General features: G+C 45.1%; 1 protein-coding gene and 1 long non-coding RNA gene across 2 annotated transcripts in view; one reads left to right on the top strand and one right to left on the bottom strand.

The window, feature by feature from the left end:
- The window catches only part of LOC142276406 (uncharacterized), a gene marked incomplete at its 5' end in the record, with an annotated part of 3,289 nt that extends 3,105 nt beyond the window's left edge, over positions 1-184 (top strand). Inside the window, one exon of the mRNA XM_075332606.1 lies at positions 1-184. This exon is cut by the window's left edge and continues 3,105 nt beyond it. Within this exon, the coding sequence (XP_075188721.1) occupies positions 1-184 (184 nt within the window).
- Positions 185-27,587: 27,403 nt separating this feature from the next.
- LOC142276402 (uncharacterized) lies at positions 27,588-28,137 on the bottom strand. The gene is made up of 3 exons (XR_012739854.1): positions 27,885-28,137; positions 27,693-27,752; positions 27,588-27,612 (listed from the first exon to the last, which is right to left on the bottom strand). It is a non-coding gene; the product is annotated as an uncharacterized LOC142276402 (long non-coding RNA).
- Positions 28,138-72,089: the final 43,952 nt, after the last annotated feature.

Genomic DNA, 72,089 nt, shown 5'->3' with positions numbered 1-72,089 from the left:
TGTTGGCATATATCTACCTGAACCAGTTTTTGGCCATGGACAACTGTACGTTGCGTTTTCAAGAGTGACAATGAGATGCAACGTCAAAGTACAAGTTCTTGACACACCTTTACAAGGAAAGTTACTTAAAGAGAGTGAAAAGATCTTTACACAAAATGTGGTGTATAAAAATATTTTTAATTAACTTTACACTGTTCATAACCTTCTTTCATTACAAGCCATGGACATCATTAAACATTAGACTCATCTATTAAAACTGTTCATATTAATCACCGATCATAAAAATATTTAACATGAACTAAATAACCAGGAATGTTTCCACAACCTCTTTCCATAGTACCCACTTACCTCATTGTTCCCCTGCTTTCTTCCCTAATAAAATATTCTTACCCCTCCCATCCTTTCATTTTCCTCTCATACAAAAAAAATTGTAACCATTTATAGTATATGAAATATATGTATTGATAGTTTGAAACCAATTCATTATCTAATAAATTATTGAAAATAAAATTGTTTGTTCTATTTGTCATTCTTAAACCAATAAACTATTTTAAGAATACTAAATTAAAACTAACCCATCCAAACAATTTATTACATTATTATTCAATCTGCTAACAAACATACACATTCTAGACTACCCGATGCGTTAGAATCGGGCCACCTTCTAGTATATATATATATATATATCCAAAGGAGAAAGAAAGTCGCACTCCAGATGCTCACCATATCACTCAGTCTTTATTGCAGGGGAAACATGAGGGTACAAGCGGTGGGGAGGGTGAGACAAGCCATACAACGCCGGACGACGGCGTGCCGTTTCGCTAGAACTTAGCTTCCATGGGTCCAGTGCAAACTGCCATGCAGCACCGCCCTTTTAACACAAATTGTGTGGGTACTGCATTAGCAGAGTGATTTAAAATGCAAATGCAAGTATACAATTAGTAGCTGCAAAAAACAGGTGAAGACTTCAAGGGTATTAACATATCACAGTCTAATACACATATCTCTCAAAATACAATAATATACAAAAGGCGGACAGAATCACAATCCCTACAAGAACAGAACAAAATTCTGATGTACAGTACAGCGAGCACAAAAACAGTAGAAATTATTTTAAATTAGTGAAAAAAAAAAAAAAAATTTCAGAGACAATGTATGCAATAATGTTAAAATGCAAAACAGTAGCTATTAATCAATGCCATGATCAGATAGTGCTAGCAAAACAAGGGTGTCACAGTCAGGATGTCATATAGTCGACATGCCAAAAAAAAAAAAAAAAGGTCTTTAAAGAAAAACTGACAAGTCGTTTCTGTCATTCAAACCTAGCGGTCCCATTGCGTTTAGATCCAGAATCAATCTGGATTCTTTTTGTAACAGCGTGCGGTGCGTGTCGCCGCCTCTGCTGCTAGGATTGACTTTAAACAGACCAGCAAAAGAAAGTAGATTGGAATTACTATTATGGCATTCCTGCATGTGTTTAATAAGTCTTGCTGAACCTATCCCTGATATTAAGGATTTGCAATGTTCCCTAAAACGGACGTAAAGGGGCCGGATAGTTTTTCCAATGTAATAAAAATTGCAGGGGCAGAATAATGCATACACTATATAAGTGGACTTGCACGATATGAAATCATTAACCCTGAGGTACTCACACCCCACTTATTACATCCCCCGTTTTATGGGCCGAACCGAAAGGACAATTCCCACATCTAAAATTACCCTTAATTTTTTTCTTGTCTAACCATGTCTTTTCCTTTGTGGGCACGAATCTATTTTTTACCAAAAGGTCGACTAAATTATGGCCTCTTCTGTAAGATACCAAGGGACCCTCTTTAACCAGGGCTCTAAGGTCTTTATCGTTTTTCAACAAATGCCAGTGTCTCTTTATGCTGGATCTCACAATGTCAAACAGAATTGTATTTGAAATTGAAGGTGCATCTATCCCCGGCGGCATTATGCGGCATTTTTCCTGGTATTTTTTTTAAAAAAAAATTTGCGAGGTCTATCACGATCATTCGTCGCCATCGCAGTCCTGTCCTGTTCTTTTGCTGGTCTGTTTAAAGTCAATCCTAGCAGCAGAGGCGGCGACACGCACCGCACGCTGTTACAAAAAGAATCCAGATTGATTCTGGATCTAAACGCAATGGGACCGCTAGGTTTGAATGACAGAAACAACTTGTCAGTTTTTCTTGAAAGACCTTTTTTTTTTTTTGGCATGTCGACTATATGACATCCTGACTGTGACACCCTTGTTTTGCTAGCACTATCTGATCATGGCGTTGATTAATAGCTACTGTTTTGCATTTTAACATTATTGCATACACTGTCTCTGAAATTTTTTTTTTTTTTTTCACAAATTTAAAATAATTTCTACTGTTTTTGTGCTCGCTGTACTGTACATCAGAATTTTGTTCTGTTCTTGTAGGGATTGTGATTCTGTCCGCCTTTTGTATATTATTGTATTTTGAGAGATATGTGTATTAGACTGTGATATGTTAATACCCTTGAAGTCTTCACCTGTTTTTTGCAGCTACTAATTGTATACTTGCATTTGCATTTTAAATCACTCTGCTAATGCAGTACCCGCACCATTTGTGTTAAAAGGGCGGTGCTGCATGGCAGTTTGCACTGGACCCATGGAAGCTAAGTTCTAGCGAAACGGCACGCCGTCGTCCGGCGTTGTATGGCTTGTCTCACCCTCCCCACCGCTTGTACCCTCATGTTTCCCCTGCAATAAAGACGGAGTTATATGGTGATCATCTGAAGTGCGACTTTCTTTCTCCTTTGGATTTATCTTGGTCTTCACCGCAAGTCTGCACCATGATCCCCTCCATGGCTCAGTAGGGCTCAAGTAGCTGAACGTGTAGTAACACACGGAGTAGGTGGTGCACCGGGACTCTTACCTCTTTCATATATATATATATATATATATATATATATATATTATAAATATATATATTTATAAGGAATATGATATCTGTCATTGCTAACAGGCTTTGCTAAAATAGTAAATACCCAGTATCAGATATAAACATCATATTTCTTTGTTACCCATGTTAGAGTTGGTGGGTCAGCAGTGCATCCACTTCCGCCCCTATGTACATTTCGCATAAAACGCTTCCTCAGGGGGCTATTGCAGATCAATTTTCCCTCTCCTTGTATGATGTGTTCGCCTAATGGCCACCGCTTGCAGTCTGTCCACCGACCGCAACGGGGAAGCACCGCTCTTCAGAGTTGCCAGCGCATGCACAGTGGCTATAGAAGCCAGGGCTTATACACAGCCCTAATGACAGCGGCGTGACCCAGCGGGCAGGTGGAGGACAGTGGGCACGCGCACCAGACTGCATTAAGCAACTTACGTCACATTCCCATATGCTGCACTATGATATGCGCTTGCTTACTTGCTAATCACTGTGCATGATATGCAAAGTTGAAGCGACCAAATGGTCTTGGACACCTATAAATTTATAAATTCCAAGTATGTGTGATGCCCTGGGCAAGCCAGGGGTCACAGGTCATGACACCACCACACCCTACACCCCGGATAGGTACACCGAAGCTAAACCAAAAATCCTTGTTGCCTTCCTCCAGGGGCTGATGTCCACACCAGGGGGTGGGCCAGGTGGTTGGCTCCGCCCACCGAGGAGTTCACAACCCTGGAGGCGGGAGAACCAGTCAGATCAGTTTAGTCAGAGTTTGAAGTGAGAGTGAAGTGGTAGAGGAGCAAGAGAGAGGAGTAAAACTGGAAGAGAAAGTGACAGTTGAGGAAGCCTGAAGTTGGTCCGGGTGCGTGCCCCGGACTGAGACAGCAAGGTCAGCAGACGGCGGTGACCGTCTGCAGGAGAGGCTGATCGGAGGTTGTCGAAAGGACCGTGGACGGGTGGTGGCCCGGCGGTACCAGAATGGTATACGAAGAGAAGCCAGCAACATTGGCAGGGGCCTTTCGGATCCCGGCAAGGCTAGGAGTCGCCGTGAATTTGCCAAATCCGTCAGTGAAGGGGACCTCCGGGTCTCCCAACAACTAAGTCCCGATTGAAGGCAACAGTCCAACCGTAGGAGAGAGACACCGCCACCGCCAAGGCACCAGTTTCTCAGGGCCAGCGCCTGCGGGTAAAGTGGGGCTCCTCCGGCCCATATCCAAGCCAGGGAGTGGGTTTTCCGGTGGGAACCCATCGCTACCAATATAGACTTACGTGCAGGAAAAGGGACCGTCATCGTCAACTACCGGGGAAAAGCAACAGCAGCCGTCCGTGGGAACCGTCTTTCCAGCCGTGTGTTTTACCGAGAACTGTGTCCCCGTCTCAGGCTGAGTGAGTACCACAGTGCCGTGAGGCACAGCGCTGCCCCGCATCCCTGCACCCCACCAAGCCCTGCACCGGCCCCGCCATCCCTCATCCCCCATCTCATCACTGGGCCCCGGGACAACCACCCCCTACCCACGGAGGGGAGAACCAACAACTTTGCTGCTCCCTGTCACCGCTCCCGGGATCCCCATACAGAGCAGCGGTGGTGTCCACACAATCACCACAACTGTGGGTGGCGTCACGGACAATAAACAATCCCAAAAACCAATCCCCATTCACTCACGGGCGAGGAGCGCCGCTCGAGTCCCCGGGATCCGGCCCATCGCTCGAGCCACCGAGCAGCAGCAGGCCGCAGCAGCAGCGGCAGCCGGACCCGAGCAGTGGGAGAGCGCGGCGTCCCCACCTCCGCCCGCGACATATGCCATACATAACGATTGAGACATATGGTAATTCATAACATGCATCAAGTCGTGCAATATGCAGAGAATATCCACGTCAGGAATATGAATCCATTAGAGTGGGTTCTTCACATACAAGGTGATCCTTAGGGTTGGTAGAAGTATACTGTAAACAAATACACAAATTAAAACCGATTAAAAACAATACAGGAAAACGGTGGAAGAGATCAAAGATAATGTACTAAATTGCATAAATGATCATTGCTGCGCATGATAACACAAGGCCTATATAAAATAAATAGACGTGACACTCTGAATAATTTTGATGGCATTAAATGGCCGTGACATTTATTAAGGGTTAAATAGCATATTAAAATTACCAATAAATAACCAAATCTTTATTAACCATTTCATCACCACAGTCCATAAACTAGTCCGCCAGCAAAGCTGACGACTTTTCCCTCTAACAAATGCCACGACGAGTGCGATCCTCCACGAGAAGTTCTTTCTCCAGGGATGGCGGGTGGGTGTTCTTCTTTGATCTTCAGAAATTCTGACAGCCAGCTGATGGAGAGCCCCTGCTTTTATTTACAAATTTCCCGCACTTTTCTAACAGCTGACCAATCAGCTGTTAGAAAAAACGGAAAATGGAAAATACCCTACCTATTGGAAAAATCTGCAAACTAAAATTCAAAAGCCCAAGCAATGATTACAGATTCTTCAAAGTAGTCTTTTTTTCTGACAATCAAGCTCAAAAGCTCCGCTTCCAACCTAGCAACTTTATCCTGAGGCAACCTACACTCCATCCTATCAGAATCAATAGTGATGCCTAAAAACTCCAAACACCGACAGGGCAAAGTCGTCTTCTCTTCCGCTATAGGAACACCAAACAAACACATCAACTCACGAAACTTAACTAACAACTTTAAACAATCCTCAGACTCCGCCTTACCAAGAAATAAAAAATCATCTAAATAATGCAGAATTTTCCCTTACCTCCCTCAACCTCAACAACCCAATGTAAAAATGATGAAAAAGATTCAAAATAAAAACAAGACAAAGAAAAACCCATCGGGAGGCATTTGTCAAAAAAATAGTGCCCCCTAAACTGAAAACCCAGAGAATTGAAACCCGAAGGATTCACTGGTAAAAGCCTGAATGCTGACTGTATATCTGATTTTGCCATTAAAGCCCCTCTACCTGCTTCCCTTAACAAATCCACAGCTTGATCAAATGAGGAATATTTAACCGAGACTATATCCGGCTCAATCTCAACATTTAAGAACCATATCTTGGAAACGATAAATGATGGAATAGACGGAAACTACCCTTCTCCTTCTTAGGGACTATCCCGAGTGACGAAAGCCGAAAATTCTTGAACGGGGGACTAACAAAAGGACCAGCTACCCTACCTAATTGAATCTCTTTTAGCACTTTGGAAGCTACCACTGACTCAAATTCATTTACTGAAAGAAGATTCTCCACCCAAATGCACCCTGACCCTTTAAACTCAGGAACAAAAAACCCGTTCACAAATCCATCCAAAATTAACTAAGCATTCTGTCTGACTGGATAGCGATCTAACCAACCCAGCATGTTTTGTACTATCACTGGTGTCACCGCCTTTAAATATGGACTCCTTAGTGTTGTGTTGTTGCTGTGTACTCTGGTTCTGTTTTTTGAAACATTTGAAGATGGCATGATTGCCGCCACAAAAGGAGCACTCATGTCGAAATCTGCAATTGGATGTAAATTTACATGACGACTCATTAAATGCAAAGCAGAAACCTTTTTTAACCATAGGATTATTTTGAGAAAATCTGTTAAAATTAGTCCTCTGAGGAAGCATAAGGTTTAGCCATAGACCGACGTCTTTTTGGCCCCATTGCATATTCCGGAGGATGGCTAATTTTTGACGAAAACTCTCATCATAATTCAGCCATGCAATGCCACCAAAACTGCGATATGCCTCTAATATGTTCTCCAGGTGCTGAAAAAGACCCGAACAAACTGCCGGATTCTTTTCACCCAAGACAGAAGAAAAAATGCAAAATGCCTGCAGCCAGTTATTGAATGATTTAAAGGCGGCCTTTTTCTTATCATCTAAATCCGTCTTCTCATCCTTTTTAACATTCTCTCTACTAGACGGAAGCAGAGAAAACAAATCAACATAATCCCCCTCGTAAATCTTATCCCTAACTGGCTGCGGCAAATGAAATCCCAGGGGGGACATGTCACATGTCAAAGCCTCCTTAAATAAAAAACCATGCAGAGACATGGACTCCTGACAACCACTAAGACCTGCACTACTCTCCCTAGCCACCGCCCCCCTGCTAACATTTCACATAACACTTTCTTCACTACAGCTTCTATACTAAAAGGAAGAGGGCTGGCACACGAGACAGACAGAGGGACATTGAAACTCTCACCCTGTCCTCTGCTCTGCAGTTCTCGGCCCTCCTGTGGACGTCCCTGGTCTCCAGCAGCTTCGCGCCTCAGGCTCCTGCCTCTGGCCTCGGCAAAGCACCTCCTCCTCTTCAGACGGGGACTCGGACCAGGGGGCCCCCGTCGCTCTTCTGGCCTCAGGAACGATCTTCCCCTATGATCTCCCGCTGCCACCAGGAATTTCAAATCCCTGGGCCGGTGCCGCGCTTTTACGGCGACGCCGACTAGATGACGTACTCTTCCTCTTCGTGGCTGCTCTGTCCGGCGCTGAACAATGACGCGCCTCCGCAGCCAGGATGGGCGGGGATGCTCCGGCTTCCGCTTCTTGCTCATTCTCACCGACTGCCGCTGGAAGGACGCTGCGCCGCAGGGACCGCCTTCTTTCCGGGATATCCGCTGTCAGCGCTGCCATCTCTTCTGGGTTGGTATGCTGGATAACCGCGGCGTCACGATCCTCAGCTTCTCCAACGTCTGCTGGCTGCCTAGACGCCTCCAGGCATTGTCTCAGCCAGGCTTCTCCACTGTCCTCGCTCGCCCTCTTCATCCGGTCTTGCAGCAGGCTCCCATCAGCTGTTCTTCTTTGATCTTCAGAAATTCTGACAGCCAGCTGATGGAGAGCCCCTGCTTTTATTTACAAATTTCCCGCACTTTTCTAACAGCTGACCAATCAGCTGTTAGAAAAAACGGGTGCGCAGAACCAGCCTAAACTGGTTTAACCAGTCTCCTCATGACAGAACACAGCTGTTCTTAACCCTTCACTCACCACACATATAGTGAACATAAAAACCTTTATTCAATAATAATGGCCATTCCATTGTATATATAACCAGGCCTGTGCCATCATGCATTCGCACGGCATACTAGCTACCGTGCTCTAAACAGAGAGCCAGATGGATTAATTGGGGACTATAGAGCTAGTACACAGGCATTTTTTAGGGGAAAGAGAGTCCAACTTATAAGAAACAAGCAAATTAATTGGTTTCATTTAATCCTGTAGGTGATTTAGTTTCTAATAGTGTAATCCATTTGCATTCTTGCTGTAATAGTTTCTTATTTATATTGCCGCCTCGAATCCCTCTGGACACATGTTCAATCCCCCTTACATTAAAGGTACAGGGATCACTATCATGTTTTAATTTGAAATGTCGAGGGATTGTTTTCAATTCCTCCAAATTGGAGATGGTTGTTGCAGCTACAATGTCGCGTACGTGTTTCCTTGTCCTGACTCTTAGTTGGCGTGATGTCAGCCCAATATAACTTAGGCCACAAGCACACATCGCATAGTATATCACCTGTGTGGTGGAGCAGGTGATATACTGGCGAATTTCAAATTCTTTGTCTCCCCTGATGACCTAAAGGTCACACACATATTGGCGCATGCCCTACATCCACCACAGGGGTAACACCCCTTAACCGGTGACCCTGTGTCAAAGGGCGTATTGGTAGTCGCCACGTAGTGGCTTCTAACCAATATATCTTTGAGATTTTTGCTTCTCCTATAGGTCATCTGGAGGTAATCTAGTATATACTTTTTCAGGATTGGTTCGGTCTGGAGAACTGGCCAATGGCGCTGCAAACTTCTTTTCACCTCTTCACATTGTGAATTATATGTTGTGATGAATCTGACATTATTGTTGTCCTTGGATACTCCATTGGAGGACTGGAGTAAAGTTTCTCATGTGAACTTCTTCACCCTATTATACCCTTCCTTTATGGATCTGTTGCTGTACTCTCATGACTGAAATCTCTTTCTCAATATATCAGCTTGAAATTTCTGTGGGGTTGAGCAAATCCGCTTCGTTCTCATAAACTGCCCAACTGGGATAGATTTGATAGTGACGTAATGGTGGCTAGACTCTGCATGCAACAGGGAATTGATTGCGGTGGGCTTCCTGAATAAGTCTGACTGTAGCTGTCGGTTGCTGTCAATATCGATCTTGATGTCCAGGAAGTCCACCACCTCCCTGCTATACACATAGGTCCGCCTGATGTTAAAATCATTCACATTGAGTTGGCCCATGAACTGCCTAAGCCCATCCTCACTGCCTTGCCAAATAAATAAAATATCGTCAATGTATCATGGCCAGAGGGGTATATGGTCTACAGCCCACGCGTCCTCGCCCCCCCGCAAACCACTTTCCCAAAACCCAAGAAAGAGGTTTGCAAATGAAGGCGCACAGGCCGCCCCCTTTGCAGTACCCCTCCGCTGTAGATAAAATTGCTCTTTAAAAGGAAAAAAAAATATGCGTTAGGATGAACTCAAGCAGCCCAAGGACCAACTCACATGTGCGACCATCCAAGTTGCTGTTCACGAGAAAAAAGCGGGCCGCCTCCAACCCCTGCTGATGATCAATGCAAGTATAGAGTGACTCTATATCTGCAGTCACGAGGTACATATCATCCTCCAAATGTATCCCGTTAATTCTGGTTAATACGTACGTGGTGTCACGGACGTATGATGGGAGAGCTTCTGCCAGTGGTTGCAAACAAAAATCCACAAATTTGCACACCGGGTCATAAAGGCCTTCCAACCCAGACACGATAGGTCTGCCCGGGGGTTCGGTGGCATTTTTGTGGATTTTAGGGATGAAGTAAGTGGTTGGTGTCTTAGGGTATTTAAATATTAGACCGTCATAGATTATTTTTTTTTTAGGGATAATGCCCTGCCATATAGTATCAGACCTAATTCAGCAGAATATGATGACATAGGATTTTTGGATAATTTTATATATGTGATTCTATCCCTCAACTGTTTCTGTGCCTCCTTCTCATACATCTTTTTGGGCCATAGGACAATGTTTCCCCCTTTGTCGGCTGGTTTGATGACAAGGTCATCGAGCGACTGTAATTCACAAAGTGCTGTTCGATCTCCCTGAGTAAGGTTGTCACTCAGTCATGCAGTAGAGATCCTCTTGAGATCATGGATAACCAGATCAGTGAAGATCTCCACCGCAGGAGATGCCGACATCGGGGGAAATGTTACCGATCTGGGATATAAATGCCTGGGGTATTTACCTTGGGTCGTTCCATCCTGCTCGTCCAACAAAAAATTCAAATTTCTCCAGGCTTCTTCTATTATAGAGTCTGACATGGTCGTATGGTCATCGCTGTTTTTATAATGCAGCTTTTTAAGAATAAATTTCCTTGATAAAAGATTAACATCTTTTATAACTGTGAAAAGATTAAAGCCATTAGTGGGTGCAAAGGTTAGCCCCCTCTCAAACAACTTTTTTTTTTATTATAAGTCAATACATGTTCTGATAAGTTAATCACCTGTAATTTGTTCGTATCATTTTTCTTGTGACTCTTCCTATATGATCCCGAGGGCATGCTTTTACTAGAGTTGTTCTGTCTCTTGTCCGTGGATCGCAAGGTCATGCCACTCCCAGACCCTGATTCTTGGTTCGTTGAACTTCATTGGACGTGCAGGAAGCAAACGACCCTGATCTTGATCCAGCGTTCTTCCATTTACCCCGCTGTCTCCTATGCCATCTATAGATGTTATTTTGGTTGTGATCCATAGTATCTCTCTGAAACTTTTTGATTTTAACATCGCTTACCTCTTTTTCCCACTTAATGGATTCATCTTCAATCTCAGAATTTAGTCTTACCAGCGCATCACTGGATAGGCCATCCTGTAGCTTTTTCTGTATTTGTTCAATTTCTGTATCCATGTCACTGACTGTTTATTTAGTTGTACTAGCAGCTCCATGAACTCTCTAGAGCAGGTGGTAGCCGCCTGTTCCCACCTATTCCTAAATTAATCATCCGGCTCCTTGAAGGCTGGAAAGACCTGCACTATAAAGGGTGCTTTACATGCTGCGATATCACTAACGATTTATCGTCGGGGTCATGGTGTTTGTGAAGCACATCCGGCATCGTTAGCGACATCGCAGCGTGTAACATGTACGAGCGACCTTCAACAATTGCAAAAGTGGTAAAAATTGTTGGTTTTGGAGAGGTCGTCCAAACACCAAATATTGTTGTCAGGTGAGTAACGAGGTTGTTTGTCATTCCTGCGGCAGCACACATCGCTATGTGTGACACCGCAGGAACGAGGAAACTCACCGTATCAGCGTCCCACCGGCAATGAGGAAGGAAGGAGGTGGGCGGGATGTTCGGCCCGCTCAACTCCACCCCTCCTCTACTATTGGGCGCTATGACGCCAAATGAACCGCCCCCTTAGAAAGGAGGCGGTTCGCTGGTCACAGCGACGTCGCTAGGCAGGTAAGTGCGTGTGACGGATGTAAGCAATGTTGTGCGACATGGGCAGCGATTTGCCCGTGTTGCATAACCGACGGAGGTGGGTACAATCGCTAGCGATATCGATACCGATATCGCAGAGTGTAAAGTGCCCTTAAGTCTCCGTGGTATGAGGTTTTTCTCCAGATATTTTTCTAAAAATGCCCTATTCCACCAGATTCTGGTTCTCTTGCACAGCAACTCCTTATATCGATCTATACTATTTTGCATCTCTCCACTGCTTTCCGTAGACACCAATATGGGCTCATCACTGAACACTGCGTTCATTTTTGAAAGCAATTAACTTTTCTCTGACTTCATAATCCATTTTATTCTTATTACTGGATGCTGTGAAAAACACAGAAATAATTAGCGACAAATTGGCGCCATTGGCCAGTGGCCAGTTCTCCAGACCAAACCAATCCTAAAAAAGTATATACTAGATACCCCTGTGGTGGATGTAGGGCATGCACCAATATGTGCAGGACTAAGACCTTTAGGTCATCATGGGGAGACAAAGAATTTGAAAGTCGCCAGTATCCACCTGATCCACCACGCAGGTGATATACTATGCGATGTGTGGTTGTGGCCACATTTTTATATGGGGCTGATATCACGCCAACTAAGAGTCAGGACAAGGGAACACGTACGCGACATTGTCGCTTCAAAAACCATCTCCAATTTGGAGGAATTGAAAACGATCCCTCGACATTTCAAATTAAAACATGATAGTGATCCCTGTACCTTTAAGGTAAGGGGGATTGAACATGTGTCCGTAGGGATTCGAGGCGGCAATATAAATAAGAAACTATTACAGCAAGAATACAAATGGATTACACTATTGGAAACTATGGGATTGAATGAAACCAATTAATTTGCTTGTTTCTTATAAGTTGGACTCTCTTTCCCCTAAAAAAATGCCTGTGTACTAGCTCTATAGTCCCCAATTAATCCATCTGGCTCTCTGCGCAGCAACGATCATTTATGCAATTTAGTACATTATATTTGATTGATCTCTTCCACTGTTTTCCTGTATTGTTTTTAATCGGTTTTAATTAGTGTATTTGTTTACAGTATACTTCTACCAACTCTAAGGATCACCTTGTATGTGAAGAACCCACTCTAATGGATTCATATTCCTGACGTGGATATTCTCTCAATATTGCACGACCTGATGCATGTTATGAATTACCATATGTCTCAATCGTTATGTATGGCATACTTGGAATTTATAAATTTATAGGTTTCCATGACCATTTGGTCGCTTCAACTTTGCATATCATGCATAGTGATTAGCAAGTAAGCAAGCGCATATTATAGTGCAGCATATGGGAATGTGACGTAAGTTGCTTACTGCAGTCTGGTGCGCGTGCCCGCTGTCCTCCACCTGCCCGCTGTCATTAGGGCTGCGTATGTGCACTGGCTTCTATAGCCACTGCGCATGTGCTGGCACCGTTGACGCGCGGCGCTTCCCCGTTGGGGTCGGTGGACAGTAGCGCGCATGCGCCGGCGTCAGACTGCAAGCGGCCGCCATTAAGCAAACACATCATATAAGGATTAAACACATAAATTTGGCCATGATTAATACACCGAGGAGATAACACAATAGCATCCCTCGGGGGTAATGCCAACTCCGAAAGGCATATCAAAAGAGGAGGAAAGGAGATAAGGCACAATTATGATTGAAAATATTAAGTTTTTATTGGTAAAGGTTAAAAGAACAAATACAAAACAGTACAAAAAGACATACAGAACATGGAATCGGTCACCAAGGGTGTGGAAAGGAGAAATGTTCCTTTATAAAAATAGTCTTTAAGGAGGTTTACTCTTGCCTTCAGAACCAGCCCCATATACCACCAGGTAATGCAACAAGCTCTTTTGAATTTAATGCAAGGTGCCTTCTACTCTCCTGCACACTCTTTCTGCCTTTGGTATTTTCCACTACTCAGTGCGTTTATTAGTATTTCAGCCATTAGGCAGAGTTGTGGCTGCTGAGATTACCATTTAGTCCTGTTTCTATAGTGATGAGATATAATATTTACTACAGAATTTTACTATCATTCTCTCACTATTATATGTGAAATTCACGTGTTGAGTCCCTGGGTATGGACCCATCAATGATGGGGATACCAGCATTTGGGAACATACAGGTCTATACCGATGAATTTTGAGTGCACATGTACACTTTATTAGTCAGCCCACAGGTCCAATGAAGGTCTGCACTGTCGCAATTCCGGAACTATATATATATATATATATATATATATATATATATATATTTACAGCCAGCCGTTGCACTTTACTTACACCGCGACCATCATCTTGTAAATTTCGACAGCCCTATTACTGTTACCTCTGTTATTATCTACATCCAAATCCAAAGGAATAGCCAATTAGGCTTTATCTGTTCACTATACTCCTAGGGTTTGTATAATTTAACCCAACTTACAGCGTGTTAACCCTCTGCATCCTTGTGTGTTTTGTACACTGTATAACGTTGCTTACCGAAACTTGGGGGTTTCACTCGCTTGCAGCGGTATTAGGTAGCTTAGGCAACACAGGTATCACTGTCTCTTATAAAACCCAGCAGTTTATTTAATAGACTCAACATAAACTGCTAAACAAAATGTAACAAAGCCTCTCCTGGCTTAAAGGAAAATATAACATACCGTGGGCTTCCAGTCCAATTAAATGTCCATAGTGGAGTCTCCACACTCTGGCTCCTGCCAGCGAACACCACTCACTGTGGTTCCTTCCTGCAGCCTCCAGCCAGGCTGCAGTTTTATCCCCAGTCCTCACTTGGACTGATTTCCAGAAGTCTCTCTTCAGTCTTCACACAGACTGAGACCTCCAGCACACAATCTCCATGTGCAGCACACAATCTCCATGTGCAGCACACAATCTCCATGTGCAGCACACAATCTCCATGTGCAGCACACAATCTCCATGTGCAGCACACTCAGACTTTTTTCTGTCTCTAAAACTAACAGTCTCTTAAACCCAACCGGACACACCCACAGGTGGAGGTATGTGATTCTCCAGCCCTGTCCATCACGCCGCCCATAGTTTAAAGGGAAGCTAACCCTTAATTACAACCCAAGTCCTGTGAAACTACAGGTCCCACAGTCACATCTTCAGTTCAATAGGGCAGGGAATCCTTCTCCACTGCAACACATAGCGACCATCCACAACATTGGTGGTCGCTACCTCACAACTGTAACACTATATTTTTAATGTGTTTTTGTATGTCTATCACTTACTGCAGGGGTGGGGAACCTTTTTACTGGCAGGGGCCATTTGGAATTTCGTACTAACCTTTGGGGGCCGCACAACATTATCAACCTGAAAAATAACCCTGCTATATTTGGTCAAACAATTAATTAACTCACCCCTACTGTGGGGGCAGGAGCTGCTTCTCTTTGGTGCAATTGTGATGTTTGGTGATATTGATCATCTTGTTTCTCACAGCTGCTTTTCCAGGTTTGTCTCTGTCTGGAGATGCTGGGGGCATAAACATCACAGGAGGGGCAGGGGTGCATAAATTACAGGAGACACTGGGAGTTTATATCACAGGAGGGGCTGGGGCATATACATCAGTAGGGGGCATGGACAGCCCTGGCAGTGGCACAGACATGACTGGGGACAGGGACAGCACTGGGTGGCAGCACGGACTGCACTGGGTGGAAGCACGGACTGCACTGGGTGGCAGCACGGACTGCACTGGGTGGCAGCATGGACAGCACTAGGTGGCATCACTAGGGAGACAGACAGGTCTGGTGGAACATAGACATCAACAAGAGGGCACAGACTGGGGGGCATAGAAAGCAGTGGGAGGGTACAGACAGCAGTAGCGAGTTAAGAGCACTGGGAGGTACACAGTACTGAGGGGTGACACACAGCACTGGGGAGCATGGATAGCATAAGGGGGGCACAGACAGCACTCACCGTGGCATGGACAGCACTGGGTGCAGCATGGACAGCATTAGGTGGTGCGGACAGCACTGGGGGGGCGTAGACATCACCCAGGGGGTACAGACAGCACTAGGGGGGCACGGACAGCAGTGAGGGGTTACACCGTGCTTAGGGTGTACACACTGTACTAGGGAGTACACAGCACTGGGGTGTACACAGCATTAGGGGGTACACTGCATTAGGGGGAACACACAGCATTAGGGGATACACACAGCACAAGGGAATACACACAGCATTAGGGGGTACACACTGTACTAGGAGGTACACAGCACTGGGGGGTACACACTGTACTAGGAGGTACACAGCACTGGGGGGTACACACAGCATGAGGGGGTACACAGCACTGGCGGTACACACTGTACTAGGAGGTACACAGCACTGGGGGGTACACACAGCACAAGGGGGTACACAGCATTAGGAGGTACACACAGCATTAAGGGGTACACACAGCATTAGGGGGTACTTACTGTACTAGGGGGTACACACAGCATTAGGGGGTACACACAGCACTAGGGGGTACACACAGCACTAGGGGATACACACAGCATTAGGGAGTACACACAGCATTGGGGGGTACACAGCACGAGGGGGTACACACAGCACGAAGGGGTGCACACAGCACTAGGGGGTACACAGCACTGAGCGGGGGGGGGCAGCAATTGGTTGAGTACTCACAGTGAGGGGGGGGGAGTCACACACACAGCACAGTTTCGGGAGGCTGGTAAACCTGCTGCAGCTTTTCTGTGCCTTTATCGCAGCGTGCTGCTTGCTCCGTCCACCAGAGCACACTAGCACAGGCTGGGGATAAGCCTAGAATGGGTAAAGGAAAAGGGATTCTTCAGCTCACCTGTTGCCCGGACTGCTAGACCTTGCGGGTGCCTCGGATCCGCCGGTAAGTCCCGACCGGTTTGTGGAAGAAGGCAGAGAAGAAAAGGATGATCCGGCACTGATTCTTCTTTAAGATAAAATCTCCGTAATCTTTATTGGAAATATTAAAAGCATCGTGAAGGCCGAGGTATAAATCAATACATGGAAACTTTGCGCGTTTCGGACTACACCATAAAAACAGAAAGAGTCCTTAATCATAAGTGTTCCATGTATACCACAACATTACTAAAATAGACTGACCCGCTGGATGGGCGGAAGGGAGGGGCGGGATGTCATGATTGCATGAAAAAACAGGTGAACATCGCCGTGCATATGGACAAAAGGAACATCATACTGGGTCAATATAATCCTTAGTAAATAGTGCGTGATAAACCATAAAACATTCATTCATATGTTAATAATCATTTCAATAGAGGAGCTGACCTGAAATTGCAATAGGGCTGCAAATACAAGCCCCTATATATTCATAAGAATAGAAACGAAAAATTTCATGATACAGATAGAGCTAAAAATGAAATTAGATTATGTGGGTTAGTTACCAAAGGACCCAACCCTAGGTTGATAAGTAAATTATATGGAGATCACAAGTTAAATAAAATATAAATTTATAAGGTTCTCAACAATATTTGCAAAGTATATCAAAAAGCAGCTCCTCCAGTGAAAAACAGGGGGGGGGAGAGGACTTGTTCAATATAAATAAGCAAGCTCCAATATGTGCATATCGTCTGACGATAAAAAGACCATAAAAAAAAAATATATATACATCAGGATGAAACATGTGTGGAGCTTGACTGAAGGAATGCTCATTACAATATGTCCGAATTATGGCATCCGTGCAGGAATGGATGAATTTCATCAAAGAATGACTAGAACAAACACATAAGCATAAAAGCACCTCATTGAATGTCAGAAAACGGATCAGAAATTATTCTATATCTATCGATCTAAAAAATAAATCGCAAATCGGAGCGATAGTTAAAGCCACCTGGGTATCTTGTATTTAGCTTCAAAATCCATTTTGCCTCTGCCAAAAGCAGGGCTTGGAACCAGTCCCCCCCACGAGGTGGTCTGGGAACAGACTCTATACCCGTGATCACTAAGGAAGAAAAATCCGCTGAATGACATTCAATGTAGTGCCTGGTCAGACCAGATAAGGAGCGTTTCTTCACCAATGCAACATAGCTTAAGGAGGTCCTGTCATGAGCTGCTGAAGGTATGCGGACGTGCTCAGAGATCCTGGTTCTAAGTGCTCTAGAGGTGCAGCCGACATAGCCCTTGCGGCATAGTGTGCACGTTGCCACATAGACCACATGTGCAGAAGCACAATTAATAAACGATCGAATTACAAAGCTTTCTCCATTATTCCCTAATAGGGATTTGGTATTGTGCATGAACCTGCAAAGGCCCCATCGGCCGGACCCACATTTATAAGACCCAGAGACACTGAGCCAGGTTCTGTTACATTTCTTAGATGTGAACATGCTGGGTGCCACAAGGTTCCCAATGGTACGAGCTCTCTTGGCTACTATATTGACCCCCGGCTGAAGAACTGAATTTAGTATGGGGTCCTGACGTAAAAGGGGGATAAAACGCTGGATGGTCTGTTTAATTTGAAAAAAATCAGTGCTAAATGGTGTTGAAAAAGTCACACGATTTCTAGATACTGAGGAAACAGGGTGATCTTCCAACCGATTGGTTCTTTTTTTTTTTTTAAATTCTTTATTTTAATGACCGACTCGAGAACATACAAAGTAACACCTGCTCCACAAAGAACAGAATAACAGATTTCAAATATTTAACATTGACATGTAGCCCACCCTTCCGCACCCCTGTACATATCTAGTCGCTGCAACTGCTCGAGTCAGGCCCAATTTAATCCTTTTATGAACCAACCCAACAAGGGTGGAATACAGAACATAGAAAGAGAGCAAAGCCCGAAAAGAGTTTAGAACAGGTTAAGAGAAAGAGCTAAAGGGGAATAGGGGGGGAGGGGAGAATAGGGGAAGATAGGGGACAAAGAAGTGAGAAGAAGGGAGAGCGAGAGAAGAAAAAAGAGGAAAGGGGGAGAGGAGAGAAAAAAAAAAAAAAAAAGGGGGGGGAGAGTGTTTCCCCAGAGCCTCACAGCAGCCGTGGAACAGAGAGTAATCTGGCGTATTCCACCGAGTGAGTGAACTCCAACCATGGGAACCAAGTCCTATGAAAATCTTCCTGTCTGTCATTGAGAGAGGATGTCAAGTCCTCCATGTGCCTTAGGTCGTTAACCCTTGAAACCCACTGTGCCAGTGTGGGGGTGGTAGAAGACTTCCAGCCAAGCGGGATGCAAGACCTGGCAGCCATTACCAGAAATCTAAGCAAAGAGCGCTTGTATCTAGGAGCCGGGAGTTCCAAAAGCTGTAAGATAAACAGTTCCGAACCCAATGTCTCAACCGTGCCGGTCACCAGTCTAATTACCTCCCTCACTTCTGACCAAAACCGTTGCAAGGAAGGGCAGGACCAAAAGATGTGCACGTAATCACCCTCCCCCGAGCCACACCTCCAGCAAACGGGGTCAACTGAGGGGAATATCCTATGAAGTCTGGTCAGGACTCTATACCACCTAGTCAGCAGTTTGAAGTTGGCCTCCAACAGTCTGGAACTGATCGAGGTTTTATGTGCCATCATTAGGACGTTGTTTCGTTGCGTGTCAGATAGAGCCGTCCCAAGGTCCCTTTCCCACTGCCGCAAATAGACCGGGGTGGGCAAATCTCCCGGGTCTGATAGCAAATTGTATGCCAGGGAAAGTGAGTGCCGCAGGGCCCCCTCTCCCAAGCACAATTTCTCGAATCTTGTGGGAGGCCCAGCATACCGGGCGAAGCAGGGAAGGGAGCTCATGAAATGCCTCAACTGCATGGCCCTCCATCTCCCCAGGGGGTCCGGAGGCAGGAGACCACAAATATCCGAAAGAGATAGCCAGTCACCCTCCCCTCCCAGCTGGTAAGCTCTGAATCTGCCCCCCTGTACCCAGCTCCGAAAAACTGGGTCCAAGAGGCCAGGACGGAAATCCGGATCTCCTATAATTGGTGACATGGGGGAAGGCAACGGCAGGAGGAGGCGCCGAACCTCGCCCCTCGAACAGCATTCCAGAGTAGCGCCAATAGTGGGGTGAGATCTCAAAGTAGACGGGAAAAAGCTTGCGACCCAAGGCATGGCCGGTAAATGTACCTCCGAGAAGCTCTGTTCCAGGGCGACCCATGGTTTCATCCTAGAGTGGTGGCACCAATCCAGAACCCTAACCATATGTGTGGCCCAGTAATATTTTTTCATATCAGGTATTCCCAGCCCTCCCCTACACTTAGGTCTGCACAGTAGGGAACGGGAAAGTCTCGCCGGCTTATTCGCCCAGATAAATTTAGTATATAGTGAGGCCAATTCCTTGAAGAAAGAGCTCGGGATCTTAATTGGCAGGGCCTGGAAGAGGTATAGAAGTCGTGGTAATATATTCATCTTCAATATTGCACATCTCCCAAACCATGTGAAAAGGCCCCTCGCCCAATTTGCGCAGTCTGTTCTAATGGACTGCAGGAGAGGGAGATAATTCAGCTTATATAGTTGGCTAGTGTCCGCTGCCAGCTGGACCCCCAGGTACCTCAGAGAGTGATTAGCCCACTTAAACCCGAACGCAGATTGTAGCGAAATAACATGATCTTGGGGGAGAGATACATTCATAGCCTCCGATTTTGACATGTTAATTCTAAAATTAGAAAGAGAGGAGTATGTTTCCAGCTCTCTCAGTAGATTGGGCAGGGAGACCCGAGGGTTGGTAATAAAGAAAAGTAAGTCGTCCGCGTACGCCGCAATTTTGTAGGTGGAACCAGCAACTATAGGGCCGGAAATGTCAATGTTATGAATATAGCACCAATTCAGAACCAGTAGGTATTAGAAAAGAATTCCAACATGTACAACTTATATAGATCTAGCAACATGTGATAATAAAACTTAACCTTTAATTGGGTTATTTAAAATAAATATACAAACTGTGATCCAAACACCATTTAAAACCTGGAAATGATGGGACCAATGTGTGCTGCGTGTATCTATGGCACCATCATTTACAGAAAAAGGGGAACGGGTAACGTTCACCTAGATGAACAACACCGGAGATGTAATGAGTTTTTCAACACACAAAAAGCTGATGTGGTATCGCTGATTAGACAGATGCTGTGTAAGTGCAGCCTTCAAAGATAAATGTATACACAAGAAGTAGCATGCCACTCAACAGACAGAATGTTGTCACTCAGCGTCATCAACACCAGACCAAAAATAGTGTGAATGTCCCACTATAGAGCTAAGCTAGTGTGATACGCTCTATCAGGGGACAACCAAACATATGCACCATGACATGCGGTGCCCAGGAAATAATGACCTCATAATACCTGTACCATGCTCTATACAAACAACGGCAGGGGTCAGGGACAATAGGATGTCATATACAGTGCAATATTAGGACCACTTAAAGTGGAACCATCTCACCCAGTCTTTTTGTCGGTGAGGTGTCGTCCTTCTCCAGTGCTGCTTAGTCCAACTACCGGCACTTGGGGAGCAGTGGCTTGGTCACTGGCCCTGTCTGGGATACAACTGACCCTAAGATAATCCACAAAAACTCCCGCCCTTACAAGGGCAGTCCACAGCTGGCCCTGTTGTGGCTGACCCTAATATCCATCAAGCAGGTGACTTCCGACGCGTTTCACAACGACTGCTCATCAGGGGAGGCTTGAAACACCTGAAAATCGTGGTTATGGCTCAGGCTTAGAGCTCAAACCTATGTGGCCTGGTATCATTCCTGTCAATGTTACCTCTAATTCGGCTAAGCAGGGGTTCCAGGGTCAGGATAAAGATCAGGGGTGAGAGGGGGCATCCCTGCCTTGTGCCGTTAAGAATGGGAAATCTATCTGAAAGGAGACCGTTCACCCAGACCGTTCACCCTGACCGCGGCAGAGGGGTTACTATACAGAGAGCATATCCACCTGAGCATCATCCTCCCCAACCCCACCTCCCGCAGAACCTCCTCCATGAATATCCAATTGACTCTGTCGAACGCTTTTTCTGCGTCGGTCGACAGGAGCATCAGGGGCAACCCTTCCGAATTAGCCCTGTGGATTAAGTTCAGCGCCTTAGTGGTGTTGTCCCTCGCTTCCCTTCCCATCATGAACCCAGCCTGGTCCGGGTTGACAATCCCCCCCAGCAATGGAGAGAGTCTCTCTGATAATATTCTGGTGAAGAGCTTCAAGTCTGTGTTGAGGAGGGAGATGGGTCGGTAACTAGAACAAGAGGTAGGGTCTTTACTCTCTTTAGGGATGACTACTATATTAGCGGCCAAAGAGTCTCTCGGCAAGTGGACCTTTTCGGAGAGTGAGATATTGTTAAAGGCAGAGAGAAATGGGGGAGCAGCATGGAGCCCATCTTTTTGTAGTAAAGCAGGGGGAAGCCATCTGGGCCAGGGGCCTTACCAGTGGGGGAATTTTTAATTGCAGCCCAGTACTCCTCCTCTGAGATGGGTCTTTCCAGGGCATCCGCAACCGATTGGTTCTGGTCCTATTCTCAACAATAGAAGAGGCCCTGTTCAAAGTCCGATCAGGATACCCCCTCCCACTGAGTCTCTCTCTAATGCGGACAGCTTCACAACGATAGGAAGCTTCAGATGAGCATAAACGCTTCGCTCGTAAGAGCTCACCCACAGGTAAATTCTGTAAGGTGTGGGGCATGTGACAGCTACTCGCATGGAGAGAGGTATTGCCACAAATAGGCTTCCTATACAGAACAGAATGAATGGAACCAGTCAAGGGGTCGCCAGATAGCAGGATGTCCAGGAAGGGAGCTGAGTCCATATATAGGTTCATGGTAAATCTCAAATTGAGAGGGTTGTTGTTAAAATGTGCATTGACGGCTTCCATGGCCTCCTGGGGGATATCAAAATCTCCTGTATTACATATCATAACTTGATCATCAATATATCTTGCATACCAAATAATGGTATGCAACAATGGATTATCACTTGTATAGATATATTTCTCTTCCCAGTAGGCCATGTAAATATTAGCCAATGCACATGAAAAACATGCCCCCATAGGACAACCGGCTATCTGGAGATAAAATGTTAAGTTAAACTGGAAAAAATTGTGGGTCAACAGAAAACCTGTTGTCATGAGAATGAATTCTTTGAGGACATCGTCAAATGAGCTGTATTTATTTAGATGAAAATACAGAGCCTGTAAGGCTTCCCTATACGGTATGCTAGGATATAATGAGACCACGTCGCTTATTATCCAAAAAGAACCACTCGTCCAGGACATCTCCAAATCCTGTAAGAGACTCTTTGTGTCTCTAATATGACCAATAGTACGTTTCATGAGCGGCTGGATATAATGATCTAGCCAGTCACTCAGATTGCTGGTTAGAGACCCAGTGCTGGCTACTATGGGTCTCAATGGGGGAGGGAAAGTGCCCTTATGGACCTTGGGAAGGCCTTGAAAAATGAGACACACCAGAGAGTCGACAAAAAGATATTCGTGGACCTTTTCATTAAGAACTCCCCATTGAAAACCTTGTGAGAAGAGGACCCGTAACTTTGAGGAAAAATCAGATGTGGGATCGCAAGGCAATTGCCTGTAAGTGGATTTATCACTCAATATGGTATTAATCTCTCTTTCATACAGTTTGCTGTCCAGCACTACTACTGAGCCCCCCTTGTCCGCCCCCCGGACCACAATGTGACTATTGTCCTTCAGATCTTTAAGTGCTCTTTTTTCAGAGGATGACAAATTGTCCTGAATCTGGGGTTTCATCAAGAGTATATTTCTGACCTCCGATTCTATAAGGTCCTGGAACGTGTCCATAACAGGAACCCTGGAGGCAATAGGATAAAAACTCGGGTTCTTATTGACAAAAGGAGAAGGTTCAGATATACCCGTACAGGTGTCACTTAGTTCTTGTAAGTGCGTAACCGCAATCTGTTCCCTCAAATTCCAAAATAGGGGGACATGAGTAGAATTGTTGGTCGGAGGATCAGGTGAGTTGGGCCTATCAGTATTGTCCGCATCAGTATTGGAAAAATGTCTTTTTATTGTGAGATTCCTGACAAACCTATTAACATCTCTAAAGCTGGTGTCACACATAACGACGACGACAACGACGTCGCTGCAACGTCACCATATTCTGTGACGTTGCAGCGACCATAGATAATCGTTAGTAAGCTGTCAAACATGCTAAATAAAGCAGCGACGGAGCAGAGATCATAGCGACGTCGACGGTCGTTGTGTGGTTTCAGACATGTCATTGCACGACGAGTCAGAGGTGTGGTTTTAACCCCTAGATACGGTTTGCGTTATCTCTTTTCACGCCCCTCTGTTCCTATTGGTGATCGCTACAGCGCTTTGCGTTGTCTTTCTTCACGCCCCTCTGTTCCGATTGGTCATCACTACAGCGTCGCCTGATTGGGTGACCGTATCAAACAAAAGACGACGCAGTAGCGCTTCCATTCACTCTACCTGAGCTTTTTCAGAACGCAGTTTGCTGCAGTGATTCTTTCAATTTGTTGATTTCGTCTTGGATTTTTAATATTCTCCTGACTTAAAGGTAAGTAATTTTGGGCAGTATTATACCAATATTCTAGTACATCGTGACATTAATATAGCAACTGTATTCTTGTATATTGGGGCAGTATTATAGTTATATTTATCTATGTACATAGGGGGAAGTATTATAGCTTTTCTATTCCTGTACATAGGAATATATATATATATATATATATATATATATATATATATATATATATATATATATATAAAAATAAATATATCTATGGGGCCAGTATTATAGCAATTATATTCTTGAACATATAGCTATTTTCTACATATATATATATATATATATATATATATATATATATATATATATATATATAGGTATATATGTATATATATTTATATATTCAATACCGCTGTACATATAGTTATGTTCTTGTACATAGGGGCAGTATTATAGTAGTTATATTTTTGTACATAGGGGCAGTATTATAGTAGTTATATTCTTGTGCATAGGGGCAGTATTATAGTAGTTAAATTCTTGTATATAGGGGGCAGTATGATAGTAGTTATATTCTTGTACATAGGGGGCCGTATTATAGTAGTTATATTATTGGACATAGGAGCAGTATTAAAGTAGTTGTACGTAGGTGGCAGTATTATAGCAGCTATATTCTTGTGCTTAGTTTATAACAATGTAGTAATACATTAATTTCCTTTTTTTTCAGATGTCTTCCAACAAACAAGAATTTATAAGGGAGATGATTGATATGTATCGATCCCTGCCTTGTTTGTGGAAGATTAAGTCTGTCGATTATAGCAATCGATACAAGAAAAAGCAGGCCTATGAGCAGCTTGTTGAATTGTTCCAGAGGCATAACCCTACTTAGACCATTACAACTGAGATTGTGCGAAAGAAAATCCAGGGTCTTCGCACCGTTTATAAAAAGGAACTAAATAAGGTGGAGAAGGCCAGCAAATCTGGTGCCGGAACGGAGGAACTTTACGTTCCAAAGCTTTGGTACTACGATTTGCTGGCCTTCATAAGAGACCAAGAGGTACCACGTACAATAACATCGCTGTCCTTTGGTCCCGGAACACAGCCTGAGGTCCGGTCTGACACCACAGTTGGAGATGTAAGTACCTTTGTGAAACTTTTGATGTACATGGCATTATTTAATTGAAAATAGTTACTACGGTTTTCTATGATTACTGTTGCAGATTTCAAAATGTATCCCTTCCAGTTCAGATAAGTATACTCCTTTACTAGTTTCTCCACACTCTATTTTCATACCATGTAATGACATTTCATATCTTGTAGTACTAGTCTGCCCCTCCCATTAGTTTCCAGTGCATGTGTATCCCTGTGCCTGTTGCTCATGATATCTGAGTTTAACATCATTTTTATTGTTCCGCAGGATCGTTGTGAAGCTGGGCCAATAGCGACAGGTGGTGATGATGAAATTGCCGGGACTTCCGAGGAGACCGCAGAAGCTCCATTACCGCGGCGGATCTCCTCAACCCGTAAGAGGCAGCCGAACAACACATCATCAACAGACCTTATGGATATGGCGAAGAAAATCCTGGAGCAGCACAGCAGACCATCCATTTGCGGATTTGCCCAGCTTACGGATGAAAGACTCCGTAAGCTGGATGACAAACAAAGAGGTCATGTCGAAAGGGTCATGCTGGAGGCCCTCAACAAGGTGGCATTGGGGAAACTGACAGACTCCTCAAAAGTGTGCGAAGTAGATCATCAACAACACTCTTCATGGAACCAAGTGCCATGGATGAGGATGGAGCCTCGACCGCACCTCCAGCATGACCCCCCCGCACAGTATCCCATGTTCCCCCCAATGAACCAATTTTTCAGCCCACAGAGGCAACATTTAAATGACTCTAGTAACCAATATCAAAATTTATAGTTTTTGTTTTTTGTTATAATATTTATGCTGTTTTTGTTGTTGTTTAAGCAATGTTAGGGAATTGTAATAAAAAATGTCTTTGATTTCAAACTTTTGTACAGCTTTCATGAATTCTGCATAACATTATTCACGGGGTAAAGGGCTGGGTGGAGGTCAGGGTCGCCATCATGGCACAACTCTACAGATGCACATATATAATGTGTGTGTGTGGGTGTTTTTTTTTTAATTAAGAATGTTTTTGTGGGTTCTTTGTTTTAAAGCTGTGGTGGGGAACATAGTGCTCTCCCTGCTGCCTTATAGTGCTGTCACCTAATGCTCTCCGAGCTGCCTTCTAGTGCTGTCACTGTCAGTGCTGTTTGTGTTATGCCACCTACAGCTCTTTGTGCTGCCACCTATTGCTGTGTTGCCCAGGGATTGGGGGGGAAATGAGATCCTGGCCAAGGGGTTACTTCTGCAGGTATCCCGGTGTCGTGACCCGGTCTGTAATGTCAAGCTCCCAAAAAAGAGGGGGATTAGGTAGGGGGAATTGTCTGTCACGCCACCCGTGGGTTGCGTTGATAAGGTGGTGGCACCGCCACTGCCTCTGGGGACCGTGCCCGGGACTGATGGTGTGGGGCAGCTAGGTGGGATACCCTCCACGGGTAGGGGGATTTATAGTCCCAGGGCCCAATTGGGAGAGGTAGTTTGTAGAGTGACGGGTACAGTCCTCGCCTTGTACCGGGTGGTGCAGGAGTACTCACAGTATAAACCAATAACTAACCCCAGTCCAGTAATTAACCAAGTTGCTGGTAACAGGTGCCAACGGCCCGCTGCTGTGAAGACGGGTCCCACACCCGTGTGTGTAATTCAGGTGATCTTTTCCTGCCCGAGGTATGTGTCTTCTTTTCACACTGGTCCGTACTGGGTCCCGACAGCTGGCACCCCTCTCCTGGTCCACTTCGGGTCCCACAAGAGGCTGGCCCATTCCTGAGGCCGTGAGTACCACTCACCCCAGCCCCACACAGGGGCTGCTTATGTGACGCCCTGGACTAGCCAGGTGGTCTCAGAGGTAACATCACACACACACACACACCCTCCCCTGGACAGTCAAGATCATTGAAAAAAAAAAAAACCTTGTTGCCACTGTACAGTCTTGATGTCCTCCTGTTTTCGTGGGGAGGGGGTGAGTGGGGTCTGATTGGCTGGTGTGTGTTTGTGTGTGGGAACCTCCCCAAGGGAGAGTTAAATCAGCATCAATAACATGTATGCAGACCTCTGTAACACCCAGGTTTTGCCAGGGCGGCACAGTGCTCTTTGTGCTGCCAACTACTGCTCAGGGTGATGTATATGCCCCATACTCTTAAGGGATGTATATGACGCAGCCTCTCCTGGGATGTATATGCCTCAGTGTTTCCTGTGATGTATATGCCCTAGCTTCTCCTGTGTTGTGTATGCCCCCAGCCTCTCCAGACCAAGACAAACATGGAAATGTAGTGGTGAGAATCAAAATGATCCATCTCACCGAACATCACAGTCTCTCCAGCCACCACTCTGGGGCTGATTTTATTAATTATTTTAACAAATATAGCCTGGTCGTGTTCAAGTTGATAATTTGGTGTGGCCCCCGTTGGTTGGTAGAAAATTCCAAATGGTCCCCGGCAGTAAATAGGTTCCCAAACCCTGTTTGAAAGTTTTGTCCAAAAATGTAAGCAACAGCGAAAATAAACTAGAAAGATTTATGTGACATACAAAACAAAAAAAAACATTTAAATCACAAACATTCACATTTAGTGGCCCTGCTGTTGGGCTGCCAAAAACTGTTCCAGCATCTCCCCATGACGCCGGACGGCTTCTGACAAACGCCGTTGTGATTCCACCAGGTCCTGTAGTGTGGGGATTTCTGTGGAGGGAATGGGAAAAGTTAACCATCCTTGTTCCAACATCGAACTGTCAGGTATATGTTTTTGGTTGACCACTTACGGTTCTGGGGTTCATCACCTTCTTCCTCTGAGGCGCTGATGGCCCAACCAGATCCTGTGGCTAGGGAACACAAATCAAATATTAGTACACGACAGCCCACCATCATTTAAACATCCCTGTATCCTTTACAACTTGTAGGGACACCATGTTATGTGCATAAATTACAGGAAGGGTAGCCTGCACAAAACTCACCAACTGATGCGGGGGAGAAGGCATCGTTAGAAGGAGAAGTATGGGGAGACAGGGTAGAAGGTGGTGATGGGGTTGAAGGAAGAGATGGGGTTGCAGCAGGTGATGGGGTTGGAGAAGGAGAGGGTGTCCCAGCAGGCGCAGCAGGCGGAGGTGGTGGATCTGCAGCAGGAGATGGTGGAGCCGGCGGGGATGGTGGATCCGCAGCAGGAGATGGTGGAGCTGGCGGAGATGGTGGATCCACAGCCGGAGAGGGTGGAGATGGTGGAGCTGCCTGTGCAGCTGGAGGTGGTCCTAGGTATAGGAGAAAACTTTTATTGAGCGCATAACTCCAGGCCACTATGGCTTACGCCTACTTTACACCATACAATTCTGCATACGATATCGTATGTGATGTGACACGCCCCCATCTTATGTGCGACAACTGAAATTTGTTGACCGTGTCGCACCTATGCTTTGTTCCTGTCACAAGTACTTACCCTTCTATACGACCATCCATACGTAAGAAGCGGGACGCAGGTAAGTTGCAGTTCATCATTCCCGGGGTGTCACACACTGCGATGTGTGCTGCCTCGGGAACATTGAGCAACCAGACGTTCAATTTTTAGTAATTGAACGACGTGTATGCGATGAACGGTTATTCGTTTAATCGTAATCGCATGTAGGTTTTACAGACTACAATATCTCTAACGATGCCGGATGTGCATCACTTACAACGTGACCCCGCCGACACATCGGTAGATATATTGTAGCATGTAAAGCCCGTGTATAGCCTGCTTTTTTACGTATGTTTGACAAACCTTTTTCTAGGGGCACCAGACACATGGGGACCACTTGCCTCAAAGCAGCAAACATGCTGCATTCATTGGAAAAACAAGGCACAAAAATCAATCACTTAAATTATTCTATTTTATTCTGTTCTGTAAATAGTATAACATATGGCTTGTACTCAAGGCTTCTAATGTCACTCTGATATGCACCGAGATAACAATGATAATCAGAGATGCAAATGCAAAGAGAAAATAAACCCATTATACCCCAGGAGCATTGAAGTTTTGAGGTATCCGAAATTTACCTATGATCAAGTTAGATAATTAGCTCCTTTTCGCCACCTTGACCCTCTGATATGCACACTAGATATCTTGGTATAATGTAATTATTTTCTTTAGATATGCACTGAGATAACAATGATAATCAGGTCAATGGACAATACTCCAAACGCGATTACACAGCATGGTTTATTGCGAAATGGTTTTTGTAAAGACTGGCACAGTGTTGATCAAATCCTAATATATGCAAAGAGTAAATAATCCCATTACCCCAGGAGCATTGAAGTTTTTAGGTATCTGAAATTTACCTATGATCAAGTTTGCATACCATACCTTTTACAAAGGATAATTAGCTCTTTTTCGCCACCTTGTCCCTCTGATATGCACACTAGATATCTCGGTATAATGTGATTATTTTCTTTGCAATATATTGCATTTGAACTACACTGTGCTTTCCAAACAACCTTGTTCTAATCGCGTTTGGAGCATTGTCCAGTCATCTGACTATCCTTCTTATCTCGTTGCATATCTGAGTGAGCAAGTTTAGAAGCCATATGTGTGTGTATATTTCTAGTTCATATGTTTCAGAAATAAATCCCCTCCTTTGGGTCCTCGCCAAACTACCTCATATTTTACACAATTGTATTATTATTCTTTGTAAATTTTATATAAATTAAGATTTTTTTTTTTTATTTTAATGATTGGTCATTGGCATTTTGTGCCATGTTTTTCCAATTGTAATCACTGGGTCACCAGTGTCGGGGAAGAATATCACAGTTAATGTCCATGTTATGAAAGTATGTATGCTGCATTCATTGCTGCACTTATGCATGCGTGGGGAGTGGGTGACAGGTCCTCGATAACTTGTTCAGCACCCATGTGTTCTATTATTTTTGTTTTACTGATTTTTTTCAATACCTTTCATTTTTCCACCAGACAGAACTTTTCAGATTTTTCAGTCAATGTTCCCATATGTTTTCTGCGGGAACCTCACACCACTTTTTATTGCTGTAAGCTGCGTCCAACACCATTAAAGGGGGCTTGACACACTACGACATCGCAAATATAAGTCGATGGCATCACGGAATTCTTGACGCACAACCGGCCGCATTAGCGATGCCGTCTGTTGCGTGTGACTCCGATGAGCGATTTTGCATCGTTGAAAAAACGTGCAAAAACGCTAATCGGCGACATGGGTGTCCATTCTCAAAAATCGTGAATGCAGCAGTAACGAAGTTGTTCCTCATTCCTGCGGCAGCACACATCGCTGCGTGTGACGCCACAGGAACGAGGAAGCTCCCCTTCCATGCCTCCCGGCCACATTGCGGAAGGAAGGAGGTGAGCGGGATATTACGTCCCGCTCATCTCCGCCCCTCCACTGCTATTGGGCGGCGGTTCATTGACGTGGCTGTGACGCCGCACGGACCGCCACCCTTAGAAAGACACCGTCGCCGGACAGGTAAGTATAGGTGACGGCTCTGGGCGATGTTGTGCCCGTGCCGGGCAGCGATTTGCCCGTGCCGCACAACAGATGGGGTCGGGTACCCACAGTAGCGATATCGGGACCGATATCGCAGTGTGTAAAGTAGCCTGTAGGCCAGGGGTGGGCAATTAATGTTCCCATGGGGCCGCATGAGAAATTGGGATGGTTTTAGAGGGCCGGACTAATATAATTAACTCAGTTTTAACCAATACTGTATATAGCATATATACTATCCTTCATACACAAACAGTAAGTTACGGACTGTGTGACCCCTCGTGGCCCTGCATGCACACCTATCCTTTTTTTCTCTGGCAGCACAGGTGTCACACGGATCGCACACTGATGTGATCTGTGTGACATCAGTGTGACAAATACCAGAGAAAACACGGGTCTTTTTAATAAAAAGATTTTCTATATTTACCTCTCTCCAGCGCTGCTGTCTCTGGCTCTGCTGCCTCCCGCTCCTTATCGATGGTAATTATACTCACTGAATATTCACTGCAGTGAGCAGCTGGAAGCAGGGACAGTGCTGGGGACCGCATCGCTGGGTGAGTATAAAGGTGTGTGTGTATGTTGAGAACCTGGAAGCCGGAGCATCTCGGGGACTCGTCACAGTTCCCAATGAACTCTGATGAACCCATGAAGCTGTAGCGTGGGTGTCGCAGGATGGTCATCAAAGTTCATTGGAAACTCTGATGACCTCCTGGAGGCCACTGTGCTTGCAGAATACTCACCTGTCCCTGCGTTGATGCCCTCAACGGTGCTGTGCCCGGTGCTGTCATCGCGCCGCTCCGGCTTCCAGGTCCTGAGTGCGGTGAATAATCAATGAATGAGCAGTGGTCAGGAGCGGGAGGCAGCAGAGCTGAAGAAAGCAGGTAAATATGGAAAATCTTTTTATTTCACAGACTCGTGTTTTCGCCGGTACCTGACACATGTATGCAAACAGGTACCGGAGAAATGCAATCAGGCCCTGTAATGGCGGAATGGCGCTGCAGGGGGCGGGGAGAGAGCACATGGTACCACTCGCAGTTACGGGCTTTACTCTCTGCACGCACGCACACATACATACACACACGCTATAGACATATATACACAAACAATCCCCATATACTACATCACTACACCCCCATATACACCTGTAATATACATCACTACACCCCTATATCCACCTGTAATATACATCACTACACCCGGGCTCCCGCTGACATCCTTCTTCTCTTGTACGGCTCCCCGCTGAGCTGCCTCCTCTCTCCGTACGGGGTCCGGCTGCTGCATCTTCTTCTCCTGCCGGGGCGGGAACTTTTCAAATGACACACACGCGCGCCGTACTGACGACATCAGGGCGCGTGCGTGTGTGTCACAGGGAAAGTGTCGGCAGGAAACAGAGAACAGATTCCTGTCTTCCACTGCTGCACTGTGCGGTGCTGCAGTATCAGTCCTCTGTTCCCTGCCGGCACGCAGCGTGTGATGAGGGCAATCTGACCACAGGCCGCCCGGAGCCTGGAGCTCTGGACAACACGTCAGATTGCCCTCATCAGTGACCGGCCAGCAAGGATGCCCGGAGCCAGGCGGGCCGGTCACAGAGAGTAGGCGGGCCGGATGTGGCCCGCGGGCCGCCCCTTGCCCAGGTATGCTCTAGGCCATAAAAGGTGATCCTACAATATATTTTTGGGGATATTAGATTTAACATGTTTACTAAATGGTAACACCGATGTTTAGATCCATGATCCATGAACCATAAAGCCATGGGTTGTTCATGGGTAAACAAAACCGAACCGGACCAAAGCCGCTAAACAGCACTCACCATGACGCCTCTCGATGTCTGCTCGGATGCTGGCGAGGAGATCACTGGATTTATAGCGCAGGTCTGCCAGTTTCTTCCTAATTTGGGTTGTGGATCGCTCCACCCCAAATCGACGGGCCAGGCCTCTACTAATTAGCCTCAGCACAGCCTGCTTATGAAGCATGGGATGGTCATGCTGTGCCTCGCAGAAATAGTCTTTTTTGACCATCATTTTTACTAAATAACGGACCTCCACAGGCCCCCATGGAGAACTGCGACTCCTAGCCGCCATGTTCCCGCCTCTGAGCATTAACAGAACATGTACGCCGCCCAACAGACTTCAAAGGCGACGTGAGCAACGTCATCACGTCACGTTCTGAACAACGTCGCAATAGCGATCCCGCTAGCGGTCTCGTTATCAACGAGCCGCTCGAACCGCGTCACAGTAGCGTTCCCGTTCGTGAAACTAGCGGTCTGAATAAAGCTATCACAGAGTCACAGTAGCGTTCCCGTTCGTGAAACTAGCGGTCTGAATAAAGCTAGCACAGAGTCACAGTAGCGTTCCCGTCTGCGATCCCGGCTGTAACCGAGTCAGATAGCAAAAGGCATAGATAGCACTTAAATCTTTGATTTATGTTTGTGTATTGGATTTTTGTGTTATGGAATTATGGAATGTAAAGTTATGGAATATTCTTGTACATAGGGGCAGTATTATAGTAGTTATATTCTTGTACATAGGAGGCAGTATTATAATAGTTATATTCTTGTACATAGGGGCAATATTATAGTACTTATATTCTTGTACATAGGGGGCAGTATTAAAGTATTTATATTCTTGTGCATAGGTGGCAGTATTATAGTAGTTATATTCTTGTACATAGGGGGCAGTATTAAAGTATTTATATTCTTGTGCATAGGTGGCAGTATTATAGTAGTTATATTCTTGTGCATAGGGGCAGTATTAAAGTATTTATATTCTTGTGCATAGGTTGCAGTATTATAGTAGTTATATTCTTGTACATCGGGGCAGGTGGGACACCACCGCTGTTGTTGTTGGGCACCCAGGGGAGAGGTAGTGGCAGCTGGATGTTAACCCCTCCGCGGGTAGGGAGGGTTGTCCCGGGGCCCAATGACTTTTTGCTGGGTATAGCAATGGCATAAAGTGTTAGTGGTATCATTTTGATTTACAAATCTATTATGGGAAGGAGAATAGAGCGGACATGCAATTATACTCGATGGGGTATCGGTACAGAGGACCTAAATGGTTGTTGGTACAAATGGCAGTCAATGTAATAAAAGTCATCAACCATAATAGTATATATAACATTTTATTGAACAAATGCAAACATTATAAAATTCAGAAAGATTAAAATAAAACGGACAACAAAAATATATTAAAAAAACAGTATAGACAGCAAAATGCTCAGTAGGCCTCTATAACATCTGTTGCTGCCAACTTACAGCACCAGGACCGTTAAAATATTGGCAGTAGTTTTCTCGGCAGGCCTTCGCATCATCCTTGTTTCTGCCATGTATGACCGGTTGAAGGCCTGCGATTGCGGGAGCGTTAGCACGCCACTCACCAAGAACCACTTCCCCATTTGTTGGTTCCACAGAGTCCATGAAACCAGGCGGACTGTACGCATTTACATCTTGACGACGAAGGAAGTTGTGCAGCGTGCAACAGGCCAAAACAACAGAGTCTATTGATTGTAGCTTTAGGTTAATCGGAGTGTGGAAAAGTCTGAAGCGGTTGGCCATGATCCCGAAGGCATTTTCTACTACCCGACGTGCCCTTGACAAGCGGTAATTGAAAATGCGTCTTTCCTGCGTAAGAGCGTTTTGTGGAAACGGTTTTAGAAGATTGGCATGAAGTGGGAAGGCTTCATCGCCGACAAAAACAAAATTAAGGTTTCCTGTGGTCTCAGAGTTGGGTGGCAAGTGCAGGGCACCGTTCTGCAAATGCTCACCAAATGCTGTGTGCTCCAAAACACCACCATCAGAAACCCTGCCGTTCATGCCAACATCGACATTTATGAATTCATAGTTTGCATTAACAAGGGCCATCATTATGAGGCTGAAATAGCCCTTGTAATTGTAAAAATAGGATCCGCTGTTCCGTGGTTGCGTGATGCGCACATGTTTTCCATCCAAAGCCCCACCACAGTTTGGGAACTGCCAGAGCTGCTCAAAATACTTGGCAATTTTATTCCATGCCTCCACTGTTTTAGGAAATTGATTATTGCTGCGTAGACTGCGAACAATTGCATTACATGTCTCAGGAATTATTACGCTAAGCAGGGACCTTGAAACAGCAGCAGAAAAATGCAAGTCTTGGAGGGAGCGTCCTGTGGCCAGGAATCGCAGTGTGACTGCCAATCTTTCATCTGGGGGGACGGCAGCACGCATCTTTGTATCCTTTCGTTGAATGAGTGGCGTAACTCTTTCCAGTAACATTTTGAAGGATTCCTCTGACATCCGCAGATAGTTGCGGAAATCATGAGGATCCTTCTCCTGCAGCTCTCTGATAAGTTGCATGTGTGAGAATTCGGACCTCCTCTGCAGCCACTCTCTGGTCCACATGCGACGCTTTCGCTTTGAACGCCTCTCTAGCATCCGTGCCTCATCTTGTCGCTGAGCTTCCTCCACCAGCATTGCAGCAACTACAACAGCACACTGCATATCATCCATGATGTTCAAACTGTAAAAATAATACGAAATAAGAGAATTTTCAACAATATGTATGTATATTCCTATATACCGGAATATAAAAGCTAAAATACTTCCAGCTATGTAAATAAATTAATATAACAACTATAATACTGCACCCTATATACAAGAATATAAGTACTATAATACTGCCCCCTATATGCAACAATATAACAACTATAAAACTGCCCACTATATACAAGAATCTAAGTACTATAATACTGCCCCCTATATACAAGAATAAAAGTACTATAATACTGCCCCCTATATGCAACAATATAACAACTATAAAACTGCCCACTATATACAAGAATGTAAGTACTATAATACTGCCCCCTATATACAAGAATAAAAGTACTATAATACTGCCCCCTATATGTAACAATATAACAACTATAATACTGCCCCTTATATCCAAGAATATAACTACTATAATACTGACCCAGAATACAACTATAATATTGCCCACTATATCCAAGAATATAACTACTGCTCCCTGTGTATAAGAATATAAATATTACTAGAAGGTGGCCCGATTCTACGCATCGGGTATTCTAGAATTTACGTATTGTGTAGTTAATGTATGATTTTTGTTATATATATATATATATATATATATATATAGATGTTGTTGTGTGTAGTTACCAAGTGTTTGTGTAGGGGCTGTACATGTTCTGGGTGTTGTCTGGGTGTAGCGGGGGGTGAGAGCGGTGTTGTTTGTGTGTTGCGTTGTGTGTCGTTATTTGTGGAGCGCTGTGTGTCTGTATCGTTGTGTATGTGTGTTGCGCGGTTTGTGTGGGTGTGTGTGTTTTGGGGGGAGGTATGTTTTGTGCAATGTGTGTGTTGTGCGGTATGTGCGTATATTTGTGTGTGCCGCGGTGTTTGTGTGTTGGGTGTTGTGTGTCTGCTGCGTTGAGTGTGCGTGTGAGTCTGAGTGTGCGAGTGAGTCTGAGTCTGAGTGTGCGTGTGAGTGTGCGTGTGAGTCTGAGTGTGAGTGTGCGTGTGAGTCTGAGTGTGAGTGTGAGTCTGAGTGTGAGTGTGCGTTTGAGTCTGAGTGTGAGTGTTTGTGTGAGTCTGAGTGTAAGTCTGAGTCTGAGTGTCAGTGTGCGTCTGAGTGTGAGTGTGCGTGTGAGTCTGAGTGTGAGTGTGCGTGTGAGTCTGAGTGTGAGTGAGTGTGAGTGTGCGTGTAAGTCTGAGTGTGAGTGTGCGTTTGAGTCTGAGTGTGAGTGTGCTTTTGAGTCTGAGTGTGAGTGTGCGTTTGAGTCTGAGTGTGAGTGTTTGTGTGAGTCTGAGTGTAAGTCTGAGTCTGAGTGTGAGTGTGCATGTGAGTCTGAGTGTGAGTGTGCGTGTGAGTCTGAGTGTGAGTGTGTGTGTGAGTCTGAGTGTGCATGTGAGTCTGAGTGTGCGTGTGCATGTGAGTCTGAGTGTGCGTGCGAGTGTGAGTGTGCGTGTGAGTGTGCGTGTGAGTGTAAGTGTGAGTGTGAGTCTGAGTCTGAGTGTGCTTGTGAGTTTGAGTGTGAGTCTGAGTGTGAGTCTGAGTGAGTCTGAGTGTGAGTGTGATTGTGAGTGTGAGTCTGCGTCTGAGTCTGCGTCTGAGTGTGCGTCTGAGTGTGAGTCTGAGTGTGAGTCTGAGTCTGAGTCTGAGTCTGAGTGTGAGTGAGTCTGTGTCTGAGTGTGAGTCTGTGTGCGTGTGCGTCTGAGTGTGCGTCTGAGTGTGCGTCTGAGTCTGAGTCTGCGTCTGAGTGTGAGTGTGAGTGAGTCTGAGTGTGAGTGTGAGTCTGAGTGAGTCTGAGTCTGAGTGTGAGTGTGAGTGTGAGTCTGCGTCTGAGTCTGCGTCTGAGTGTGAGTCTGAGTGTGAGTCTGAGTGTGAGTCTGAGTGTGAGTGAGTGTGAGTCTGAGTGAGTGTGAGTGTGAGTCTGAGTGTGAGTCTGAGTGTGAGTCTGAGTCTGAGTGTGAGTGAGTCTGTGTCTGAGTGTGAGTCTGTGTGCGTGTGAGTCTGAGTCTGTGTCTGAGTGTGCGTCTGAGTCTGTGTCTGAGTCTGCGTCTGAGTGTGCGTCTGAGTGTGCGTCTGAGTGTGCGTCTGCGTGTGCGTCTGAGTGTGCGTGTGAGTCTGAGTGTGAGTGTGAGTCTGAGTGTGAGTGTGAGTGTGAGTCTGAGTCTGCGTCTGAGTGTGAGTGTGAGTCTGAGTGTGAGTCTGCGTCTGAGTCTGCGTCTGAGTGTGAGTGTGAGTGTGAGTGTGAGTCTGAGTGTGAGTGAGTGTGAGTCTGAGTGTGAATCTGAGTCTGAGTGTGAGTCTGAGTGTGAGTCTGAGTGTGAGTCTGAGTGTGAGTGTGAGTGTGCGTCTGAGTGTGCGTCTGAGTGTGCGTCTGCGTGTGCGTCTGCGTGTGCATCTGAGTGTGCGTGTGAGTATGAGTCTGAGTGTGAGTGTGAGTGTGAGTCTGCGTCTGAGTCTGCGTCTGAGTGTGAGTGTGAGTCTGAGTGTAAGTCTGAGTCTGAGTGTGCGTGTGAGTGTAAGTGTGAGTGTGAGTCTGAGTCTGAGTGTGCTTGTGAGTGTGAGTGTGAGTCTGAGTGTGAGTCTGAGTGTAAGTCTGAGTCTGAGTGTGAGTGTGCGTCTGAGTGTGAGTGTGAGTGTAAGTCTGAGTCTGAGTGTGAGTGTGCGTGTGAGTGTAAGTGTGAGTCTGAGTGTGCTTGTGAGTGTGAGTGTGAGTGTGAGTCTGAGTGTGAGTCTGAGTGTGAGTGTGAGTCTGAGTGTGAGTCTGAGTGTGAGTGTGAGTGTGAGTCTGAGTGTGAGTCTGAGTGTGCTTGTGAGTCTGAGTGTGCTTGTGAGTGTGAGTGTGAGTCTGAGTGTGAGTGTGAGTCTGAGTGTGAGTCTGAGTGTGAGTGAGTGTGAGTGAATGTGAGTGTGAGTGTGAGTCTGAGTGTGAGTCTGAGTGTGAGTCTGAGTCTGAGTGTGAGTCTGAGTCTGAGTCTGAGTGTGAGTCTGAGTGTGAGTCTGAGTCTGAGTGTGAGTGTGAGTCTGAGTGTGAGTCTGAGTGTGAGTGAATCTGAGTGTGAGTGTGAGTCTGAGTGAGTGTGAGTGTGCGTCTGCGTGTGCGTCTGAGTGTGCGTGTGAGTCTGAGTGTGAGTGTGAGTCTGAGTGTGAGTGTGAGTGTGAGTCTGCGTCTGAGTCTGCGTCTGAGTGTGAGTGTGAGTCTGAGTGTGAGTCTGCGTCTGAGTCTGCGTCTGAGTCTGCGTCTGAGTGTGAGTGTGAGTGTGAGTCTGAGTGTGAGTGTGAGTGAGTGTGAGTCTGAGTGTGAGTCTGAGTGTGAGTCTGAGTGAGTCTGAGTGTGAGTGTGAGTCTGCGTCTGAGTCTGCGTCTGAGTCTGCGTCTGAGTGTGAGTGTGAGTCTGAGTGTGAGTGTGAGTCTGAGTGTGAGTCTGAGTCTGAGTGAGTGTGAGTGTGAGTCTGCGTCTGAGTCTGCGTCTGAGTGTGAGTCTGAGTGTGAGTGTGAGTCTGAGTGTGAGTCTGAGTCTGAGTGTGAGTCTGAGTGTGAGTGTGAGTCTGAGTGTGAGTCTGAGTGAGTGTGAGTGTGAGTCTGAGTCTGAGTGTGAGTGTGAGTCTGAGTGTGAGTGTGAGTCTGAGTCTGAGTGTGAGTGTGAGTCTGAGTGTGTGTGAGTGTGCGTGTAAGTCTGAGTGTGAGTGTGCGTTTGAGTCTGAGTGTGAGTGTGCGTTTGAGTCTGAGTGTGAGTGTGCGTCTGAGTGTGAGTGTGAGTCTGAGTGTAAGTCTGAGTCTGAGTGTGCGTGTGAGTGTAAGTGTGAGTGTGAGTCTGAGTCTGAGTGTGCTTGTGAGTGTGAGTCTGAGTGTGAGTCTGAGTGTAAGTCTGAGTCTGAGTGTGAGTGTGCGTCTGAGTGTGAGTCTGAGTGTAAGTCTGAGTCTGAGTGTGAGTGTGCGTGTGAGTGTAAGTGTGAGTCTGAGTCTGAGTGTGCTTGTGAGTGTGAGTGTGTGAGTCTGAGTGTGAGTGTGAGTCTGAGTGTGAGTCTGAGTGTGAGTGTGAGTGAGTGTGAGTCTGAGTGTGAGTCTGAGTGTGAGTCTGAGTCTGAGAGTGAGTCTGAGAGTGAGTCTGAGTGTGAGTCTGAGTCTGAGTGTGAGTGTGAGTGTGAGCCTGAGTGTGAGTCTGAGTCTGAGTCTGAGTGTGAGTCTGAGTGTGAGTCTGAGTGTGAGTGTGAGTCTGAGTGTGAGTGTGAGTCTGAATGTGAGTCTGAGTCTGAGTGTGAGTGTGAGTCTGAGTGAGTGTGAGTGTGAGTCTGAGTGTGAGTGTGAGTCTGAGTCTGAGTGTGAGTGTGAGTCTGAGTGTGAGTCTGAGTCTGAGTGTGAGTCTGAGTGTGAGTGTGAGTCTGAGTGTGAGTCTGAGTGTGAGTCTGAGTCTGAGTCTGAGTGTGAGTGTGAGTCTGAGTCTGAGTCTGAGTGTGAGTGTGAGTCTGAGTGTGAGTCTGAGTGTGAGTCTGAGTCTGAGTCTGAGTCTGAGTGTGAGTCTGAGTGTGAGTCCGAGTGTGAGTGTGAGTGTGCGTCTGAGTGTGCGTCTGAGTGTGCGTCTGCGTGTGCGTCTGCGTGTGCATCTGAGTGTGCGTGTGAGTATGAGTCTGAGTGTGAGTGTGAGTCTGCGTCTGAGTCTGCGTCTGAGTGTGAGTGTGAGTCTGAGTGTAAGTCTGAGTCTGAGTGTGCGTGTGAGTGTAAGTGTGAGTGTGAGTCTGAGTCTGAGTGTGCTTGTGAGTGTGAGTGTGAGTCTGAGTGTGAGTCTGAGTGTAAGTCTGAGTCTGAGTGTGAGTGTGCGTCTGAGTGTGAGTGTGAGTGTAAGTCTGAGTCTGAGTGTGAGTGTGCGTGTGAGTGTAAGTGTGAGTCTGAGTGTGCTTGTGAGCGTGAGTCTGAGTGTGAGTCTGAGTGTGAGTGTGAGTCTGAGTGTGAGTCTGAGTGTGAGTGTGAGTGTGAGTCTGAGTGTGAGTCTGAGTGTGCTTGTGAGTCTGAGTGTGCTTGTGAGTGTGAGTGTGAGTCTGAGTGTGAGTGTGAGTCTGAGTGTGAGTCTGAGTGTGAGTCTGAGTCTGAGTGTGAGTCTGAGTCTGAGTCTGAATGTGAGTCTGAGTGTGAGTCTGAGTCTGAGTGTGAGTGTGAGTCTGAGTGTGAGTCTGAGTGTGAGTGAGTCTGAGTGTGAGTGTGAGTCTGAGTGAGTGTGAGTGTGAGTCTGAGTGTGAGTCTGAGTGTGAGTGTGAGTCTGAGTCTGAGCGTGAGTCTGAGTGTGAGTCTGAGTGTGAGTCTGAGTCTGAGTGTGAGTGTGAGTGTGAGTCTGAGTGTGAGTGTGAGTCTGAGTGTGAGTGTGAGTCTGAGTGTGAGTCTGAGTGTGAGTGTGAGTGTGAGTGTGAGTGTGAGTCTGAGTGTGAGTGTGAGTCTGAGTGTGAGTCTGAGTCTGAGTGTGAGTCTGAGTGTGAGTCTGAGTGTGAGTCTGAGTGTGAGTGTGAGTGTGAGTGTGCGTCTGAGTGTGCGTCTGAGTGTGCGTCTGCGTGTGCGTCTGCGTGTGCGTGTGAGTGTGAGTCTGAGTGTGAGTGTGAGTGTGAGTCTGCATCTGAGTGTGAGTGTGAGTCTGAGTCTGCGTCTGAGTCTGCGTCTGAGTGTGAGTGTGAGTCTGAGTGTGAGTCTGAGTGTGAGTGTGAGTGAGTCTGAGTCTGAGTGTGAGTCTGAGTGTGAGTCTGAGTGAGTCTGAGTCTGAGTGTGAGTGTGAGTCTGCGTCTGAGTCTGCGTCTGAGTCTGCGTCTGAGTGTGAGTCTGAGTGTGAGTCTGAGTGTGAGTGTGAGTCTGAGTGTGAGTCTGAGTCTGAGTGAGTGTGAGTCTGCGTCTGAGTCTGCGTCTGAGTCTGAGTGTGAGTGTGAGTCTGAGTGTGAGTCTGAGTGTGAGTGTGAGTGTGAGTCTGAGTGTGAGTCTGAGTGTGAGTCTGAGTGTGAGTGTGAGTCTGAGTGTGAGTCTGAGTGAGTGTGAGTGTGAGTCTGAGTGTGAGTCTGAGTGTGAGTCTGAGGGTGAGTCTGAGTGTGAGTGTGAGTCTGAGTGTGAGTCTGAGTGTGAGTGAGTCTGAGTGTGAGTGTGAGTCTGAGTGAGTGTGAGTGTGAGTCTGAGTGTGAGTCTGAGTGTGAGTCTGAGTGTGAGTGTGAGTGTGAGTGTGAGTCTGTGTGTGAGTCTGAGTCTGAGTGTGAGTGTGAGTCTGAGTGTGAGTCTGAGTGTGAGTCTGAGTGTGAGTCTGAGTGTGAGTGTGAGTGTGAGTGTGAGTCTGTGTGTGAGTCTGAGTCTGAGTGTGAGTGTGAGTCTGAGTGTGAGTCTGAGTGTGAGTCTGAGTGTGAGTCTGAGTCTGTGTCTGAGTGTGAGTCTGAGTGTGAGTGTGAGTCTGAGTGTGAGTCTGAGTCTGAGTGTGAGTGTGAGTCTGAGTGTGAGTCTGAGTGTGAGTCTGAGTGTGAGTCTGAGTGTGAGTCTGAGTCTGAGTCTGAGTCTGAGTGTGAGTGAGTCTGAGTGTGAGTGTGAGTCTGAGTGAGTGTGAGTGTGAGTGTGAGTGTGAGTGTGAGTCTGAGTGTGAGTCTGAGTGTGAGTCTGAGGGTGAGTCTGAGTGTGAGTGTGAGTCTGAGTGTGAGTGAGTCTGAGTGTGAGTGTGAGTCTGAGTGAGTGTGAGTGTGAGTCTGAGTGTGAGTCTGAGTGTGAGTCTGAGTGTGAGTGTGAGTGTGAGTCTGAGTCTGAGTGTGAGTCTGAGTCTGAGTGTGAGTGTGAGTCTGAGTGTGAGTCTGAGTGTGAGTCTGAGTGTGAGTCTGAGTCTGTGTCTGAGTGTGAGTCTGAGTGTGAGTGTGAGTCTGAGTGTGAGTCTGAGTCTGAGTGTGAGTGTGAGTGTGAGTCTGAGTGTGAGTCTGAGTGTGAGTCTGAGTCTGAGTCTGAGTCTGAGTGTGAGTGAGTCTGAGTGTGAGTGTGAGTCTGAGTGAGTGTGAGTCTGAGTCTGAGTCTGAGTGTGAGTCTGAGTGTGAGTGTGAGTGTGAGTCTGAGTGTGAGTGTGAGTCTGAGTGTGAGTCTGAGTCTGAGTCTGAGTGTGAGTCTGAGTGTGAGTGTGAGTCTGAGTGTGAGTCTGAGTGAGTGTGAGTGTGAGTCTGAGTCTGTGTCTGAGTGTGCGTCTGAGTCTGTGTCTGAGTCTGCGTCTGAGTGTGCATCTGAGTGTGCGTCTGAGTGTGCGTCTGCGTCTGAGTGTGCGTCTGAGTGTGCGTCTGAGTCTGCGTCTAAGTCAACATCTGAGTGTGCGTCTGAGTGTGCGTCTGAGTGTGCGTCTGAGTGTGAGTCTGCGTCTGAGTGTGAGTCTGAGTGTGAGTGTGTGAGTCTGAGTGTGAGTCTGAGTGTGCGTCTGAGGTGTGTCTGAGTGTGCGTCTGAGTCTGTGTCTGCGTCTGAGTGTGCGTCTGAGTCTGCATCTGAGTGTGCGTCTGAGTGTGCGTCTGAGTCTGCGTCTGAGTGTGAGTCTGAGTGTGAGTGGCGGCCAATCCGTGCGGGGGGGTCGGATCCGAGGCGAGGCGAGCGGCCAATCCATGCGGGGGAGGAGCCGAGGCAAGGCGAGCGGCCAATCCGTGCGGGGGGGGCGGGGCCATGGCGAGCCCAGCAGCCAATCAGCTTTGTGTCACCGTAAGGACACTTAGTGTCACCGTAAGGACACAATTTTGGAGCATGACAGACAGACAGACAGACAGACAGACAGAATAAGGCAATTATATATATAGACTAGAAGGTGGCCCGATTCTACGCATCGGGTATTCTAGAATTTACGTATTGTGTAGTTCATGTATGATTTTTGTTATATATATAGATGTTGTTGTGTGTAGTTACCAAGTGTTTGTGTAGGGCGCTGTACATGTTCTGAGTGTCGCGGGGGGTGAGAGCGGTGTTGTATGTGTGTTGCGTGTGTTGCGTTGTTTGTGGAGCGCTGTGTGTCTGTAGCGTTGTGTGTGTGTGTGTGTTGTGCGGTTTGTGTGGGTGTGGTGTGTTTTGGGGGGAGGTATGTTTTGAGCAATGTGTGTGTTGTGCAGTATGTGCGTATATTTGTGTGTGCAGCGTTGTCTGTGTGTGTGGGTGTCTGTGTAGGGCGTTGTTTGTGATTCCTAGTGTGTGTGTGTTGTGCAGTGCGCGTGTGTGTGTGTGTGTTGGGGGGAGGTGTGCACCTCCCATCGTGCTCCATCCCCCATGCTGCGCACCCCCCATCGTGCTGCATCACCCATGCTGCGCACTCCCAAACGTGCTCCATCCGCCATGCTGCGCACTCCCAAACGTGGTCCATCCGCCATGCTGCGCACTCCCAAACGTGCTCCATCCGCCATACTGCGCACTCCCCATCGTGCTGCATCCCCCATGCTGCGCACTCCCAAACGTGCTCCATCCGCCATGCTGCGCACTCCCCATCGTGCTCTATCCGCCATGCTGCACACTCCCAAACGTGCTCCATCCGCCATGCTGCGCACTCCCAAACGTGCTCCATCCGCCATGCTGCGCACCCCCTATCATGCTCCATCCGCCATGCTGCGCACTCCCAAACGTGCTCCACCCGCCATGCTGCGCACTCCCAAACGTGCTCCATCCGCCATGCTGCGCACTCCCAAACGTGCTCCATCCGCCATGCTGCGCACTCCCAAACGTGGTCCATCCGCTATGCTGCGCACTCCCAAACGTGCTCCATCCGCCATGCTGCGCACTCCCAAACGTGCTCCATCCGCCATACTGCGCACTCCCCATCGTGCACCATCCGGCATGCTGCGCACTCCCAAACGTGCTCCATCCGCCATGCTGCGCACTCCCAAACGTGCTCCATCCGCCATGCTGCGCACTCCCAAACGTGCTCCATCCGCCATGCTGCGCACTCCCAAACGTGCTCCATCCGCCATGCTGCGCGCTCCCAAACGTGGTCCATCCACCATGCTGCGCACTCCCAAACGTGCTCCATCCGCCATGCTGCGCACTCCGAAACGTGCTCCATCCGCCATACTGCGCACTCCCAAACGTGCTCCATCCGCCATACTGCGCACTCCCCATCGCGCACCATCCGGCATGCTGCGCACTCCCAAACATGCTCCATCCGTCATGCTGCGCACTCCCAAACGTGCTCCATCCGTCATGCTGCGCACTCCCAAACGTGCTCCATCCGCCATGCTGCGCACTCCCAAACGTGCTCCATCCGCCATGCTGCGCACCCCCCATCATGCTCCATCCGCTTAGGAGTGCGCAGCATGCCGGATGGTGCACGATGGGGAGTGCGCAGTATGGCGGATGGAGCACGTTTGGGAGTGCGCAGCATGGCGGATGGAGCACGTTTGGGAGTGCGCAGCATGGCGGATGGACCACGTTTGGGAGTGCGCAGCATGGCGGATGGACCACGTTTGGGAGTGCGCAGCATGGCGGATGGACCACGTTTGGGAGTGCGCAGCATGAGGGATGGACCACGTTTGGGAGTGCGCAGCATGGGGGATGCAGCACGATGGGGAGTGCGCAGTATGGCGGATGGAGCACGTTTGCTCAGCCTCTCTCCTTCCAGCCTCCCTCAGCATCAGCCCCCCTCTCCCAGCCTTCCCCAAGATCAGCCTCTCTGCTCCCAGCCTCCTCCAGCACGCCGTGCTCCTCTGCCGACACTCACCCACACCCGATCGCATCCACTCACCCACACAACCGATCGCATTCACTCACCCACACAACCGATCGCATCCACTCACACACACAACCGATCGCATCCACTCACACACACAACCGATCGCATCCACTCACACACACACCCGATCGCATCCACTCACACACACACCCGATCGCATACACTCACACACACCCGATCGCATACACTCACACACACAGACACTGACGATATTGCACATACGCGCTGATACTCACAACATCCGGGGATATCACATGCTTCTGGCCATGTGATCCTCCGTCAGGTCCTGGAAGCTCACAGCACAATATCGCCGCCGAGAAGCAAGCGATATCTCAGGATGTTGTGAGTATGTGGATGCGATGTGATGTGTGTATGTGAGTGAGTGTGATCTGATTTGTGTGTGTGTGTGTGTGTGTGTGTGTGCTGTTATGTTATGTATGTTCTGCAGCTGCAGGACCTTGATGTGTGGATGCGATGTGATGTGTGTGTGAGTGTGAGCCGGTGTACACTGGTAACTATGATACACATCGGGTAACTAAGGGACCTTAGTTACCCGATGTGTATAATGGTTACCAGCTTTCACGGCCTCCGTTAAGATCCCAGCATCGCAAGGTTATGTCTGGCGCTGCCGGGATCCTGACGGAGCCGGTGTAGAAGCAAGCGATATCCCAGCATGTTGTGAGTGTGTGGATGTGATGTGTGAGAGTGAGTGTGAGAGTGAGTGTGATCTGATGTGTGTGTACTCACCTGGGAATCGGAGCCCCGTGTCAGTTGGGCCACAGCGAGCGTGCATTGCGTGAGGGGGCGGGGCCTGCAGAGAGCCGGGGCGAGAGGCCAATCCGTGTGGGGGGGCGGGGCCATGGCGAGCCCAGCGGCCAATCAGCTTTGTGTCACCGTAAGGACACAATTTCGGAGCATGACAGACAGACAGACAGACAGATAGACAGACAGATAGACAGACAGACAGAATAAGGCAATTATATATATAGATAATATTGGTTCCCTAAGTACAAGAATTCAAGTAGTACAATACTGTTCCCGTATACAAAAGTACTATCCTATACACAACAAATTCAAAGCATACCTACCTTTTCAATCACAAGGTCTGATAAGAGGTCTGATGAAAGATCCAGAAAACACGACACACTAGCGACGCCAAACAGAGAATGTAGTTCGTAGAACAAAAAATAGAACTTAAAGAATGAAATCACAGTGACGCCTTCGGCAAGGTACCCAATCGGAACGCTGTTGTAACCACCAATCGGAGACGTAGGGGCGTTGCAAAATAGAGCGCAAAAACACGCCCTTATCCTGCCTTCAGCCCTACGTCACTGCTTTCAGCGTCGTAGCGATGGTCGCTGCTGTGGTGTCAAACACAAGAATGCAGCGCTTATCAGCATGTGCAGCGGGATAACAGCGATCAAAAAATGACCTGGAACATTCAGGAGCGAGCAGCGATTTCGCAGCAGGGTTCTGATCGTTGTTATGTGCTGTTGAGGTCGCTGCAACGTCACAGAATATGGTGACGTTGCAGCGACGTCGTTGTCATCGTCGTTATGTGTGACACCAGCTTAAGAGTCTGGAAAAGATCAGCCCTATTATTAGGGGCAAAATTCCACGAAAAGGTCCACGAATATCTTTTTGTCGACTCTCTGGTGTGTCTCATTTTTCAAGGCCTTCCCAAGGTCCATAAGGGCACTTTCCCTCCCCCATTGAGACCCATAGTAGCCAGGACTGGGTCTCTAACCAGCAATCTGAGTGACTGGCTAGATCATTATATCCAGCCGCTCATGAAACGTACTATTGGTCATATTAGAGACACAAAGAGTCTCTTACAGGATTTGGAGAAGATGTCCTGGACGAGTGGTTCTTTTTGGATAATGAGCGACGTGGTCTCATTATATCCTAGCATACCGCATAGGGAAGCCTTACAGGCTCTGGATTTTCATCTAAATAAACACAGCTCATTTGACGATGTCCTCAAAGAATTCATTCTCATGACAACAGGTTTTCTGTTGACCCACAATTTTTTCCAGTTTAACGGTACATTTTATCTCCAGATAGCCGGTTGTCCTATGGGGGCAAGTTTTTCATGTGCATTGGCTAATATTTACATGGCCTACTGGGAAGAGCAATATATCTATACAAGTGATAATCCATTGTTGCATACCATTATTTGGTATGCAAGATATATTGATGATCAAGTTTTGATATGTAATACAGGAGATTTTGGTACCCCCCAGGAGGCCATGGAAGCCGTCAATGCACATTTTAACAACAACCCTCTCAATTTGAGATTTACCATGAACCTATATGTGGACTCAGCTCCCTTCCTGGACATCCTGCTATCTGGCGACCCCTTGACTGGTTCCATTCATTCTGTTCTGTATAGGAAGCCCATTTGTGGCAATACCTCTCTCCATGCGAGTAGCTGTCACATGCCCCACACCTTACAGAATTTACCTGTGGGTGAGCTCTTACGAGCGAAGCGTTTATGCTCATCTGAAGCTTCCTATCGTTGTGAAGCTGTCCGCATTAGAGAGAGACTCAGTAGGAAGGGGTATCCTGATCGGACTTTGAACAGGGCCTCTTCTATTGTTGCGAATAGGACCAGAACCAATCGGTTGGAAGATCGCCCTGTTTCCTCAGTATCTAGAAATCGTGTGACTTTTTCAACACCATTTAGCACTGATTTTTTCAAATTAAACAGACCATCCAGCGTTTTATCCCCCTTTTACGTCAGGACCCCATACTAAATTCAGTTCTTCAGCCGGGGGTCAATATAGTAGCCAAGAGAGCTCGTACCATTGGGAACCTTGTGGCAACCAGCATGTTCACATCTAAGAAATGTAACAGAACCTGGCTCAGTGTCTCTGGGTCTTATAAATGTGGGTCCGGCCGATGTGGCCTTTGCAGGTTCATGCACAATACCAAATCCCTATTAGGGAATAATGGGGAAAGCTTTGTAATTCGATCATTTATTAATTGTGCTTCTGCACATGTGGTCTATGTGGCAACGTGCACACTATGCCGCAAGGGCTATGTCGGCTGCACCTCTAGAGCACTTAGAACCAGGATCTCTGAGCACGTCCGCATACCTTCAGCAGCTCATGACAGGACCTCCTTAAGCTATGTTGCATTGGTGAAGAAACGCTCCTTATCTGGTCTGACCAGGCACTACATTGAATGTCATTCAGCGGATTTTTCTTCCTTAGTGAAAACCAAAATGAGAAAAACTCCTAAAATGTATACCTTTATTAATTAATTATTAAAATTTATCAATATAAAACAAAATTGCTTTTACGTAGTTTTTATATAAAAACACAAGAATTAAGTGCGTGTAGAGAGGTGATAGATCCGATTCGTGGGAGCAGTGTTTATTATTTTCTATTCTCAAGGTAGGGACAACTTAGATAGTTGCACTTCTTACTCCAAATGGTTCTTATAGGGAGATGGGGGATACACTATCTATCCCTCCCTGTCCCCTACCTACCAACGGAGGCGCACCATACGTTATTGGGTACCCCCCGCTCCACGTCGTCTCTCCCTATTTTCTCCCTGCAGCTTATCAGTTGCAACCGGGAGACCCGCCACCAAGAAATTAGTGCAAATAGTCACAAAACTGTTCAGCTGTACATAAAATATGTGCCAGCCATATTGTAAATATTACAAAAATTATGCAAATAGCCACAAAGCTATCCAGCCGTACAGCAATGTGTGCCAGCCGTATTATAAATATTACATATGTCTCAGACCAATGAAAAATTGTAATCTTTATGTGAATCCGAATTCCCAGCAGGGATAACTTATCTGCCAGGATCATCCGGTAGTCTATCCCGTAATCCCGACGCGTTTCCCCCCTATATATTTTTCTTAGGGGTTCATCAGGGGAATAACTGATCCGAGGTTTCTTTCTATAAAAGATATAAATATATCTCTGACACAATGCATTTCTAAATTCTTATAGTTACAGTAGGTTCTCAAAAAGGAGTGCCATTTGGAATCATTATATATTGGGGGAACATACCTGGAGGACCAAATAAATGTCCATAATCACAGCATGGCAAAACAGCCCATAATAGGGTCCAAAAACCGATGTGTAGTCACTGGCTGCATTCAGAATCTGCAGGTCCCAAAGTGTCGGCTGCCATGTGGTACCCCCTGCCTTATCCATCCCAGTCCTTTATATGGTGAACTTCTAAAAGTTCCCGGCTCCCAGGTATCACCCCGGAAATGATCAACCATGTCATTTCCGTCTCCGTTCCGTGGAGTCGCATTGCTGCGCACCATGGAAACCAACCGGAAGTTATCTTGAGGTCATTTCCGCATCTGCGCAGCATCGTGCGCTCCACAACGCAGAGCCGGAAGTCACCAAGCACACCGCTTCCGTGTATGCGTAGTGCAATGTGGTTCACAGTGCCGGACCGGAAGTGACTATTTACATCACTTCCGGCAAACGAAATCTTCCAATCCTTCCCAGTCTGCCCATTCTGTATATAATATCGTCATCCACAGGCATGCGCAATGAACACACCACGGAGCTTTTGTGGATGATATCTATCCCGTGTATACTCCTACCATTCCGTATATGTTACAGCAGGACAGCCTTTCCACATATAGCTCCCAGGGTTAGGACTATAGCTCACTGTGATTTAAAAAACAGGGCAAAAAACATATATATATATATATATATAGGGAGGCATCTTATTTAAAGGAAAACTCCCTATACTGTGGAGGATGGAATACCCCAGAACCTGTGGACATCCTTCTATCAGCACTTTTAGGAATTACACCCTGTGGTTATACAAAACCATATAAGTTTCTACCAGTGGCAATTTAATAGGTTAATGTTACCCAGCCTGGAACCATATCTCAAACCTGGCCTAACTGACCACAGGTCCATATAAGGCTTTCTAAGGGTTGGAGGCTACTCTTAAAGAGAACCTTTGATCTAAATGAACAGAGGATAAATAGATAGATATAACCTTGATCGGGAATATATCCCGTCAGGGAAAAAGACCTTGGCTAAATTATTTATGTAATACCTCTCAGGCCAAGCATACCCTTGTGGGGGGGACTGGTTCCAAGCCCTGCTTTTGGCAGAGGCAAAATGGATTTTGAAGCTAAATACAAGATACCCAGGTGGCTTTAACTATCGCTCCGATTTGCGATTTATTTTTTAGATCGATAGATATAGAATAATTTCTGATCCGTTTTCTGACATTCAATGAGGTGCTTTTATGCTTATGTGTTTGTTATAGTCATTCTTTGATGAAATTCATCCATTCCTGCACGGATGCCATAATTCGGACATATTGTAATGAGCATTCCTTCAGTCAAGCGCCACACATGTTTCATCCTGATGTATATATATTTTTTTTTATGGTCTTTTTATCGTCAGACGATATGCACATATTGGAGCTTGCTTATTTATATTGAACATGTCCTCTTCCCCCCCCCCCCTTTTTTTCACTGGAGGAGCTGCTTTTTGATATACTTTGCAAATATTGTTGAGAACCTTATAAATGTATATTTTATTTAACTTGTGATCTCCATATAATTTACTTATCAACCTAGGGTTGGGTCCTTTGGTAACTAACCCACATAATCTAATTTCATTTTTAGCTCTATCTGTATCATGAAATTTTTCGTTTCTATTCTTATGAATATATAGGGGCTTGTATTTGCAGCCCTATTGCAATTTCAGGTCAGCTCCTCTATTGAAATGATTATTAATATATGAATGAATGTTTTATGGTTTATCACGCACTATTTACTAAGGATTATATTGACCCAGTATGGTGTTCCTTTTGTCCATATGCACGGCGATGTTCACCTGTTTTTTCATGCAATCATGACATCCCGCCCCTCCCTTCCACCCATCCAGCGGGTCAGTCTATTTTAGTAACGTTGTGGTATACATGGAACACTTATGATTAAGGACTCTTTCTGTTTTTATGGTGTAGTCCGAAACGCGTAAAGTTTCCATGTATTGATTTATACCTCGGCCTTCACGATGCTTTTAATATTTCTAATAAAGATTACAGAGATTTTATCTTAAAGAAGAATCAGTGCCGGCTCATCCTTTTCTTCTCTGCCTTCTTCCATAAGCCCAGAATGTATGGGCTGCAGTCAGGCCCTGGATGTCAGGATCTGTATAGAGCCCGTACATTCTAGCATCTACCCACAAGGCATCAGGCAGTGGGATTTAAAGTGCCGGCAGCCGGGAAAAGTGCCCGGGGGCCGCATAAAAAGTCGTCACAGGCCGTATACGGCCCGCGGGCCGGGGGTTCCCCACCCCTGACTTACTGTATTAATTTTTCTAAAAATAAAATATTTCTATATTTGATATGCGGAATTACTTCTAGTCCTGTTTTTGTGAATGACAATCACAGGACCTTGCACATAGATTTGCAGATTGAGGATGTAGCAGGACACAGATTCGGAAGGGCTATCAAACAGCAATCTCGGTTTTTAGAGATTATTTGTCGTACAGCAGTCAGCATAAAAAATGTGTGAATAATGACAACCAGGAACGATTTATTACAACCTTTCAGAAACCTAGAGAAACATTGGAACATTTTATTGTCGGATGTTACACTAAAAAAGATTTTACCATCAAGACCTTCTGTAGTTGCTAGAAGATTACAAAATTTAAAAGACACACTAATACACAGCCACTATGATTCCAATCAGATATTCAAACCTGAAATACCACAGTCTGTTAAAAATATATCCCTTAAATATATTTTTCTTGAAATACGTGATAAGCGCATGAAAGACAAAACTTCAAAAAAAGTAGAAAAATAAATAGATGTATTTATATCTAATAAAATGGTTGCCAAATTCAATTACAGAAAAGAAAAACAAAGAAATAGTATTCTTTGTTAGCTTACATAAAGAGTTCGATAATAGTTCATACTGAATCAATAGAAATCTTCATCCATCTTTCCTTGATTCCTGAATGGTTAGGCAAGCCTTAGATACTGTAGACCTGACAGGCATATGTTACTTTGTCTTGGGTGAATGGGCTGGATGGATGGATCAGCTTCGACATGTGTAGATCGACTCCCGGAGCAAGAGTGAGAGCCCCCTTGCCCCCCACCATTTGTCATTATATATGCAGCTATGTGAGCAAGGATGGTTGACCTTATGGAGATCAACATCCACCACTGCGGAGACACCATCACGTGTTTCTCAACGCAGTGATTCTAGAGCAATGCCCCCTGGGAAATATTCAAAGCAAGAAGGCCTGCGGAGACACCATCACATGTTTCTCAACGCTGGCAGGAAATATACAGGATATATGCAGCTGTCCAAACCATATAGGGTGATTTTGCTGAACGCATGAGGTCACTCACTAGCAGCTTCCAAAGCTATATATTTATATATATGACTATGTCAGCAACTATCTATAGTCAATACAGACTCAAAATATTAATTCCTTATAAATACTGTTATCAATAAGCTATGCCCTTCAATATAGACATGACTGTCATCATATATAATATGTTCCATTATAAAGTGTTTGATATCTAGATGTATTAATTTTAATGTTTTTACAATTCCCCCTTGAAGCGGGTAAATTATTAATTAAACCCCCAAAATAAATTAATACATCATTAAAATAACAGATCTTTCCTTTTTTGGTGATAGTGGATTAATGTCAATAATAATGATAAATAATAATTCATTTGCATTATTCATGTTGTATGTTCAACAATATAATAATGTGGATTCATATTATGGTAGGCCATGACTGATAATCATATAAAATACATAATTATACTTTCCTAAAACTAAAAAAGATGCAAAACAGATCCGGTCACCATCTGATGTCCTCTGGGATGATGTCTTCTTATCTCCAATGTAATCTGGCATAAACACGTCTTTTGAAATAAATCTTTTGATAAAAAATGATTGCTTATCGATTTGATACTGTCCAATATTGCATTTATCATTGTTAGATCCATAAACTTTATTCTTTATTGCAAAGTCCATATATTTAATCAAAGTCCATAATTTAATGTTGATAAACCACAGTTCATAAGTGTAGAAAAATAGCATAGGCCTCTGATATCTGTGCAGTGTAATTTACATTAGTCACCCTTATCCTCTGTGCTGCCTGTTGTCATTCTTGGAACAGGTGTTGAGACGTTCTTGGTCAGCATGACAGGGGTTAACTTTAACACTCTTTTACTCTCCTTGGTAAGTGTGGTGAGGTCTTAATGCACAGAACATGTGTCAGGGTTGCATCCTAGCACCATAAGATCACCATCTTGCTGAGGTCCAGAAGCGGTAAGTGTATTGTATTTAACACAGTCTTATTTGAGACGTTACCTTTTGGACCTTTGAGTATCAGCTTTTGCAACATTTTGTGGAATCCCTTTTAACTTTAAAAATTAATAAAAGTCTTTTATCTTGCTGTAATCTTGATTGAAGACTTCATTCCCTAATCTAGATACCAAATATGGCAATGATACTACCACTAATAAATGTCACAGCCTATCATAACTCTAATATTATAATACCATGTCATTATTATTATCATAAAAGTATTAATATACTTGATACTTAAAATGATGAAATAATACTGCATAATGGTATAAACGATAGTATTTTCATGTAATAACCTTTTTTGTCATTGGTGTAATTACCTTTCCAACCCATAGGTGGCAATGTGTTTGAATACAACCAAACTGTAATCCTAAATATGAAATAATATAATATGTACATATAACATGTACCATATTATAAATATGAAAGGCAACAATGTGGCTTATTTAGTTAGATCATTTGTAAAATTCTAAACCAAAGCAAATAACCTTTTAGAAAAGACTGGATGATTCCATCAAAACACAATATTATTCATTATAAATGCTTATTATTGATTAAAAAATATAATATATTTAAATATAGGAAGGTAAACCTAGATGTACCTCGATTTTCCATCTTTATTACTCTAATTTAATTTATTTGATTTGTCTATTATTTATTAAATAACCTACTATATAAGAAAATGTGTAACTATAACCAATATTTCATCCTTATTGCGTTAACATACTAATGTAAGAATAATGTATTACTAGGAAGTAAATAATTGAATATATTGATGAATGAAGTGTTCTTTTCTTCCAAATTGGAACTTTCCCTTTTAATATGATTCATATTTAATAAAGTAATATTCTTATATTAGATATTACTTAACTAAATATTGAAGTGGTTTCTCAATTGAGATATTAAAATATAGAAGGAAAAATAAAAATTGTAGAATTAAAATTTTGATTAAAAATTTAAATATTAAATAAAAATAATCAAAATAAAAAAATAAGAATAAAAAGGAAAAATGAAAATCGAAAAAAAAATAAAGGATAAAAGTTGGAATAAAAATAAGGCCTTCTATGTATATGACACTTATGTCCTTAATAACACATAACCTTAATATTACCAATATCTTATATGATTTCCATGCCTGTCATATCATTAACCTATAGAAATAATTAAGTCATATAACCTTGCTGACAATACTCTTCTTTAGTATGTAAAAGCATTGTGATTATACATACTTCAATTTTTCCTTTGTAGTTGAAATATTAATTATTAAAATATTGTATAGACATGTATTTTAATCAAATATACATATATAATTTAGACCAAACCTTTCTCTTTTAATATCATGAAATACGATGTTATGAAAAAATTAATATATCACAATTAAATTAAATTAACATTTATGTTGTATATCTTCAAGACCATATTTGAAAAGAAAATGATTACCAATCTGTGTATCAGTAAAATAAGTAACACTAGAATGTCATTCTTCAGAGTTAACCTTTGATATGGATCGTGACACATCTATACTAAAGAAATATGTCTATGAATAAAATATATTCTGTATAAATTCCTTCATTATTAATACTTATGTACTATAACTTATTTATTCTAACTATATAAACATATAAACTTTGAAATTAAGAAGTAGGTTGTTTTTCTTTTAAACTTCAAACTCTTTGGACAAGTAATGATCATCAGCAGCTGCTCAGACAGTCAATCATTCATACACACATATATGTACACAAGACTGTAACGGTTCTTTAACATATACATCCACATAGAAAACCGTTGACAAACACATATCCCTTTTTGATTTTCCAATTTTTCTATGCGCATTTCAAAGATATGACAACTAATTTGAAGTACTTCTTGAAATATACAAATTAAATATTACATATACTCATGAGTACCAGGTACCTTTGATAATTACATACTGTACGTTTGACCTCTAACAGGACAGTCATTTATTATTAGCTCAGTAATTCAAAGTCCCATGCTTTTGATTAAAGACAAAAAACATTCCAAAAAGGCAAGCAAGTGTAAGCATTCCACTCCAAAACTCAGATTACACATATTAGTTACATTCCCAAAATAGCACTAAGGAAGATATATGTATTCATATTCCTAAAAGAAAGATGTTAAAACAACTGATCTTCCTCCTGACGATTGCTACCTGAGAAAATAATAATAATTATTTAGCATGCTTTCGCGATTTGCCTTACACATTATAACATATATATTACCTGTTTGAGGATAAAAATAAATTTATAAATAAAATTTAATACTTCATCAATTTGCTTTTACTGAGAAATTCTGAGGGAAATAAAATAATAAAATTATTATAATTTTTATGATAAAAAATGAAAACTTAAAATAAGCTATACTTTTTCTTATTAAATTTTAAATATTATTATTCATATACAGAGATAATAATAATAATACTAATAATAATAATAATAATTATTATTTTATGTTTATCTCTTTTTTATTGAAAAATTAAGGTTGGTTACAATAAGCAGGGCTGCAGACCAAGGCAAACCCCCAAATAGAGAAAAAAAAAAAACAAAACAAGAATGCAATGAAACATGAAAGGCTTTGCATGGTTGTAGCCATATACAGTTTGTTACAATAAAGAACATTTAAGAACATTTATATCATTCTGTCTTGAACCATTATAAAAGTATAAAATCCATAAACTATACCATAAACAGCAAAGATTTACCATTCATACCATAGAGGCACATAATGGTCAGTCGAAGGAAAAGAAATAAAGAGAGAAAGAAAGAGGGAAGTAGACAAAGTGAATGATGACGGGGAAAAGGATCATGGGGGAAGGGCAAGAAAGGCCGGGAATAACTAGCAGGGAAAATCTAGGTAGAGTCTCAACTCGCCCCAAAGAGGGACCTGAAGTCCGGAGAATCAAAAAAATGACCCAGGGACTCCAGATCTTAATAAATTTTTCACTAGCATCCTGAATTTCAGCAGTGAGACTCTCCATTCTGTAAAGGGAGGCCATCTCCTCAAGCCACTCATCCAAGGCGGAGGCACGGGTGGACCTCCAGTGTCTGGGGATCACGGCTCGAGCAGCCGCTAGACAAAACCGCAATAGTCTCATTTTCTGAGAATTTACAGACCCCGGTAGGATAGATAAGAGAGCGATTTGTGGAGAACCAGAGAGGGCCTCCCCACTAATGTTATTGTATGCCGAGAAGACCCCACTCCAAAAAGGCTTAATGAGGCTACAGCTCCACCATATATGCAACATATCCCCCCTCTTGTGATTACACCGCCAATATCTGTCTGACACTGAAGGGAAGATTGCGTGTAGGGCATGAGGGCAGCGGTACCAGCGGGTGAGAATTTTATAACCCTTTTCCTGGACCGAACAAGCCCTAGAAAATTTGTGAGTGAAAAGAAAAGCAGTCCTCCATTCCTCAACCCGGATAGTCACGCCCAAGTCTCTACTCTATCCCCCCACAAATTTGAGCTCGTCCACATCCCCCTTCTGGATCAAAAGGTTATAGATAAGGGACAGGGTATGTCCCGGAGCCTCTTCCAAAAGAAAGAGCTTTTCAAACGAGGAGGGGGGGGCAGCATAAAGTGCCTCCCGGCCTGATCCGGTCAAGAAAGACCTGATCTGGAAGTATTCAAACCAGGGTATGGCCCCTCCCAAGACAGAGGTAGAGAGCAAGTCGTATGTGGGCAATGGGAATCCCTGAAGTATGTGAAAGAATCGCACGTCCCCGCTCCTCCTCCGGCACAGGAAAACATCGGGCCCAACAGCCGGGGCAAAATCTGGGTTTGAAAAGATAGGGGAGAGGGGACCGCACCCCCTGGACAGATGACCCCTTTTGGTTTCTAAATCCCACGTCCTCAATGTCGCCCTCAAGAGATCAACCTCAGAGAGAGGCTGGCCCCTGGAGCCCAAGCTAATCCAAGGGAGGTAACGCAAGGGGATCTTGTGGTCCATTTCTTCTAGGCTTACCCACTGCTTTGTGGCCCCATGATATTGCCAATCTAGTAATCGCATCAGTAGAGCCGCGTTATGATAGAGTTTAAGGTTGGGCAATCCAGCCCCCCCCTGGCTTTTAAGTCTGCAAAGGGTAGTGAAGCTTATCCTCGGGCGCTTACCTCCCCACACGAAGCGCGTGATAACTGACTGCAGGCTGGAGAAAAAGGCCGCAGGATGAACCAAGGGGACCGTCTGGAACAAGTACAAAAAGCGAGGCAAAACGTCCATTTTGATAACATTTATTCGTCCAAACCAGGATAGTCTTTTACTATTGTATGAGGTAAGATCCTTTCTTGTCCTGTTGAGAAGGGGAAGGTAGTTAAGCTGATATAGTTTTGAGAGATCCACGGGGACTGTTATCCCTAAGTAAGTAATGGCGGAGTCCTGCCACTTGATGGGGAAATTTTTCTTGATATGATCCACCTCAGCATCAGGGAGAGATATGTTTAATGCCTCGGATTTGGAGTAATTGACCTTAAAGTTGCTGAGGTGACTGAATTTTTCAAACTCTTGAATAAGTTAGGGGAAGGAAAGGCGAGGCTGTGAAATGAACAGAAATAGATCATCTGCGTAAAGAGCTGCCTTGCATTCCCCACCCCCCACCCCTATCCCGTGGATACTGGAATTGTTTCTGATGGTCACGGCAAGGTGTTCCATAACCAGGACATAAAGTAGGGGGGAAAGGGGGCACCCCTGACGTGCACCATTATGTATTGCAATTGGTAATGAGAGAAACCCATTGACTTTGACCCTGGCAGAGGGATTCCTATAAAGGGAAGAGACCCTTTCAATGAATTTGTCTCCCAGTCCCACCTGCCGCAGAGAGGCCATCACAAACTCCCAGCTGACTCTATCAAAGGCCTTCTCTGCATCAATGGAGAGAAGGCACGTAGGGAGACCTCTGGCCTTAGCCCGCGCCATAAGAATAAGGGTTTTGTTGGTATTGTCCCTGGCCTCACGACCCAATACAAAGCCAACCTGATCAGTGTGAATAATATCGGGAAGAAGTGGAGCCAGTCTATTGGCGAGAGCCTTGGCAAAAATGTTGATGTCAGCATTGATGAGGGAGATAGGTCTGTAGCTAGAGACAGATGAATGATCCTTCCCCGATTTGGGTAGAACACTAATATGGACTTCTAGGGACTGGGCGACAAAGGGTGAGTCTCCAGATACAGAGCCAAAAACCCCCGTGAGGAAAGGGACAATTTGGTCACCAAATATCTTATAAAATTTGGAGGTAAATCCGTCCGCACCCGGACTCTTACCATTCGGGGAGGCTTTAATTATGTAAATAGTTCAATTATTCCAAATTTATAAGATTTTTTATTTTTTATATAGGTCAAAGCCACATACCACCAACGTGCATATATAACCATAAGTACTAGACCAAACGGTCGCATGTATAAAAATACAAAGACAATGTGTACAATAACCATATACAGTTGTCAAAAAATGAAGGTTCACAAAATAAGGGATGGAGTCAGAGCCCAAACTTATCCTTGGGACCACACAAAATGGTTCAGGCAGCGCCACATAGTATGGAAGGAAGGAAGATTTCAGTCCTTATAAATCCAAGGAGGTATATAGGAGTGCTCTCCAACAATTCCCTTTATATTGATAGAGGTGAGCCTTCAACTTCATAGATTGGATTATCTCCACCTCAAACAGATTATCTCCACCTCAACGCGTTTCCCCATACAACACACCGTATGGTTCATCAGGAGGCTACAAGATAAATACACTAAATCAGCAACCAAAAGACTTAGGGGTGCTTCACACATAGCGACAGCGACAACGACGTCGCTGTTACGTCACCATTTTCTGTGACGTAACAGCGACCTGGTAAGTCGCTGTTATGATCGCTGCTTAGCTGTCAAACACAGCGACGCAGCAGCGATCATAACATCGCTACATGTGCAGAGAGCAGGGAGCCGCGCACATTGCTTAGCGCTGGCTCCTTGCTCTCCTAGCTACAGTACACATCGGGTTAATTAACCCGATGTGTACTGCAGCTACATGTGCAGAGAGCAGGGAGCCGCGCACACTGCTTAGCGCTGGCTCCTTGCTCTCCTAGCTACAGTACACATCGGGTTAATTAACCTGATGTGTACAGAAGCTACATGTGCAGAGAGCCGGAGCCGGCAGCACAGGCAGCATGAGAGCTGCGGAGGCTGGTAACTAAGGTAAATATCGGGTAACCACCTTGGTTACCCGATGTTTACCCTGGTTACAGCTTACCGCAGCTGCCAGATGCCGGCTCCTGCTCCCCTGCTCGCTTCATTTCGTCGCTCTCTCGCTGTCACACACAGCGATCTGTGCGTCACAGCGGGAGAGCGCCTTTGAAGAAAACGAACCAGGGCTGTGTGTAACGAGCAGCGATCTCGCAGCAGGGGCCAGATCGCTGCTCAGTGTCACACACAGCGAGATCGCTAATGAGGTCACTGGCACAATCGTAAGGACGATGTGGCGGAAGTACTTCGGACTCCTTCTTGTCAAAGACGTCCACGAAGGACCAATAGGCTGAGGGCAGTCCCGGTAGGGACTCGGGAACCGGAGGTCGCCGGATGGGTTGTATGGTCTTCAGACACCTCTCATGGCAAGAAGGCCCCCATCGAGTAATATCACCAGTGCCCCAGCTGACTGAAGGCTCGTGTGTCCGCAACCAGGGAAGACCCAGCAGGATTTGATGTGACATATGTGGGAGGACGTAGAGAGCGATGTTCTCGGTGTGCAGAGCACCGATACGCAGTTCAAGCGGCTTGGTGATCCAGGAGATGGTGTCAGAGAGAGGTCTCCCATCCACAGAGGCAATCACGAGGGGCTTGTCGAGTGGAGTAACAGGCACCTGGTACTTGTCCACCGTGGCCTGCTGGATGAAATTGCCTGCTGCCCCAGAATCGAGGTACGCCTCAGCCGTAAACCGCGTCTCTCCCGTTGTCACTTGCACAGTCCATGTAACTGGGTCTGATAGAGTCCCAGCACCTAGGGTGGCCTCTCCTACCAACCCTAGGCTTTGGAGTTTCCCGGCCTCTCTGGACAGGCGCGTAGCAGGTGTGTGCCCTCTCCGCAGTAAAAGCAGAGACCCTTGGCGAGCCGCTCTGCTCGACGTTGTTCAGACTGTCGCACACGGTCGATCTGCATGGGCTCATGGACGGAGACACCAGAGGCCGTTGACTGGAGTACGGCGGGCTTCCGTGGAGGAGAGGAATGCCGTACCGGACGTCTCTCACGGGATACCTCTTTGGACCGCTCCTGAAAGCGTATGTCCACTCGAGTCGCTAGGGTAATCAGGGCGTCCAGGGTGGACGGTACATCACGTCCAGCCAGCTCATCTTTGATTCGACCCGATAGTCCTTCCCAGAAGGCGGCGGTTAGGGCCTCGTTATTCCACCCGAGTTCTGAAGCCAAGGTGCGGAAACGGATGGCGTATTGACCCACCGTCAGTGTTCCCTGACGTAACCGGAGAAGTGATGACGCAGACGCGGAGGCGCGTCCGGGTTCGTCAAAGGTGCTGCGAAAGGCCTGCAGGAACTCCTGGAGGTTCTTGGTCATAGGTTCCTCCTTCTCCCACAAGGGGTTCATCCACGCCAGTGCCTCGCCCTCTAGGTGAGACATGATGAAGGCGACCTTGGCTTGGTCGGAGGCAAACAGATGTGGCAGCTGCGTGAAATGGAGGGAGCATTGGTTTATAAACCCCCTGCAGGTCTTGGGATCTCCGGCGTACCGGGGTGGTGTGGCCAAACGCAGTCCGGAAGCAGCCGAAGAGACAGCCACGGGAGCGGGGGTCGTGGCTAGACTAGTGGAGGCTCGGGATGTTGAAGACGTGACTGCCGCTTGTAGCGTGGTCAGGCGGGTGTCCACGGAAGTCATAAAGTTCAGCATGCGGGTCTGAACTTCACGCTGGCGTTGGAGTTCCTCATGCAAGGCCGCTAGTGCTTCGGCGGGATCCATGGCCTGTTCTTACTGTTAGGGCCAGATGGACGGGTAGACCCTGGAGGTGGATCCACTGGGCCGAACTCCCGGATGAGGGAAAGGAGTCCGGTAGCCGGAGCACTGTAGGTAGCAGGACAGTCCGTGCACTGGGAGAAAATGGAGAAGTCCCTGGGACCACGAGGTCACTGATGGTGGTCCGGGTGACGGAGCTCAGGTTCGGAAGCCGTGATGGTGTCAGGCGGGGTCCGGAACCGTTGGAGCGAGATGACGGGTCACCGCAGGGATCCGAGATGGTACGGACTGTCAGGATGGCAGATGGACAGCGTTCGGGGTTCGAGGTACCGCAGAACCGGATGGCGATGCAGGATCGGCTCTAGAAGATAGAGAGGTAAGTATCTCACAAAACACAAGGAGACCTGACTCCTAGCTTGGGAAAACACGAAGAACAGGCCCCGCTCCCTTGGACATTAACCCCCTATATACCCTGTACCTATGTGCATCATTTCCTGTAATTTGACACTGGCCCTTTAAGAAAGGGTCAGTGACCGCGCGCGCGCCCTAATGCGCATGCGCGCAGCCCGGGTGCCAGAAGCCCGGGAAGGAAGCTGAGAGGAGGACGCAGGGGAGCCGGCCAGGACCTGGGAAGCCGTTGGGCGCCGGGAGCGGAGACCAGGGGGCCTGGGAAGGACGGGCACCGGAGGTTGGAGAGCGGGGAGCATGGCAGGTGAGCCGGGGAGCGGAGCTGAGGACCCGGGGAGCGGAGCAGAGGACCCGGGGAGGGGAGCCGAGGACCCGGGGAGCGTGACATATGCCCCGCACATGGTCATTTTTACCATGTAAAATATATACCTTGTTGAGACTGCACTAGTGTAATAGCACATACATTTAGTTGGATGTACGCTTATACGTTGGAATGTAGAAATTACAACTCTATGTATTGGATATAGTGGCAAGCATGTACCCTGTATTCAGCAATGAGTACATATATACCTATATGCTCTCTCCACCTTCACACCCTCAGGAGGAATGTGGTCTATAGAGAACAGTGCAAAGAAATTATGTAACCAGGTGCTTCTCGCATTATGATATGAGCCCTTTTTACGTATCTAAGGCTCTGAAATATATCTCTATGTATATAATAACACTTGGATATCAAGCATCTTGCGATATACCATAAACATGGGGGCGCTGATATATCCCTACCGAGATGCACATAGATCTAGCATAATCTCTGTCCTTTAAGATGGTTATTACCACCACGAAACTGGTGCCCTATTTAACACGTTTTTATATATAGGAATGAATGCCCTGGATATGGCCAGCACTATTATTATGCCCCCAATATGGCTAGCACTACCACTTACATATATTACAAGTCCCCCTCTGTAATGCCCTATATATATGTATGTCATACCACCAAGGATGACACATCATATGTATCCATCTAGTACAGATCACATGATCTGTTCTGTGATATAGGCATATAAAATGAAATGTATATATGAATACATCATGGCCGGTCACTATATATATATACATCGTCTATAGGAATTTCGCTTCTATAAGCAGCGCTCTGAATTGCTTATTGTACGTGAGTCCTACATTAATATCGCTATATTTCCAACACTGATGTGCCTGTGGAACGCAGATGCGTTCCACACTACAGATATTACTGGAGGAAGTTGTTTCCCTAAACCCCGCCCAGTACGGATCACATGATCTAGTCTGTGACATGGGAACGAGAAAATGCCGATACATCACTTCCGGCCACGCGCTACTTCCGGTTTTCGGACGGAGGAAACTTACCTCCGGGACTCCATTAATAAAAGGCCCGCAGACCGTGCAGGTCACCAGTCCAGACAGCAGGCACAGACCGAGACGGCACGGGTCATTTGTGAGCTCCCAGTGTGCTAGAGTGTATGTCACTCGGGACTCACAGTCCTTACTGGTAGAGCTCCAGGAACAAGGTATGCTCTTTAACCGTTCATAGGGGGACTATCTAAGTACACTGATCCCTTGTGTTGCAGACAGTGGCCCCTATAATCAGGAGCCAGACACCCTTATGTATAAAATAGTTCTTATGGCACTGTATATATTTATGTGCAGTCTCACAGAAGATATACATCTTTGTGATTCAACCTTATGGGAATGCTATACCATAGGAAACTTCCCCCTTACAGGCAAGGTGAACTGACCTCTAATATACTTAATAATATTCTGGGACCTCTGCCACAGTGTGTAGCTGCAATGGGCCATTATCATACCTATATGATGGGGGACTATTGCTGCTTTAACAGCGACTGCAGGATAACTGTCATATATAGATGCATAAGACTGGACAATGGTTACGATTATGCTTCTTGGGCTGATAGTGAAACCAGAAATACAAGTATCCGTTATGTTGTTTTTTTTGCAGTTAATACATGAAGTGACTCACCAATTTATATCCCTGTGGTAGGGTTTTGGTTTTGCCTACACACCGCTGATTGCCCTTACAGGTATACCCCTGAGTGCCAGTAAGTAACGCATATGCACGGTTTTCAATAAAGGTAGTAAATCAATGATGCTATTCCTTTACAGGACAAATTATCTGTCATATCCTATACATTCGCCTGAAAAGAGGTCACCTATATATTCAATTTCCTGAGTGATTTGAAGGTTGAAAAACCCACTCTGGTCCCGTCAAGAGGTAATATAAAAAACCATAAAATGTGTGTCTCTCTATAGTATACCCCAAACGGAGGACATGTATAATCATGTATACGCATCTTATTATCCCTACAGGAGGGACGAATATACAACCTATTATAATCATAGGACCATACGTCTCCTGGAGAATTATAGTGGATAAAAAACTGCCTCTTTATTGACTAAAAAGTGTATACACCACTACATCTATATACAGGTAGAAATCCAGACTTTATGTGTATGATAAATTTTGCCTGAGCATATGAATAATATGGAATTACCCACCCACTTTTCCTATACATTTCTACAGGGACCAACTACTAAATAAGCTTCATCCTTATCCTGGACGTTTGAACAGTCCGCTCATGTAACCACATATTAAGAGGGAACACTTATTAGCACTCTAAAAAAGAGGACTGGTCCCCTGTAAGTGTACCTATATAGCTATATGTGCCTAGAACAATGCAGTCGTTTATCTATATACTTACAACATTTTTTCGTTCATCTTTCTAGGTGTCCTTTCTTGAGAAGTGACTCACAAAAAATCCTCTGATGATCCCCTTTTACTGCGTTAGGGGGGGTGAAACGCGTCAGGAGAGCAGGGGGATCCATTAGTTAAGTGGAACTCCAGGCTCCTACCTAAACTATCCAGCAACCTTTGATTAGGGAAATTATGCCTAATATGAGAACCCTGGACAGCTAACGCATTGCCACTGTTTGTTTGTCTATGGTTCATTTGTTTGCACTTTTATCACTTTTCTGGTGGTGGTTATCCCTGCTGGAGGCTGACAAGGACAGTGAGAGCTATATACCTTTTAGTAGAGTATAATCAACATATACATCTACAAACAAGGAGGTAGATACAGTGTACATTAAACAACTACTAGCCGGACAGTGACGTACTAACATCTGTCCCCCTCTCTATAAACCACTGTCTATAGCTGCGCTCAGGCGTGGGTTTAACCATGGTTTACACTTGCACTTGTATATATATGTCTATGTGATGTACGAAATTGAAAGATAAGAACACCACACATGTTCTTTTTTTAATATTTATTAATAAAATATATTTTTATGAGAGTAGTCCTAGTGGTGGTATTTTGATATAATAACTACCTCAATATTTACCTTTGTGGTTTTTGTGAGAATCTATATGGCGGGCTTCCTATCAGGACCCCTTAATACGACGAAATGGCTGGACGATGCGGATGAGGTTTTCTCGGAAAGGACACCAGTAGGACTAGACAGTACTAAAAACACCTTAAGAAATACCTTTTCGGACCTCCTGTTAGCGTATAAACTAAACATAAAATCGTGGTGGGAGGTACAGTCTCTTGAACAATACGTTAAACAGAGAATTGTACCTAGAGGGCTTAGGATTAATTTGATCCCCGCTGAACGGTCTAGGACAGATAGTTTAATTAAGAAGTGGGAAGAGGAACTGACCAACTCGTCTATAAGACTAATGACCATTCTGGTGGAGGAGGAGAAAATTACGCTAGAGAAATCTTCAAAAGATCTCCAGGCACTTAGGGAAGAAGCCCTTAAATTTAAAGGAGACCCTGAGTTTGACAATAAAGAAATAGCCCTTCAACTGGCAGTTGACAAATATCAACAGAATCTTAAGACAAGAAAACATAAACACTTTTTGAGAGATCTGGGAGATTTCTCAGGCAGCAATAAAAGCTCAGTGGCACCCATAGGTGGTTTGCCAGCTGACCTTTCCTCATCAGACCTGTCCGACACGGAATTCCAAGGCCAGCAGAATAGAAGTAGGAGTAGAGGTAGGAAAAACTTTAGGAATAGGAATAATTGGAATAGATCCAACTATAAACCCAGATCATGGAATCAAGAGCAGCCTCGATCTACCTTACCCTCATTCTTTGGATTGCCGGCACAGGGGACTGGTCAGCAGACTGCACCAATCTTTCAAACGGGCCCCACTCCCTCTCTATTACCTCCAACACCGTCACTACCTCCTCCAGTACCATCATCCTCTTTTTTAGGGGACAGAGACCCATACAATTTAAGGAATCAGATACAACGAAATCAAAAGAGAAGATAGCCCCATCGGAACCTGCGGGACACCAGGTAATTAACCTGTCACACCATATACTTACGGATATTGAAAAACGTGTATTAAGTTATGGTCTATCCTTTGTACCAACAACTAGGTTTGATCCTTTTAATTGGGTGAAAGATGTGGAGCTATTTCTAAGGAAACTTAGGTGGAAGAAGTTTTTCAAACATAACGATAAGGCAGAATGTGCAAGATTGGGGATACCTGTGGAAATGTTAGAGGACGTTAGATTGCTGGCAGACTTATCCACAGAAGATAGGAACCATACAGGAAAAAGCCCGTTTACTAATCTAAAACCTAAAAGCACTAGGATGCCCCCGGTGACAGATTGTAGCAGCCTTGATATTTTTTCAAAACTTGTTACCCAAGATCTGTGTGCCATTCAACCTAAAATAAGATCTACCAAACCAAACCTCACACTAGGGGAATGGGAAGCACTTATTGGACTGGAAAAAAACAATAATCTCACTATTAAACCATCAGATAAAGGTGGGAATATAGTAATAATGGACACAGACACCTATCCCATCATGTGTCAAAGGATATTGTCGGATACGACCACCTATGAGACATTGCCCGCAGATCCCACAAATGAATACCTAGATGTGTTGAGAAACATCTTGGAGAGAGCTCTAGATTTGAGGCTGATCTCGGAGAAAGAATCAGACTTTCTTCTACTAAAATTCCCAGTAATTGCCACCTTCTATGCCACCCCAAAAATTCATAAGGGCCTGTCACCCCTAAAAGGTCGTTCCATAGTCTCTGGGAGAGACGCACTGGGCCAAAATGCGAGCATCTACTTATACCAAATCCTCCGCCCATTTGTGGTGAGTCTACCATCATACATCAGAGATACCAATGATCTAATAGCAAAACTAGATGGAATCATCTTGGAACCTGAGACCATATTGATATCTAAAGACGTAGAACAACTGTACAGCAGCATCCCTCATGATAGAGGCCTGGAAGCAGTCCGGCATTACCTATCTACAAGGGGTAATCACCTCAATCTGCATAACAAGTTTGTGATTGAAATGCTACAATTTGTACTAACGCACAACTACTTCCTCTTCGGGGGCAAGTTTTATCATCAGATAAGGGGTACAGCCATGGGGAGCCCCTGTGCCCCCACGTATGCCAACATTTTTCTTGGATGGTGGGAGGATATGTATGTCTTCAAAGAAGAGGATGTTACCTATGGTCCCCACATTAACTTATGGGGTCGTTATATAGACGACATCCTGATACTGTGGACAGGGGGGGTCCCCCTCTTCCTACAATTTATGGGATACCTTAACACCAATGATCTAGGACTTAAGTTCACATATGAGATAGGGGGGGACAGTTTAGCATTTTTGGATGTTAAAATAATCAAGAACAGAGATGGAACTCTGAGTACATCCATATATAGAAAACCAACAGCTACCAATAGTCTCCTCAGATGGGAAAGCCACCACCCAATACCACTCAAGAAAGGCATTCCTAAAGGGCAATTTCTACGCCTGAGACGCAACTGCTCATCACTTAGAGAATTTGAGATACAGGCTCTTAATATGAAAGAGCGCTTCCATAACAGGGGCTATCCAGCTGTCACCATCGAACAGGCATACCACCACGCCAGGGACAAAAATAGTAGAGATTTGCTTAAACACAAACTAAGAGAGGACAAAAGAGACATCACGAGACTGATAGCCACATACGATGATCAAAATGGGAGAGTGATGGAAATACTAAGACGGCACTGGCCCATACTTAAGGCCGACCCTGACATATGCGAACTAATCTCTGAATATCCAAGCGTCACCTTCAGGAGGGGAAAGTCCATTAGGGATCATTTAACCCATAGTCACTTCACAGTGCCAAAAGGCACAGGTACCTGGCTGGAAAGAAGACCTGTAGGTACGTTTAGATGTGGGAAGTGTACCTACTGCCCCTATATTAATCAGTCAAAAACTTTCCTGAACCACAAAACTAACAGAACATTCAGACTTAGAGATTTTGCAAACTGCAAAACTGAAGGATTGGTCTACCTCTGCACCTGTACTTGCCCTATGGGATATGTGGGGAAGACCAAAAGACAATTACGAACCAGGATTGGAGAACACGTAGGAGACATCCGGCACAAAAGGGACACAGCGATAGCCAGACATGTTAACAATACCCATGGAGGGGACCTAAAAAGTATTTCTTTCCAGGCAATAGAGGTTATCCCTAAACCTTCCAGGAAAGGAGACTGGGATAGGAAAATACTGCAGCGGGAGGCGAGATGGACCTTCCTCCTGGATTCCGTCTCCCCTGACGGTCTCAATGAGATCATAAGCTTTCATAGCTTTATCTAGCCACTAGTCCAGCCCCTTCGTCCCGGGCCCAAACTACACCAACCAACAACCCCCCCCCCCCTCCCTATCCACTCCCGGGTTGTCGATATTGATACTGATAGGCATAAGTTTTGTGCATATACTATATGCCCCGCACATGGTCATTTTTACCATGTAAAATATATACCTTGTTGAGACTGCACTAGTGTAATAGCACATACATTTAGTTGGATGTACGCTTATACGTTGGAATGTAGAAATTACAACTCTATGTATTGGATATAGTGGCAAGCATGTACCCTGTATTCAGCAATGAGTACATATATACCTATATGCTCTCTCCACCATCACACCCTCAGGAGGAATGTGGTCTATAGAGAACAGTGCAAAGAAATTATGTAACCAGGTGCTTCTCACATTATGATATGAGCCCTTTTTACGTATCTAAGGCTCTGAAATATATCTCTATGTATATAATAACACTTGGATATCAAGCATCTTGCGATATACCATAAACATGGGGGCGCTGATATATCCCTACCGAGATGCACATAGATCTAGCATAATCTCTGTCCTTTAAGATGGTTATTACCACCACGAAACTGGTGCCCTATTTAACACGTTTTTATATATAGGAATGAATGCCCTGGATATGGCCAGCACTATTATTATGCCCCCAATATGGCTAGCACTACCACTTACATATATTACACGTCCCCCTCTGTAATGCCCTATATATATGTATGTCATACCACCAAGGATGACACATCATATGTATCCATCTAGTACAGATCACATGATCTGTTCTGTGATATAGGCATATAAAATGAAATGTATATATGAATACATCATGGCCGGTCACTATATATATATACATCGTCTATAGGAATTTCGCTTCTATAAGCAGCGCTCTGAATTGCTTATTGTACGTGAGTCCTACATTAATATCGCTATATTTCCAACACTGATGTGCCTGTGGAACGCAGATGCGTTCCACACTACAGATATTACTGGAGGAAGTTGTTTCCCTAAACCCCGCCCAGTACGGATCACATGATCTAGTCTGTGACATGGGAACGAGAAAATGCCGATACATCACTTCCGGCCACGCGCTACTTCCGGTTTTCGGACGGAGGAAACTTACCTCCGGGACTCCATTAATAAAAGGCCCGCAGACCGTGCAGGTCACAAGTCCAGACAGCAGGCACAGACCGAGACGGCACGGGTCATTTGTGAGCTCCCAGTGTGCTAGAGTGTATGTCACTCGGGACTCACAGTCCTTACTGGTAGAGCTCCAGGAACAAGGTATGCTCTTTAACCGTTCATAGGGGGACTATCTAAGTACACTGATCCCTTGTGTTGCAGACAATGGTGAAATGGTGGAAGGGGATGAGGGTAAAGCCAACCTGCTGAATGACTTTTTTTCTACGGTTTTTATACAAGAAAATGCCATGGCAGATGACATGACCAGTGATACTATAAATTCACACTTGAATATTACCTGCTTAACCCAGCAGGAAGTACGCCGCCGCCTCGAAATCACTAAGGTTGACAAATCTCCGGGCCCGGATGGCATACACCCCAGAGTACTACAGGAATTGAGTTCTGTGATAGATAGACCATTATTTTTAATCTTCTCAGATTCCTTAATAACAGGGTCGGTACCGCAGGACTGGCGCATAGCAAATGTGGTGCCAATATTCAAAAAGGGGACAAAAACTGAGCCGGGAAATTATAGGCCGGTAAGTTTAACCTCTACGGTTGGTAAAATCCTTGAGGGTTTCTTGAGAGATGCTATATTGGAGTATCTCAAGAAAAATAACCTTATGACAGAGTATCAACATGGGTTTATGAGGGATCGATCCTGTCAAACTAATTTGATCAGCTTCTATGAAGAGGTAAGTTCAAGTCTGGACCAGGGAAATGCAGTGGATGTTGTGTATATGGACTTTTCAAAAGCTTTTGATACGGTGCCACACAAAAGGTTGGTACATAAAATGAGAATAATGGGGATAGGGGAAAATATGTGTAACTGGGTTAAAAACTGGCTAAGTGATAGGAAACAAAGGGTGGTTATTAATGGTACGTACTCGGACTGGGTCTCAGTTCATAGTGGGGTACCACAGGGGTCAGTATTGGGCCCACTTCTTTTCAACATATTTATAAATGACCTTGTTGGGGGCATGCGGAGTAGAATTTCAATATTTGCAGATGATACTAAACTCTGCAGGGTAATCAATACAGAGGAGGATAATTTTATATTACAGGGAGATTTATGTAAATTGGAGGATTGGGCTGAGAAGTGGCAATTGAAGTTTAATGTAGATAAATGTAAGGTCATGCACTTGGGTAGAGGAAATAACATTTATGATTATGTACTTAATCGTAGAACACTGGGTAAAACAGACACAGAAAAAGACTTGGGTGTATTGGTGGATGGTAAACTTCACTTTAGTGGACAGTGTCAGGCAGCTTCTGCCAGGGCTAATAAAATAATGGGATGTATTAAAAGAGGTATAAGTGTTCATGAAAAAAATATAGTTCTACCTCTGTACAAGTCACTAGTGCGACCACACTTAGAATACTGTGTACAATTCTGGTCACCGATATATAAGAAGGACATAGCTGAACTGGAGAGGGTGCAGAGAAGAGCCACCAAGATTATTAGAGGAATGGGTGGGCTGCAATACCAAGACAGGTTATTAAACTTGGGGTTATTTAGTTTGGAAAAACGAAGGCTTAGGGGGGATCTAATCACAATGTATAAATATATGAGGGGACAGTACAGAGACTTTCCAAAGATCTTTTTACACCAAGGCCTGCGACTGGAACACGGGGGCATCCACTACGTCTTGAGGAAAGAAGGTTTAATCATAATCACAGACGAGGATTCTTTACTGTACGAGCAGTGAGACTATGGAACTCTCTGCCACATGATGTTGTAATGAGTGATTCACTACTAACATTTAAGCAGAGCCTGGACGCCTTTCTTGAAAAATGTAATATTACCAGTTATGTATATTAGATTTTATGACAGGGTATTGATCCAGGGAACTAGTCTGATTGCCGGATGTAGAGTCAGGAAGGAAATTTTTTCCCCATTGGAACTTGTTTGCCACATTGGGGTTTTTTTTTGCCTTCCTCTGGATCAACATGTTAGGCTACAGGTCGAACTAGATGGACTTAGAGTCTCCCTTCAACCTTAAAAACTATGATACTATGATACTATGATACAGTGGCCCCTATAATCAGGAGCCAGACACCCTTATGTATAAAATAGTTCTTATGGCACTGTATATATTTATGTGCAGTCTCACAGAAGATATACATCTTTGTGATTCAACCTTATGGGAATGCTATACCATAGGAAACTTCCCCCTTACAGGCAAGGTGAACTGACCTCTAATATACTTAATAATATTCTGGGACCTCTGCCACAGTGTGTAGCTGCAATGGGCCATTATCATACCTATATGATGGGGGACTATTGCTGCTTTAACAGCGACTGCAGGATAACTGTCATATATAGATGCATAAGACTGGACAATGGTTACGATTATGCTTCTTGGGCTGATAGTGAAACCAGAAATACAAGTATCCGTTATGTTGTTTTTTTTGCAGTTAATACATGAAGTGACTCACCAATTTATATCCCTGTGGTAGGGTTTTGGTTTTGCCTACACACCGCTGATTGCCCTTACAGGTATACCCCTGAGTGCCAGTAAGTAACGCATATGCACGGTTTTCAATAAAGGTAGTAAATCAATGATGCTATTCCTTTACAGGACAAATTATCTGTCATATCCTATACATTCGCCTGAAAAGAGGTCACCTATATATTCAATTTCCTGAGTGATTTGAAGGTTGAAAAACCCACTCTGGTCCCGTCAAGAGGTAATATAAAAAACCATAAAATGTGTGTCTCTCTATAGTATACCCCAAACGGAGGACATGTATAATCATGTATACGCATCTTATTATCCCTACAGGAGGGACGAATATACAACCTATTATAATCATAGGACCATACGTCTCCTGGAGAATTATAGTGGATAAAAAACTGCCTCTTTATTGACTAAAAAGTGTATACACCACTACATCTATATACAGGTAGAAATCCAGACTTTATGTGTATGATAAATTT

This window comes from Anomaloglossus baeobatrachus, unplaced genomic scaffold, assembly GCF_048569485.1.
Source record: "Anomaloglossus baeobatrachus isolate aAnoBae1 unplaced genomic scaffold, aAnoBae1.hap1 Scaffold_398, whole genome shotgun sequence".
Lineage (NCBI taxonomy): Eukaryota > Metazoa > Chordata > Amphibia > Anura > Aromobatidae > Anomaloglossus > Anomaloglossus baeobatrachus.
Note: the sequence above shows the minus strand (reverse complement) of the source record. Positions and strands in the feature narration are given on the sequence as shown.